The 71,503-nt window shown below is 40.8% G+C and overlaps 2 protein-coding genes across 2 annotated transcripts; both read right to left on the bottom strand.

The window, feature by feature from the left end:
• Window positions 1–42,434: 42,434 nt before the first annotated feature.
• On the bottom strand, window positions 42,435–44,481 carry LOC109214509 (B3 domain-containing protein REM16-like). The gene is made up of 4 exons (XM_019378433.1): window positions 44,108–44,481; window positions 43,508–44,015; window positions 43,261–43,400; window positions 42,435–42,870 (listed from the first exon to the last, which is right to left on the bottom strand). The coding sequence occupies exons 1-4, from the start codon at window positions 44,216–44,218 to the stop codon at window positions 42,574–42,576; spliced, it is 1,056 nt and encodes a 351-aa protein (XP_019233978.1). The 5' UTR covers window positions 44,219–44,481; the 3' UTR covers window positions 42,435–42,573.
• Window positions 44,482–45,031: 550 nt separating this feature from the next.
• LOC109214511 (extra-large guanine nucleotide-binding protein 1) lies at window positions 45,032–52,895 on the bottom strand. The gene is made up of 8 exons (XM_019378434.1): window positions 50,772–52,895; window positions 50,540–50,677; window positions 50,350–50,454; window positions 49,936–50,121; window positions 48,532–48,712; window positions 48,007–48,248; window positions 46,380–46,543; window positions 45,032–45,976 (listed from the first exon to the last, which is right to left on the bottom strand). The coding sequence occupies exons 1-8, from the start codon at window positions 52,062–52,064 to the stop codon at window positions 45,385–45,387; spliced, it is 2,901 nt and encodes a 966-aa protein (XP_019233979.1). The 5' UTR covers window positions 52,065–52,895; the 3' UTR covers window positions 45,032–45,384.
• Between the last annotated feature and the right edge of the window lie 18,608 nt (window positions 52,896–71,503).

Consider the following 71,503-nt stretch of genomic DNA (forward strand, 5'->3'; position numbering starts at 1 on the left):
GGGTGTGCATGGACTACCGCAAGCTGAATAAAGTGACCCGGAAGGATCATTTTCCATTGCCCTTTCTTGACCAAATGCTAGATAGACTTGCTGGGCGTGCCTTCTACTGTTTTCTAGATAGGTACTCAGGTTACAACCAGATATTGATTGCTCCGGAAGATCAGGAGAAAACCACATTCATATGCCCGTACGGGACCTTTGCATTTTCCAGGATGCCTTTCGGTTTGTGTAATGCATCGGCCACTTTCCAGTGGTGCATGATGGCTATATTTACCGACATGGTAGAGGATTTTTTGTAAGTGTTCATGGATGATTTCAGTGTTGTGGGTGACTCTTTTGATGAGTGTTTGAAGAATCTTGACAAAGTGTTGGCTCGGTGTGAAGAGACAAATCTTGTGCTCAACTGGGAAAATGCCACTTTATGATCGAGGAGGGCATTTTCCTCGGCCATAAGATCTCAAAGAAAGGAATAGAGGTGGACAAGGCTAAGATCGAAGAGATTCCAAGGCTTCCTCCTCCTACTTCAGTCAAGGGGGTTAGGAGTTTTCTTGGGCATGCGGGTTTCTACCGAAGATTCATCAAAGACTTTTCTAAGGTAGTGAATCCGTTGTGCAAACTATTGGAAAAGGATGCAAAGTTCGTGTTCAATGAGGAATGCATGAATGCTTTTGAACTTCTCAAGTACAAATTGACAACTACTCCTATCATAACTGCACCCAATTGGAGCTTGCCTTTCGAGCTTATGTGTGACGCAAGTGATGTTGCGGTGGGAGCGGTCTTAGGTCAAAGGATAAACAAGATGTTTCACCCGGTGTATTATGCAAGTAAAACAATGAATGATGCTCAAGTGAATTACACGGTGACAGAAAAAGAGTTGTTAGCAATTGTGTTTGCAATGGAGAAATTTAGGCCCTATCTCATGGGGGCCAAGGTGATATTTCATAAAGACCATGCAGGACTCCGCTACTTGATGACAAAGAAGGATTCCAAAGCAAGGTTGATGAGATGGGTTTTATTGCTTCAAGAGTTTGACCTTGAGATTGTGGATCGAAAAGGGTGTGAAAACCAAGTGACGGGCCACTTGTCCTGCTTGAAGGAAGGGAGGCCCCTTGACGACCTAGAAATTAATGATTCTTTCCCTGGTGAGCAACTCCTCTCGGTATCTGTGAATGGCATGCCTTGGTTTGCGGATGTTGCCAACTTTTTTGTGACCAGTATTGTCCCTTGTGAGCTCTCTTCTAACCAAAGGAAGAAGCTTAAACGGGACAGTTTGGACTACTATTGGGATGAGCCTTACTTGTTCAAAATCTGTAATGATGGGGTGATCCGGAGATGTGTTCCGGAAGAGGAGCAAATGAGTATTCTGGAGGTTTGTCATTCCTCTCCCTACGGTGGTCATCATGGGGGGTGAGGACAGCTTCAAAGGTGCTTAGTTGTGGTTTTTATTGGACTATTCTGTACAAGGATGCGAGTGAGCTGGTGAAGAGATGTGATGAGTGTCAGAGAGCAGGTGGAATTTCAAAGAAGGATGAGATGCCTCTCAACACTATTCTTGAGGTTGACATATTTGATGTTTGGGGCATTGATTTCATGGGACCCTTTGTGAGTTCTTGTGGCAACACATACATTTTGGTGGCCGTTGATTATGTTTCAAAGTGGGTCGAGGCCGTGGCTTTACCCAACAACGAGGCCCAAAGTGTGGTGGCTTTTCTCAAGAAGAGTATCTTTACTTGGTTCGGCCACTCCTAGAGCTATCATCAGTGATGGGGGTTCTCATTTTTACAATAAGGCATTTGACACTTTGCTTGCAAGGTATGGTGTCAATCACAAGGTTTCTACCCCTTACCATCCTCAAGCTAGTGGGCAAGTTGAAGTCTCCAACAGGGAGATCAAAAGCATATTGTCAAAGACGGTGAATGCAAATAGGACTGACTGGTCAAAGAAACTGGATGATGGGTTGTGGGCTTACAGGACTGCTTACAAGACTTCGATTGGTATGCCTCTGTACCGGTTGGTGTTTGGGAAAGCATGCCATCTCCCGGTTGAGTTAGAGAACAAGGCAATGTGGGCTTTGAGGAAGCTAAATCTTGAATGGGATGTTGCAGCAAATCTCTGTGTAGAGCAACTTAATGAGCTTGATGAGTTCCGGTTTCATGCTTACTTCAGTGCGTCCTTGTATAAGGACAAGATGAAGTACCTTCATGACAAGTATGCTCGTGGCAAGGAGTTCAAAGTGGGTGATTTAGTTCTCTTGTTCAATTCCCGGTTACGTTTGTTTCCGGGAAAGCTTAAGTCAAAATGGAGTGGACCTTTTGAGGTGGTGCTTGTGTCTCCGTTTGGTGCTCTTGATTTGAAAAACAAAAATGGTGAGATCTTTAGAGTTAATGGGCACAGAGTCAAGCACTATCTTGGCAAGATTGATGACATCCACGTGGTGGCAATGATCCATCTCAAGTGATTGATGGTAACCTGCGTCGTGCCGCGACGTTAAATCAGGCGCTTCTTGGGAGGCAACCCATGTGTTTTACTTCTTTCTTTTTGATTTTCTTCTTAGTGTAGGATTTGTTTTTGGACTAACTGGTTGGGAGATGTGTGTAGGGATGTTTTGATGCAGTGCAGGACTAAGTTGGAAGAATTTAGCACTCTCTGAAGTTTGGACCGCTATTGCGGTGCCTTTTTCGTGGGCGCGATGGGCTTACCATAGAGGCGGAAATTGACCGCGGTCAGCGGCGCTAAAAGGTCCAAAATAGAGGTTCTCTGAAGTTTCAACCGCGGCGGCGGTGCATTTTTTTGCGGTCAGTGGTGGCTTACCGCTGCCGCGGTGCATTTTTCACGGTCCGCGATGGTCTCCAAACAGTATCCCTTCTGAGCTTCACAACTGCGGTCCGCGGTTGATTTTCCACGACCGCGATAGGTAAGTTGTGTGGATCCCAGGGTTTTTCTATAAATAGACCCTCATACCTCCTTTTACACTTTTCGCTCCTTGCACTCTCCAACACTATAGAACACTGTTCATCACGCCCTAATTTGCACAAACTCAAGAACTGATCTTCACTTGTCTCTTACTTCACATCTGGTAATTCTAATCAAACCTTAGTCTTTAATTTGTTCTTATTTTCTTTTAAATTGCTAGTTTTTACTTCTTTTTCTTCTTTTTTCTTTTAATTTAGACTGAGGAGACCATATAGTTAATTAGATTAGGTTAAAATTAGTTAGAAATGGTAATTGACTGCCTAGGGGATTGATAATTTTGAGGTGAATGCTAAAATGCATGAAAACTAGAAACCCTAGGTCAGTTGTGCTTTAATTTGACTGCCGCGACCGCAATTGTTTTTCCGCGGTCCGCGGTGCCTCTCCGCGGCCGCGATGGATTTTCCGCAGTCCGTGATGATGAACTTGAGAGGTCATTTTGAGTGTCCGCGACCGCGGTTGATTTTTCGCGGTCCGCGGTGCCTTATCACGGCCACGTTCCTTTTTCTGTGGTCCGTGGTGCTCCTAAATTAGAGAAGTGGGTAGTCTGGATCCCACGTCAGCGCGGCCGCGGTGCATTTTTTGCGATCCGCGGTTAGCTGTTTCAAATGATTTTCTGCACTGATTCTTCTGGTATTGATACTAACAATGTTCAAACTGATGTTACTTGCAGACAATGGTTAAATCCAGAGGAGGTGGTGACAAACAAAAAGGAATAGGGGAGTCCTCCTAGGGTAGGGGACGAGGACAGATCAAACTGACCCCAGTAGTTCGGAAGTCCATTGGGGAACTGAGGAAGAATATAAAGGCTGCAGATAGAGTTGCTTCCCAATCCACGGGAAGTGAGTATATGCCCTCCCGGGAGGCATCACAGTATGATTCCGTGCCTACTCATGATGCTGACTTCCCAGGAAGATTCCGCATGAGAGATGAACCTACACCTCCAGACTCTCCTACTGCTCGTGCTTCAGTTCATGTGTCTTCTGAGTCGTCTGAGGGCTCAGTAGAGAGCAGTGATAGTGCAGCCTCTACCTCACCTACAACTTCGTCACCTGGAGAGGATCCCGGCAACGATGATGTACTGGATGAAGAGGGAGGGGGTGTGCCTCAAACCGGAGGTGTGGAAAGAACTAGAAACCCTGAAGTGTGGCGAAGGAGGTTTGTCAGTGAGCTGGCATACCACAAGTTCCGGGAGTAGTGGCCTCTAAGGTCACCTATTCTTGAGTGCTAATTCATGGAGGGATCTTCTGCCTCACAACCCCAACGTGAAAAGGCAATTCAGGGAGCGATTGGGATGGGACTATTTCACCAGCCAGGTGGTGGATGCAAATGAGCACTTAGTCAAGGAGTTCTATTCCAATGTCTCCCACATTAAGAAGGATACAAAAGTGACTAAGGTGAGGAACCTAAAAGTGAAGTTTGATGGGAAAACAATCAATGACTACCTGGGCTTTAGTGAGGAAGATGAAGCATTGTACTTGGAGAAAGTGGCACTGGATGAGGCATCCCGCCCGTGGTTAGCATCATACCCGGCTATCCCGGGCACCACCCCAGCATGGTTGACTGTAGGGGTTCTTATCTTGAGGAAAACCCTAAACTTTGAGGCAAAGGGGTGGGAAACTTTTGTATGCAGCAGGCTGGACCCCACTACCCATGAAAATACCATGCCGGTCTCCCGGGCGATATTAGTGGCGGCTATTATGGCGGGGTTCCCAATCAATGTCGGGAATGTTATATCTAGGGTGATCACCAGGGTGGTAAATGAGGGTGATAGATCATATCCCTTTCCGAACTTCCTTACAATGTATTTGGAGGATCAAGATGTGGAGAAAAGAAATTTTGACGTGAAGGTGAAACCCAAGATGCCTTTTTCATGGTACAACCTCAAGGCTGAGGACAACCCCAAAGCCAAAGAATCCAAGGGCAAAGCCACTACTTCTACTGGCCAGTCTGACGAGCCAGTAGTAGTAGTCACTACTTCCCAGCCTTCCCCTGCCATACCAGTTCCCACACCCGGACCATCTACTTCCACTCCTCCAGATATTCCATCCTCCTCAGCCTACCCATTAACTGCCCACAGGTTAAGCCAAACACTCTCCAGTATCAACAACTGGGTGCAGGCAGCAACTTCTAAGCTTTCTGTGCTATCTAGTTCAGTGGCAACCCAGTGAGTGCCCCCACAGCCACAGGTGCCAGCTTCGGTAGAGGAGCCTCTCAAGGAGCTTCTAGACAACTAGAAGAAGATCCTGGACAACCAGAAGATTATAATGGAGGCTCTAGAAGTGCAAGGAAAATAACTTCAGAAGCTGAGTGAACAGACAAAGAAGGTGAGAAAGACTCGGGCCGCGAAGGAGTCGGTGAAGCAGTTGAAGGGAGAAGTGGAGAAGATGAAGGCAGCTGATCACTTGCCATTGGAGCTACTACTGCATGACCAGCCTTCAGTAGCTCAGACTGAGCAGATTCAGGAGCAGGAGTTGGAGAGAGCGCCCAAGAGGAGGAGAGTGATTCCACAGGTAGATGATGCAGAGATTGAGCTGGAAAACCCACATGATACATGTGCTTCTAGCCAGCCACAGGTCCCAGAGCAATCACAGGATACAGGGATGCAGTCACAGGTACCCGAGCAGTCACAGGACCCAGGGACCCATGCACATGACCCCATGCAGACGGAGGACCCATAGGGAGTTTTCTTTACTCTATATCCTTCTTTTTGAGATTATTTTTGGTTAGTTAGCATTGAGGACAATGCTAGCTTTCATTTGAGGGGGTAGCCCTACTTTGATGACATTGGTAGTTGGAATGTAATTATGATACTATTTTCCTTTTTTATGCTTTATTTCTCACTTTTGGTATGTATATAATTTTACCAGTTATTTTCACTTTTTGTATTTTGCGATCTTGGTTTGTATATAAAGTTACTCTCTCTTGTATATATTCATTCCCTCTCTTGTATATTCGTCTAAACCCCCTATTGTACATATTTAGTTTACTTTACGTATTTTCTTTCATAACTTCTTTCGTAATTTTCTTTAATAGCATAGCTTCTTATTTCATTTTAGTATCTTCTTTTTCTGTTCATAGCTTCTTATTTTATGAGTTTTTGTTCAATAAGCCTTTGGTTTCTTAATGCCACGGTTCTTTCCAAAGGTGGAATTTGTGTGAACCGGGTGGCTTTTCCCGATGATGGATGGCATGACAACCTACTTAAGGGTTTGAGTCTGTTTTCTTTTCGTTTTTGTGTAAATAGTAGCTAGTGAGTACTAGTGCCTCAAGCAAAGCTTCACTTGGGCCTAACACATTTGCCTTTTGACCTTATGGTTAGAAACGAATTGGTGTGCAGGATGGTGATAGCTGTGACCTTAAGAATCTTGTGTTGGCTAACAATCATCAAGTGGTTTTTCGGGACCATTTGCGTTGCTCAAATCTTAGCTAAGGTTGTTGTGGCCCCCGACTCTGTCTCTTTAGCAACCCTGTAGCTTGTGTGGTGAGATTTTGATTCGCAAGTCCAAGTCCCGTGCCAATAAGTCTAGAACTTTCCCTGAATGTTTGTTGAAGCGAAATCCTAAGTGAAGCTCGACTTGAGAAGTGATTATAGGCTCTCCTTGATCCTAATTGTTACTTGAAAACATCCATAGTCTACCAATGTTGATATCCCTGGTCAACCCCATTGAGCCATAGCCCTTTTTCTTTCAATAACCATGATAAAATCCTTTATCCATTCTGCAATGACCCTCTCTTGGCACCCTATCTTTCCATAGCACAAGGCAAAAGCATAAGTTTAGGGGGAGAGACGAGGAATGCAAAAGTGATAAAAGGTACAAAATGAAGAAAAGTAAAAGCAAAAAAAAGAGAAAAAGAAAGAAAAGTCAAAAAGTCAAAAAGAAGGTGAACAATGTAGAGGAGATGAAGGGATTCAATAAAACAAAAGGATGAAAGGCATGAAAAGGTTGGAAAGGAGAAAAAGAATTGAAATGATCAAGAAAGAGTGACAGTGAGTCTCTCTAACCCCTAAAGATGTAAATGACTCAAGAGTCAAGAAAATGTGTGCCAAAATGAAGCAAATGAAGTGCTTAAGGGAAGATGAAACCTTCTTAGACCAATCTATCCTACCCTGAACCAAAAGCCTTCATTACATTACCACAAAAGCCCTATATGATCTTGAGTTGGGTGAGCTTACATTAGTGGTGACTCACATAAGGGCAAGTTTATGGTACTTAGAGCCGGACTTGTGACCTTTCTTTGAGAGAGATGAGCATATCCTCCACAATCCTCGTTCCGAGTGCTACAACCTAAAATAGAGGTTTTGCTTATGGAGAGTTGGGGAGTATGAGTTTGGGTTCCACAATGACCAAAGTAGTAGAAAGAGTTTACTTGATGAGTATAGTCAACCTTTGATGCTTTTGTGCCGCACTAAAACCATGGTGTTTAAAAAGATTGAATGTTGTTAATGACTCATTGAGTTGAGGGCAATTGTCAATCCCAACTGATGCTAGATGAGGTCACTTTAGGACAGCTAAATTTTCTTTTCTTTGACCTTAAGGAGGCGGGACTTACATTGTTTTCTTGAGGACAAGCAAAAGCTTAAGTTTGGGGGAGTTGATAACTAGGATTCTAGTCTATTTTATGCTCCTTTTTGCTTGAGTTTTGGATTAAAAGTGTATACAAGTAATTCCGAAAGCTTACATGTTGTGCTTGTTTGCAGTGTTTGGTCAAAAAGTGACAAGGAAGTCAAAACCAGCTCAAAAAGGAGTGAAACCTGCACAAGTTCAAAGCCAAGTGAAAGCACCGCTGCAGCGGAAAATCCACCGCGACCACGATCCTTTTATCGCGGTCCGCGGTGGCAAGGTTCAGAGAGATACAATTTTAAACATTGCAAGTTACCGCGGTCCACAGTGAGTTTATGCGACCGCGGTACCCTTACCGCGACATCGGTCCTTTTACCGCGGTGCGCGGAGAAGAGATTTAGAGAGCTTGGAGTCTAAGCCAAAGCTGAAGACCGCGGTCCGCGGTTGATTTACCGCGACCGCGGTAGCCTCACTGCTGCAGCGATCCATTTACCGCTGTCAGCGGTACCTCTGTCAGGGGCATTTTTGTCCCAAAAATTTGGCTGTGTATAAATACTACTTTTTCAGATTTTTAGGTCATCTTACTGTAGCTGAGCATGTGAACACCGTATTTTTACCTTTTTGAGTAATTTCATAGCTAATTTAGCAATTGATCTCAGTACTTTATCTTGTAATTACATTTTATGGATCAATCTACATCTAAATCTATGATTTCTTCTTCAATTATGAGTAGCTAGACCCATCAACTAGGGTTGTGGCTCAACCCTAGTGTGGGTATTTGATGGGTCTCTTATTTTAGGGCTTAATTGTTTATGGGTGATTGATATTTGGCTTGATTTGTGTTTTCCATGTTGAATTAGTGGTTGCAAACACTAATTTGTGCCTTTTTGACTTGGGCCCTTCTTGAGAAAGAGAGCTTGAGTCTAGGAAAATCAGGCCAACAAGGAATTGGGCGTATTCAAGAGATTGATAGCCCCAATTAAAGGGTTAAACCTAGAGATAGTAATACCCGACTTGAGCCTACATTGCTTGTGCAAATTTGACACCCAATTGGTCTTGAAAAAGTCAATTAGGGCAAAGTCACTCAAACTACCGAGAGGTATAGAGTGAGTAGTTTCGTGCATTGGCTATATCACGAACCCAAACATAACAATTTTGCCTTAGGTATTAGAACCCATTAAATATTCACCTAGGGGAAGTCGCTTCCCTAGTGCCTTTCCGTCAATTAAGATAACCCTACAAAAAGATATCATACTTAGTCTAATTTCCTGCATCATTAGTGTTAATTTAGAATAGTAAACTATCAAAGCATGTTTAGAAGTGTAAACAATTACTTTGCACATTGCTAGTGTAGATAGGAACCCAATTCCAAACTATTACTAGCTCCCTGTGGATTCGATCCCGACCTTTTCGGGTAAAAGCTGCATCGATCGATCATGCCACTCTGTAGTGGTGTAGGGTTGGACCCGATCACTTAGCCTCATGCAAAATTCGAGACAGGGCTTAGTCTCATGCAAAGAGAAGGCAGTGCTTGGCCTTATGCAAATATGGAGGCAGGGCTTAGCCTCATGCAAGATTTGAGACAGGGCTTAGTCTCATATAGAGAGAAAGCAGTGCTTAGCTTTATGCAAATGTGGAGGCAGGGCTTAGCCTCATGCAAGATTTGAGACAAGGCTTAGTCTCATGCAAAGAGAAGGCAATGCTTAGCCTTATGCAAATATGGAGGCATGGCTTAGCCTCATGCCAGATTTGAGACAGGGCTTAGTCTCATACAAAGAGAAGGCAGTGCTTGACCTTATGCAAATATGGAGGCAGGGCTTAGCCTCATGCAAGATTTGAAACAGGGCTTAGTCTCATGCAGAGAGAAGGCGGTGCTTAGCCTTATGCAAATGTGGAGGCAGGGCTTAGCCTCATGCAAGATTTGTGACAAGGCTTAGTCTCATGCAAAGAGAAGGAAATGCTTAGCCTTATGCAAATATGGAGGCAGGGCTTAGCCTCATGCCAGATTTGAGACAAGGCTCAGTCTCATGCAAACAGAAGGCAATGCTTAGCCTTATGCAACGAACAAGTAGCAAATAGGAGTAGAATATTTCTTAGCTGTAGTTATATTTGCGTCTGGTTTGTGTATGTTTGCGAATACTCCTGTTATGGCCACTGTACCTGCACCCAAAGAAAAGTCGTGGGTTTTGTAAGGGGAGGTTGGTTCGTGCCTTTTTCTGCTGGCAGGCAGTGCTTTGCTCCGTTCTGGGGGCCCTGTTTGAGTTCCCCTGGGTAGCACCTGGCTGTCACGAAAATAGAGTTTTCGAAAATATTCATTTATTGATGACAATGGAGTTATTTTAGAAAACATAGTGAAATATCAAGTAATTTTAGATGAACTAGCGACTATAACACATTTTAGAGACATTGCAGCTTTCTTGTATTAGAATTTTGAGGGTCCTCCCCAAAATTCTACCCCAGCTTGGTAAATGATCCTTCGGTCGTTTTGCGTGTGATGAAACTTGCTGAACCTTCTCCGGAATTTTGAGAATCCTTCTCAAAATTCTGCCCTAGTTTCTTAACCAATTTCTGACTTTCTGGCATATGAAGACGTTGGCTGGACTTGCTCCGGAATTTTGAGGGTCCACCTCAAAATTCTACCCCAATTTTTGGTTCTAGGGGAAATGAAAATTTTATTAAGATATGACCGAACCCACAGGGCTGCCTACGTATCCTTTCTTACACGGGAATCGGGTCAAGCGTAGTTCAGTTACATCATATGAAGGAGTGTAAACAATCTAAACATAGTATCTCTTGCCTACGTCTGAATTGATTGGTTTCGGCCAAACTTCTCCGTCCATTTCTGCAAGTATGAGTGCTACTCCTGTTAGCACCCTGTGAACCATGTAAGGACCTTGCCAGTTGGGAGAGAATTTCCCTTTGGCTTCATCTTGGTGAGGGAAGATCTTCTTCAGCACCAACTGTCCTGGTGCGAATTGCCTTAGTTTGACCCTTTTGTTGAAAGCTCTGGACATTTTGTTCTGATAAAGCTGACCGTGATATACTGCGTTCATTCTTTTTTCGTCTATAAGAGCCAGTTGCTCATAGCGGCTCCTTATCCATTCTGCATCGCTGAGTTCGGCTTCCTGTATGATTCTTAACGAAGGAATCTCTACCTCGGCTGGAATGATAGCTTCGGTACCATAAACCAGTAAACAGGAGTTGCTCCAGTTGATGTGCGGACCGTAGTGCGGTACCCCAATAGAGAAAAGGGTACTTCTCGTGCCATTGTTCGTAGTTTTCTACCATCTTCCTTAGTATCTTCTTGATGTTCTTGTTAGCAGCTTCCAGAGCTCCATTCATTTGAGGTTTGCATGCTGTGGAATTTTAGCGCTTGATTTTGAAGGTTTCACACATGGCTTTCATCAGATCACTGTTGAGATTGGCGGCGTTATAGTTGATAATGGACCCGGGCACTCCGAATCGGCAAAGAATACGATCCTTGACAAAGTTTGCGATAACTTTCTTGGTTACAGCCTTGTAAGATACAGCTTCTACCTATTTTGTGAAGTAGTCAATAGCCACTAAAATGAATCGGTGCCCATTAGAAGCGGTGGGCTCAATTGGACCGATGACATCCATTACCCAGGCAACAAAAGGCCAAGGTGCACTTGTTGCATTGAGCTCGTTTGGTGGTACCTTTATCTGCATGTACCTGGCACTGGTGGCATTTCTGTACGTACCGGATGCAATCCGTTTCCATGGTCATCCAAAAGTATCCAGCTCTGAGTATTTTCTTGGGCAGGACAAAACCATTAATATGTGGTCCACAAGTTCCGGCATGTATCTCCTCGAGCAATCTGGAAGCCTCCTTTGTGTCAACACACCTTAACAACCCCAGATCAGGAGTTCTTCTATACAGGGTCCCTCCGCTTTGGAAGAAGTGATTGGATAGCCTCCGCAGAGTGTGTTTCTGAATATGGTTTGCCTGCTCTGGATATTCTCCCTTTGCCAAATATTCTTTAATATCGTGGAACCAAGGTTTTCCATCTGTTTCTTCTTCAACATGAGCACAGTAAGCCGGCTGGTTATAGATTTTCACCGTGATGGGATCGATGAAATTCTTGTCTGGATGTTGTATCATTGATGATAAGGTGGCCAAGATACTGCCATACTCATTTTGAATTTTGGGCACGTGTTTGAATTCTATCTTTGTGAATCTCTTCATTAACTCCTGCACATGATACAAGTATGGCAGTACTTGGTGTTCTTCGTAGCCTATTCTCCTTGAACCTGGTGTACCAGAAGATCTGAATCACCAATTACCAGCAGCTCTTGTATATTCATATCGATGGCCAGATTGAGCCCCATGATGCAAGCTTCGTATTCTGCCATGTTGTTGGTGCATGGAAACCTAAGCTTCGCAGATACAAGGTAATGTTAACATGTTTCTGATACCAACACTGCTCCAATGCCCACTCCTTTGAAGTTTGCAGCTCCATCGAAGAACATTCTCCAACCGTCGTAAGCTTCAGCAATGTCCTCTCCTACGAAGGATACTTCTTCATTAGGGAAATACGTTTTCAAGGGTTCGTATTCTCCTCCCACAGGATTTTCAGCAAGATGGTCTGCCGATGCTTGCCCTTTGTTTGCCTTCTGAGTTACATAGATGATGTCGAACTCACTTAACAATATTTGCCATTTAGCTAACTTCCCGGTCGGCATTGGCTTCCGAAAGATGAACTTCAGAGGGTCCATCCTGGATATGAGGTACGCGGTATAGGCACAGAAGTAATGCCTCAATTTCTGAGTTGTACAAGTCAAAGCACAGAAAGTGCATTCCAATAGAGAGTATCATGCTTCTTAAGGTGTGAACTTCTTACTCAGTATATGGCTTGCTCCTTTCTTCCTGTCTTGTCATGTTGTCCCAAAACACATCCGAAAGCACCATCCAATACAGACAGATAGAGTAGCAATGGTCTCCCAGGTTCTGGCGGGACTAGAACTGGTGGTGTGGACGATATTCCTTGATTTTGTCAAAAACCTTCTAAAAATCTTCGGTCCAACTCGTCTCAGCGTCTTTCCTCAACATTTTGAAGATGGGTTCACATATAACTGTGGACTGTGCTATGAAGCGACTGATGTAGTTGAGGCATCCTAGGAATCTCATCACGTCCTTCTTGATCTTTGGTGGTGGTAACTCTTGAATAGCCTTAACTTTGGACGGGTCCAACTCGATTCCTTGGTGGCTGACAATGAATCCTAGCAGCTTTTCTGCGGGAACCCCGAATGCACATTTTGCGGGGTTCAATTTCAGATTATACCTCCTTAGCCTGTCAAAGAATTTTCTCAAATCCTCTATGTGATCCGCGGCCCTCTTGGATTTGATGATGATGTCGTCAATATACACCTCTATTTCCTTGTGTATCATATCATGGAAGATGGTTGTCATGGCTCTCATGTAAGTAGCCCCAACATTCTTTAGACTGAATGGCATCATCTTGTAGCAGTATACTCGCCACGGTATGATGAAAGTTATTTTCTCTACGTCTTCTTCATCCATCCAGATTTGGTGATAACCCGTGAAGCAATCTACAAAGGATTGGAGTTCATGCTTGGCGCAATTGTCGATCAGGATCTGTATATTTGGCAGTGGAAAGTCGTCCTTGGGACTTGATTTGTTTGAATCTCGATAGTCAACACACACTCTGACTTTCCCATCTTTCTTCGGAACTGGTACAATGTTGGCTAGCTAGGTTGGGTACTCAACTACCTTGAGAACCTTAGCTTTGATTGGCTTAGTGACTTCCTCCTTGATTTTCAGGCTCATGTCTGATTTGAACTTTCTGAGTTTCTGCTTTACTGGAGGACACATTGGATTGGTAGGCAACTTGTGAGCCATTATGGATGTGCTCAAACCGGTCATGGCATCATATGATCATGCAAATATATCCTCATATTCCTTCAAGAAATGAATGTACTCTTCCTTCTCTGACTCCTTGATGGTTTCGTCGTCTCCCAAATTTATTGCTTCAGTCTCGTCCAGGTTGGATTTAGGTTTATTCTCAAAGTTCTCAACCTCCCTGACAACTTCCTTAGGTATTTCATCTTTTTCTTCTGAGTCACTATCCTTATGTTGCGTTGTCTCATTACATGTCACAGTCATCGGTTCGCCAGGAAAAGAAATAATAACGTTGTAGAAAGAAAATATGAAAGATAATAATGAATACTAATAAATAGCAATGCATTGATTCAATTTTGAAAATACCCCACAACAAGTGCGGCTCGATGAATCGAGCAATTATTTTGAAACAAAATGCGTCTCTAAAACAAAATTACTGAAAACATATGAAATGCCTAGCATGTATATAGAAATGCCTAGCATGGATATAGAAATGCCTAGCATGGATATAGAAATAAATTAGGCTAAGCGCCAAGCTACCTAGGGACTCGGCGGTCCTGGAATGGTGTGGCAGTCCAATTCCTAAGAACAGCTCCCTTCTCCATAGTCTGAATGGTGAGGCCTTCTTCCTCCTCCTCCTCAATTATCGCACTGCCATCCATATCCTCGTCTTCCAAGAACAAGTTTCTCAGCCCAGCTAAAGCTTCTTCTTCTGCAGTCCCCATATTGTATCAGCTTGATGAAAAGTCTGACCCAGATGTGGCACTAGTTGCTCGAGAGGGTAATAAGTACCACGCCATGGTGGCAATCAGTCATTATACTCCTACCATGTATACGGGTACCCCAACCCGAAAGTTGTGCCGTGACGTTTCAGCTGTATCAGTTTAGTAATACCCTGGAGATCCTTCTCCAGTCCTTTGTCAGGTTCGTACCCAGACCATGCCAGTATGCTTTCTATTTTGTTACTTTACCACTTGTCCTTCTCAATTGTGTTGACATGTTCAATATGGTGATAAGTTTCTCCACCCAGCCTTCTTTTATTCTCGATGACCGGGATAGTTTGACTGGTGTAAATGGGGTTACTCCCATCTCCGTGAATGACTACCTCCTGGTGGTTCCACTCAAACTTCACGGCCTGGTGTAGTATGGAAGCCACAGTCCCAGCGGCATGTATCCAAGGTCGACCCAACAGAAGATTGTATGTAGCTGATATGTCAAGCACTTGAAATTCAACATCGAACCAAGTTGGCCCCATCTGCAGGCAAAGGTTAATCTCCCCAATCGTGGCCCTTTGAGACCCATCAAAGGCTTTCACGTTCATACTTCATGCCTGTATCTCGTGGAAATCTTTGCCCAATCTATTCAGAAGAGTTAGAGGACAAATGTTGAGACTCGAACCCCCATCTATTAGGACCCTGGCAATGAATTTGTCTTTGAATTGTACCGTGATATGCAGTGCCCTGTTGTGACTTAATCCTTCAGGCGGTAGTTCATCCTCATGGAAGGTGATCTTATGACTCTCCAGCACTTGCCCTACCATGTTGGCCATTTCTCCACTGGTGATGTTGTTGGGTACGTAAGCTTCATTTAACACCCTCATCAGAGCACTCCTATGTGTTTCCGAATTTTGTAATGGCGACAGGATGGATATCTGGGCGGGAGTTTTGCTTAAATGATCGACGACTGAGTATTCCCTCGCCTGTAGTTTCCTCCAGAGATCGCCTGGCCCAATTTCAATAACAGGTTGCTTAGTAGCAGCCTCCTTGCTCGATCCTCCCAAATGTTCGGGTGTATAGATCCTTCCCGTTCTGGTCATTCCTTGTGTGACATTAGATTCTTCCATCTTTTTTCCCCTTTCGCCTGGCTTCCGCAACATAGTCCCATGGTATGGCGTTAGAATTAAAAGGAGGTGTGGTTGCTACTGTCACTGTGAAGGGTGCAGCCACTTCTACCTTAAATGGAACGGGTGTGGTTGCAGGTGGTGCTACCTCTACCTCAAATGGGCCCGATGTAGTTACCTCAACTTCGACAGACGGTTGTATCTGTACCACAATAGGAGTGAGTATGACTGCGGGCTTAAAGTCATCACCTTCCCGAATAAGCCCGATTGATCCCTCAGGATCCCATTCTTCATCCGTCTCTATCACATGTAGTCCATCATCTCTATGATCTGGTAGAGGATTGTTGCGGACGTTGGGTGCAACTTCCTTTGCTTGTATGACCTTGTTATCAGTCAATGATTGGATCTTATCTTTCAATGTTCGGCACTCGTCAATGGTGTGCCCCTTCATACCGGAATGATATGCACAACTTTTATTTGGGTTGACCCATTGAGATGAATTCACCATTGCCACAGCAGGAATAGGGGTGACATAACCAACAACCTTCAATCTTTTGTACAGCTGGTCGATGGCTTCGGCAATGGTGGTGTATTGTTTAGGCAGTTTGCGATCAAAGTTAGGTCGGGGTTTCTGGTAGTTTGGCGAGTTAGAGGTGAATGATAGTAGGATGGATGGGTGTTATAAGTGTGATAGGCAGTGGCGGGTTGAGAATATCTGGGAGATAATGGTTGGTATGTGGGTGGAGGTGTTTGGTATGTACGTGGAGGTGTATGGATGTGAGCGGAGATTTTGGACCTTGGGCTACCATTACTGCACCCACTTCTTTCTTCTTTGATATGCCACCTGATTGCACTGCTTTGTTCGTGGCCTGTAGTGCCTCAAAATTTGTCACCATCCCGATTTTGATACCCTCTTCAATCCTTTCTTCGAGTTTGATGATATCAGAGAACTTGTGATTCTCAATGACCATTAACCTTTCATAATACTGTGGGTTCTGTGCCCTGACAAAGAATTTTTGTTCTTCTTCTAATGTTGGTCTGACCTTGGCTGCTTCCGACCTCCACCGAGTAGCATACTCGAGGAAAGTCTCGATTGGCTTCTTCTTTAAGTTCTGGATATAGAAGACATCCGGTGCATTTTGTGTATTAAACCTAAACCGATCCATAAATTCTGATGTCATGCTCACCTAATTGGCCCACTTCTTAGGGTTCTGGCTTATGTACCGGGACAGGGCATCTCCGATAAGGCTTCTTATGAAGAGCTTCATTCGATCCTTTTATCTTTTCCGACCCCCACGAGCTTGTCACAATAATTTCTCAAATGAACCTTGGGATCACCTGTTCCATCAAACATCTTGAACTTGGGAGGTTTGTAACCCTCCGGCAGTTCCACATCTGGTTGTATGCATAAATCCTCGTAGTTCAGACCTTCTATCCCTTTGCCTCCTTCAATACCCTGAACGCGACTCATTAATTTCTTGAGTTCCTCGGCCATGTTCTTGATGAGCAGGTCCTTCTCAGCGGATTTTGGTGTATAGGATATTAGTTGAGTGGAGTGAGGTATGGTTTCCACGTATATGGGGTTGTTTTGGTGAGTGCCAGGGATTTGGGTGTAGTGGTGATTATTGGTTGAGTTTTGAGGATCAGGAGTAGGTTGTGGTGTATTCTGAGGAGTGTGATAGGTAGTGGCTTGCAGGTATTGGATTGGTTGATGATGGTGTTGTGGAGGAGTTGGTATTGGTAAAGGATTGGGATTTTGAGGTGGAGTTGCATATTGATGGGGTGCGGGAGGATTTTATGGATGTTGGTTTGGCGTATTTTGGGGAGGTGCTAGGTTTTTGGTATTTTGTTGGTTGATGTCGGGGACGTTCCGGGTCAGGGAGAGGTTTGCTAAGTTGCGGACCCGCTCAAGTTCTCCTTGTAACTCCAGTATTTTCTGCTCTAATCGCAGAACCAACTCATTCTGGGCCGGAGTGCTTCGACCGTCTGAAGTTTCGATGTTCTCGACATTTTCCTTTTGAATGCCGCTCAAGTCATCCATCTTAGCTTTCCCTTTGCTTTTCGTATTACTTGGAGGAGGAGGAGGTGGAGGGCCTCTAGATCTAGTGTGGTATGCTGACGATGCCAGTATGTGCGAACCAACCTTAGGGGATGGGAATAATAATAAATAAAGAGGTAAACAAGTTAGTACGGATTCTGAAATGTGTGCGGTATTTAAGCACATATTGCGGGAATGTAAATTTGCGTCCTAATTTGGGAGCCTCGTTGTACCCGAGGTAGGCCTAACGACAAATAGATTTGGAGAAATTTAGTGCCAATAATTACCTCATTTCATTAATGTAAAAATAGACGAACCCAAAACGACACTAAAAAAGATAAGTCACTAATGGCACTTGGCCTTATTACATTTTTAAAAAAGCAAATAAACCTAATCTACTTGGTCCCAGAAGGACCTTCTCCAGGCTGGATGCTCTTGTCGATCAGATCCCCTAGTTCACGCAGGTTCAGCAGTAAGAATGCCCTTGCCAGATGTCCTCCTTCGCTTCCTTCAGCGTTCTGGCAATCGGTGACTCTCTTCCTTATTTTCCCTTCCAATTCCATCAGACTGTACTCCAAATATTTCAGCCTTTCACTGGATTTAACAGCCTTCTCTTTCCACTCATTGATCATTTCTAGATCAGCCTTGTGTTGCTCCATATGCTCGGCTTCAGACTCGTGAATTCTTTTGCGCAGTTTGTTATATTTCACCTGTGCTTCGACAACTTCGTCTATGACCCGGTTTCTCGGACCAACTCTTGGCTCGAATATTCTCCCTATGTTATCATCTAACCATGAGGGGTAGAAGTACGCATGACCAGCATGATATCGATCTGGCTCGATAGTATCCTTTTCTACGATAATCCTCAAGTGCCACATGTGATGTGCTTCATTTTTGTATGGAATGGCATCACCCTGAAAATCGGCTATGAAGTGACTCATTTTAGCAACCCGTGGTATGACTTGCTTCCTGCCTGCTTGTCTCATAACCCTAAGGGGAGCATAAGGGTATATGCCCCTCAATCCCATTAGCACCAACTGTGGAACGTCCCTGGATCTGATAACGAGCTCGTCGGTAGGGAACTATTCAAACATCCATTGAACCTGATCCTTGGTCAGATTGTTGAAAAACTGCACCCACCCTATAACATCCTCTGGTTGGGCGAACCTGTCTGGGAGATAGGTCATTTTCTTGGGATGATGGAAGGCTATGTGATCGTTCCACGGCCTTCGCGGAAACTCTTGATGGTGATGACCCTTTTGGAGATGTTCTAACAGCCAAACTTGTTGCAGCAGATTGCAACCTTTGAAGTATTATACCCTTTCCGGCAGTGCTCTAAGGCTCGATAGATGTCTGCAATGATCATAGGGACAATGGTATATGTCTGCCCTTCGATCCCTTCCATCAAAGTTTTGGCCACCATGGCCAGTCTGGGGTGAATTATGTCCCCTTGGATCGGGAACACCAGCATACCCAAGAAACACACGATGAACACAAAGACCCTGCGGTGAATCCAACCTAAGGAGGTGATGGAAAATTCATTGTCGAAGATACGGTAAGATCTGTTGTGACCGTATCGTTCATAGAGGAAGTCGAAGGGTATGTAGGAGTTTTTCAAGCACTCCAAGTCATCATTCTTCTTTAACCCCATCATCTTAAGAAATCCCCTAGTAGTGTGATTTTCAGGTGCCAGTAAACCATGGTTGTCCCAAGGTAGCCCAGCAAATCCCCTTATTTCTTCCAAGAGAGGGCTCATTTCTATGCTTCCAAAGCGGAACACGGCTCTTTCTTTGTCCCAAAACATTGTGGAAGCCTCGATCAACATTTTGTTCGGCTGGAGGTCCAACAAAGAAGGCAAATTTCCTAAGACCCTTTTCACACGATTCTAGTCACTTGATGGAAGATCCCTCCACCAATCTAGCAATGGTGATGGTATGTTACTGACCATTCCGAACCGGGGGACTTCGTGCCTCATTTTATGCAAAACAAATATGGTTAGGCCCTTTCCCCCTCCAGATCCGACTATTTATACAACAATGATTAGCATATTCGCACTTATTTCTCCCAAATTAATGCACACAATCGTGGTTGCGTCCGTTGGGATTATGGAAAACCCAATGGACTTTGGGACAAGGCTTGTCTTAAAGGGTTATTATGTGGACAACATATTAACCCGGCTAGGTATGACCATGATGCATGCACAATTAACCGGAGTAAGGTTTCTATAAAGTTCTAGACTGGTACCCTCAAGCGGACAACTTGAGGGAAAAAGGCACGGAACCGTCGACTGCACCGCTGATCGACTAATTTTACCGCAAATACGCCTTTCCATATTTAATGGGTGATATATATAGGAAGAGCGCAAACACTCATCAAGCGTTGCTATAGGATTGATTACGCAAGAGTGGAATATGATGTTGAGCATAATTTATGAAACAATAAATAGCATGTTATCATGTATTTACACGTTTGAAAATGATAAATGCGACATTTAATAATTGAAAGACAGATAAGAAAGAAAACAAAGAGACAAGTTAGTTTCTGTAGTAAAGGAAATCATAAATGCTAAAAAATGGCAATTAATTCAAATAAGGGGGAAGGGAAAGGGTGCACATGTATTAACAGGATAAAGCATGCTCAAGACTAATTCACAAAAATAAGTTTGTTATGGTAAGAGCCTCAAAATAATCCCCAGTAGAGTCGTCATGCTATCGCGCCCCCTTTTTCCTCGCGGAGTCCGGGTTTCGACATTTTGGGACAACTCATTTCCTTTTGGGAAGGGGTATGGAATTTGAAGAGTCGCTGCCTAACGGATTTAAGGTGCGTTAGGGCACCTAAAGAAAATAACTCATAAACCGGTTTGCATTACCAGAGATTGGGTAAGGGCTCAAAATAACCTTGAGGGGAAGGTGTTACGCACCCCTCGAGGTCCACAACGGTGGGTCCCGTCCAAACTCGAATTAGGTGAATTAGTCTAAACAAACAAAGCAATTTAGACAAACAAATATTACATTTAAAACAAGGGGTAAAAGGGGTCCAAGGTTTTTTAGCCTATAAGATCACTTCTGTGCAATACTTGGTAATTGTCCCCAAGTTGGGGTGCTACACATAGCATTAGCGCACAGGTCATCATATCCTTTACTACCCGATTGCCCTCCCCTTAATGGTTATATAAACAATTCTAATTAAATATACTCTATGCGTGCATTACCCGTCCCTTACTTAAGGTCCTGAAGGTGTTTAGGACTTCCAATTAAGGTGGATCTAGACTCTCCTATAGTATTTAAAGGAGAAAAATCTAAGCGACAAGCAAAACAAATAGGACCGTTAGATAAAGAAACAGTTAAAGGCTCACATTTACCTCCACAAATAAGCAGGCAATTGCACGTCTCAAACAACAGTATTTCAGACACTTTAAAAGTCCTATAGCAGGATATCTAGGTGAGCACAAAGCAGAACATATGCAGCATTTTTATTAAAGCGGGGCAGAAGGTACTTAATCAGTTTGCCTACTAATTTTAGGACTAGCTGAGTCTGGGCAGTTTACAAACAGTTAAAAAAGCACAGTCTTATAATTTCAAGATTTTAGTCGCCCTACAGGCTTGCCTATGCGTAGATTAGAGATGTCCTATGAACATGATATCTAATCATTAATCAGAACTGCAATAAACTAGTAAACGATTTTAAGCAGGCAATTTGGTTCATTAGGTCCTATAGGCATGCTGTCTAGGTGCTGAAAATAAGCACAAACGTTGCATAACTAATTTTATATAAGTCCGATATCTAGGTGTTGGGATTGCTTTTATACTTATTTCCTATAGGCATAATTGCTACTAAAGAAACTGATTTTTTATACGATTTGATTGCAGGTATGATATCAAGGTGAGTGCAATAAAAATCCTAGAACATGGTTTCTAATGCACATAAGAGAATTTATGAACATGATTGTTAAGGCTGAATTAACAACAACCTAGAGACAGGATTTCTAGCGTGGATGTGAACATGCATAAATAGAAATTTGGAGCAAATAACATGATGAACCTATAAGCATGTTTTTATAGGCATGGTTTCTAATGTATGTAGATAATCATAACAATCCTAAGAACAGGATTTCTATCCGATTTCCCCACAAACATATATAAAAGTCCCTCCCATTTTACTAATATCCCTAATATCTATTTTACAAGAATTGTTATTACAGACCAAAAACGAATGAATTACAGAAATAATACTGCTAAACTATAGGGAGCCTGGATAGGCCCAAAAAGTAAACCTGGAAAAACCAGACCTTCAACCAAGTATGAACATGCCAATATTCTCATAGTGCTCCCAATGGTATCCTGGTGTGTCAAAGTTCCCAAGGGCCTCAGGGACCCCGGGCAATGCTCACACCAGAAAACTTTTTAAAGAAACTTTTTGTGAGCAAGTTATGGAGAGCCAGCCCCAGTGTGTCAAAGTTCAGAGGAGTCTCATGGACTCCTAGGCAATGCTCACACTGGAGGGGCAGGACCCTAGGTGTTCTAAGAATAGGAGTTAAAAACAGGAGATAGTTTTAAGAAAAATAGTTTTGGACTTTCAGGAGTTGAGGAGCAAACAAAATCATTCAACACTTAAAAAAAATCCGGCAATCCAACAGTAGACAGAAACAAGATCACTTCAAGCCAGTTTCAACTTAGTTTACTAGTTGTTACTAGGTGGGCATATAGACATGTATTAAACAAAGAAATGGCATGCTGGGATCAGATTACCAATCAGTCATATACAAAGGGGTAGCAGGGATTGGGAGCATGGAAATTATTAGTCTGTTAGGGGGTGAACACTTAAAACAAGGCAGGAAACATGCCAGTTGAGAAACAAGTAGACATGGATCTAATTTACATATAAGCAAACATGTAAACATGCTAAAAGCAGGAAACAGATAGATTTGATTAAACATAAGTAGACAGGCTGATTACAAGGAAACACATAGGTTAAACAGAAGTAGACATGCTAATTACAAGGAAACACATAGGTCAAACAGAATTAGACATGTTGATTACAAGGAGACACATAGGCTTAATTGAATAGCACTAAAAATGCTAATTAGGAACATAAAGCACATAGTTTTAATGAGATAAAAGTAGACATGTTGATAACAGGACACATAGGTTTAATTGAATAGCAATAGTGGAGGCATACCAGTTAAGAGATAGCAATAGAAGAGTGAAGCAAACAGGGTCCAAAGGTCTAGCCTTGGCTTCCAGCCGGCTAGACAGTGCAACAAACAAAGAGTAGAAGATTGTGATAGAGGAAGAGAGCAAGAACTTTGTGTGTCTTTCTATGTCTGTGTGTGTGTTAAAGAAAAAGAGTGAGGATTATATAGCATTGAGTAGAGTAGAGTAAATAAGGTAAAACAGTTTAAAGGTTTGCAAATAAGGCAAAGAAAACAATCAGTCAATCAATTAGGCATGACAGGGCTAATCAAAAGGCAAAAATCATGGGATTGTATCCAAAATAACTCGGAATTGAGGTCTAAATAAGGTAAGTGGTAAGTCTGATAGCCAATTAGGGTCAGAACACTAAAAATTCGGCAAGTAACAAGCAATTAGTCACACAAATAAGGTAACACAAGTAAATTAGTGACCAATCTGGAGTTGGTAAGTCAATCAGCCCAAGAATTAAGCTTAGCAGGAACAATTAAGACAAGTAGTACCAATTAGGAGTCCCAAAAATAAGAAAAGTAAATAAAATTACAGGAAGTAATCGCCTCAGTAAACAAAGCAAATTTCAGACCCTAAGCAGTTTAGGTACTCAGTCAATTACTCAAAAATAACGGGCAAATATTGGAGCAAACTATGAAATAATCAAACAAACTAAAAACTGGAACATAGTCATGCAAGAACCAGTAGAAAAAGAGAATCAAACCCATAGGAATTTTTTAGAAAAGTTTCGCAGAAATAGACGAAGTGAAACCCTAGTTCTCAGAGAACATTAGGATCGATTGATAATAGGGTAAACAGAAAATCTTAAGGAAAAATGCTGTAGGAACTCGAAATCTTTTCTGATCCAAAGAGATTTGAGTAGCAAATAACAAAGAAGCAAAACCTTAATCTAGAGGGATACTAAAATTAATTAACAATAAAGAGAACAAGAGATTTTAAATAAAACTACTGGATAAACTCAATATCACTCCAGATCTACAAATATCTGAAAAGATTCACATTGAAAAGATGAAGGTTTTGAGAAAAGGGCGGGGTAAAGGAAAAATCTAACCATAGCCACAAAACCAACGAGACTCACAAACGTTGATGAACACAAGGTAGTGTTCATAAGGAAATGAAAAGCCTAGGTCGACTCTGAGTCAAACCTTTTCGAAGTTCCCTCAGAAGACAACGAGAATCGAACATCCAATAGAAGTAATAGGTTAGATAGGGTAGCAAAACCCCAAATAACCCCATATTAGGTCAGGGATCGAAGGGATTTGGGAGGTTTAGGGGTGACGGCGCATCTAGGGTTTAGGTAGTCTCAGAGAGAAGAGAGAAGATGAGGGATTCAAAGGCGGCGGGGTGTAACAATGACTAAGGTTAGGGGGTCGTTTGGGTTAAAAAAGGAAAGGGTGATCGTGGACCGTTGATCTCAGAGATCAACGGTCACGATTAGAAGGGATTTGGGTCGGGTAGAGGTCGTTTGGTTTTGGGCTGGGGTGATTTGGGCTTAGGTTAATTTAAACTGGGCTGGGAGGGTCCGATTTTGGATACAATTAAGGGGCTATTTGTTAAATACCCAATTTATTAATAAAATAATTTTAAAAATAGCTAATTAAATGATAAAAGATGATTTTTATGCATGAAGGTGATTTAAAATAAATACTTAATATAATAAAATATAAAAAGTTATTATTTGTATAGATAATGTAGTTATGCATATGTATGGGCTATTATTGCAAAATATGCACTTATAGTCTTAAAAAATGCAAACGTAATTGTAAAAAATGTAATTAAAATATTTGAACACTCATATGAGTATAAATGATGAATTTAGATGACTAAATCATTGTAAAGTAATATGAGGGATAATTATTAAATATTTAGATAATTAAAATGCAGAAATAAATTGATTTAAGGCCCTTAAAATTATAGAAAAAATTGTAAAACCACTTGTGCATGTTTGTAAATGCATGTAGAATATTTTGAAAGTATGTATGCGTGTTTAAAAATATATGAGGGAAATATTAGGTATCAACAAGGCACTACCTAATAGGTTTTGTGCCTACTGGTTTTGGTAACCCGAGTTGCCCGAACTTATTTCGGATGATAGTCCCCGAACGATGGTAGCCCTTGGGCTCGAATAGGAGTAGCCCTTAGGCTCGATGCTTTAAGAGGCAAAAAAATGTAATAGCAAGGTAGATGCTTTCTTTCATTTTTGTGTGCAAAGTACAAGATTGAAAGCGTGTAAAAGCTTGTATTATAGATAAGTTGTCCTATGCGGGCACGGTTCACTTGGCCGTTTGGCCCTTACAATAAATCCTAACCACCGAGCCTAGGTTGTTCAAGCACAAAGTTTCCTTCTTTCCTTGCTAAAGAAGCTTGACCCGAGGGTGATGGCCCCCAGTATTCGAGGTCGATCTTGAGAGAGCTGGAATACTGTTGATGAGAACACTAACTCCGATTTAAAATCGGTCTTCGATTCTAAGTTAGCACGATTTACTTGTTGCCTCGTTAAAAACCTTGCTGGAAAATCCATTTGGGACAAAACCAGTTCAAGGGAAAAAGAGTGCAACGCGTGCTTTTAGACCTAATGGTCACATACTCCTTTGGTTGTTGTCTGCAAGTGTTAGTCCGATTCACAATATTATATGATGTTCTAAACGTCAATACCACACAAGGGGAGGGGGGGGGTGATTTGTGTGGTACCTAATTTTTGCACTAGAAGAACCTGGTTCTTCTAGATGTACTTACTATGACTATTTGCGGAATTAAGAGTGCATAAAGTAAAGAACACAGAGATTTTTACGTGGAAAACACCTGGCTCAAAAGGTGAAAAAACCATGACCTACTACTCAGTAGGATTTTCCCAAACTTCCACTAAAATCACTGAGCCAAAAATGGCATTTACAAACTCTTGCAAACCTAAGGATTAAACTCTAATCCCAGTGTGGCACACAACCTCAACTGCTGCGACACTTTCAAGTTAACTCAAACTTGAATACTCAATATACCTATTACAATTGCTTCTAGATAAAGCTGAAAGGTACAATATGAAACACCTACTACAATTGAACTAGAAATAAAGAAAAACACAATGGAATTGGTTCTTCACTCTTGGTTCATGTAGCTTCAGATTTGCACACTTGAATCACACATAAATTTCTTGCAAAATTCGCCTAGCACTTTTGCTCTCAATTTAGTTTAACTTCTGCGTATGTGCAATCACCTGTAAAAGAGAACAATCATTATTATTTATAGAGTTAGTAATCAGAGTTTGATTAAAACTCGAATTGCTGATCCTTCATCAAATTCGAGTCCTAGAACAACTCAAACTCCAATCTTTATCCTTGATCCGGATGTAGTTCTCTTTACATAAGGAGACTTCAACTCCTTATCCTATGCAATCTTTTCGATCAACTCTGAAGATATTGTTATTGATTGTTGCTGACCCTTGAGACTTATCTTGACACGTCTGTCACATGAATAAATATATCAACACTGTGTATGTCTCACATGATGGACCTGGTTCATGACTGAGTTCATTTTGTCAATCTTCAAAACTTCATCTGAACTTGGGCCAACAAATTCCCCCTTTTTGATGATGACAAACTCTGTGCTTTTATTGATCAGAGACCCTGTGGAACTCAGCTTAATTTTCACACTTTAATTTAACTTATCATTAAGGACCAGGTTTAATCAGGTTATAAACATCACATTTTTCAGAATACAAAGTAAAGCACAATATCTTTTCCCCCTTTTGGCATCATCAAAAAGTTGCATATTATATGAATCCCAGATGTTAATTAATACTCATGGCCACTGGGGCAACTGCAAGTGAAAACATGATATAGTTAATCAATAATCAACTTCACAAAAAAATTTAACTATTTAGATCAGAAGTATCATATAACAAGAGAAAACAAAGCATATTTTCATTGATTAGGAGGTGTTTCCACATAACAGACCACAAAAAGAAAAACAAACATCCAACCATGAGCAAAAAAACAGAGAAAAGTCCCGAATCTGGGTCACTGAAGGGGTTTCTAAACTGGTTCTAGGGCTTGGAGGAACTAGAGGGTTGGGATTGAAGGAGATTGAGCATTGTTTGGAGCATCCCTTCACTCTTTTCTTTTTCCTTTGCTAGCTCATCTTTGAGACCATTTCTTTCACTTTCTAGTTCAACAATGTGAGCCTGGAGCCTAGCAATTTCTGCATCTTTTTCTTGCCTGCCTCTAGGGCTTTCTGCAGTTCAGCCTCACTTTGCCTTACCCTGCTTCTAGTAGCTTTCACCTTTGGTACTGAAGAGACAGTAGACTTAGGAGATGACACCTTGCTCTTCTTTGTTGGCTTAGAGGCAGTTGGAGCCTTTTGAGAAGAAGCTTTGCGCTTCTTGGGATCATAGCTTGCTCCAACTTTCTTCAGAATGTCAGCCAAGGTTTCTTCCACAGATGAACTAGGTGCATCTTGTTGTTCACTCAGGTGCACAAGACCTTCAGCAGCCTCCCCAGATTCACTTCCCCCTGGCTTGTTGCCACTCTCCTCAACTCCTCCACAAATTGCAAGAATTTCACCTTTCTTTTTCTTTCCCTTCCTCTTTGATTCTCCCTCACTTACATCTCTCAGAGATCCCATTAATAGAAACCTATCATCTACTTTCTCCACAACATCAGAAAAAATATAGCATGTATTTACCTTTTAAGGGGTTTCTTGATTTTTGTCTGATTCAGAAGACCCACGTTCTTCTCCATCGCTTGCAGAGACAAAATCTTCAGACTCAGAACTTGAGTCAGATGATTCTTTTTCAGAGCTTCCCCCTCTTTGACTCGCTTTCAATTTTTCGTTGAGAGCTGTTCTCAAAACACCAGTAGCAACAGTCTTTCTAGCCAATATTTTCTGCCTGCGGAATCTTGGTTTAGGGTTGTCGCTAGGAGGTACAGATGAAGATGTGTTAGGAGATGCTGGTGGGGGAGTTAATGGATTTTCTTGAGGGTTAGTCATGGCGGAGAATTTCTGGAGGATTTTGGGAATTTTGGAGAATTTTGGAGAGATGGAGGATGATCAGGGGTTTAACACCTAATGACGGTTATGGAGTGAAGTAGGAATATGTGGAGTGTATTTAAAGTAGAGTATGATTAAGTGCAGTAATGGCAGTCTTTTGCAGTGGTCAATCAGGGGTCTAATCTCATTAGGACTCAGGTCTTTAAGAGGTAATTGATCGACGCTAGTTTTAAGGAGATAATCCCGTTTTATTTAGAATTCGAAGAGAATGAAACTGATTCAATGCAGAACGGTTAGATTTTCAGGAGTTTGGTTAGGATAGGACTTCTGCTCATAATTGGAATATTTATTTTTCTAATTGTGCAAAGTATAGAAACATACCTGACCCTTTCTTATGAGCATATACTGATGAACCAGGTTCTGCACCTAGAACTTCAATTATGCCTCATATATCAGAATAGAAAAAAGACTTTGTAAGAGATCAATGAATTAATATAAACACATGTCACAGGAGTATACTGATTAGAGTATGATACTGAGTAAGAATTAGTCTAGATATTTACATAAAATCAGAACTTCTAACCAAAAATGTTTTTTTTTCATTTTTCCATTTTTTTTCATTGCATTCTGAACTGGTTCCTTTTAGGTGATCTTAATCATCCCTAATTCCAACCTGTTCCTTTCAAAGTTTTCCCTATTCAGTGCTTTGGTGAAGATGTCAGCTATTTATTTATCAGTAGCACAGAATTCTATTGAGATTAATCCTTTCTCATAATTATCTCTCAAGAAGTGGTGTCTAACATCTATGTGCTTGGTCCTTTTATGATGAACAGGGTTCTTTGTCATACTTATAGCACTAGTGTTATCACAAAATATTGGTATGCATCCCACTTCTATACCAAAATCTACTAATTATTGTTTAATCCACAGTAGTTGAGCACAACAAGAAGCTGCAGCCACATACTCAGCTTCAGCAGTAGATAGGGCTACTGAATTTTGCTTCTTGGTAGCCCATGATACAAGACATGAGCCAAGGAAGTGTGCCATACCTGAGGTGCTTTTTCTATCCACTAGGAAACCTGCATAGTCAGCATCAGCATATCCTACTAGATTGAAATTACTACCTTTAGGGTACCAAAGACACAATTCAGTAGTGCCCTTCAAATATCTCAATATCCTCTTGACAGCAGTCAAGTGAGACTCTTTTGGATTTGCCTGAAAACGAGCACATAGCCCTACACTGAAAACAATGTCAGGTCTACTGGCAGTAAGATACAAAAGTGAACCAATCATACCCCTATACAACTTCTGATCAACTGATGAACCAGGTTCATCAATATCTAATTTAGTGGCAGTTGCAATAGGTGTATCTATTTCTTTTGAATCCTCCATTTTAAACTTCCTGATTAGTTCTTTTGTATACTTCTGCTGGTGAATCATGGTTCCATTTTGACTTTGTTTGATCTGCAATCCTAAGAAGAAGTTAAGCTCACCCATCATGCTCATTTCAAATTCACTTCCCATTAGTTTTGCAAACTCTTTGCTTAACTTGTCAGTAGTGGCCCCAAAGATTTATCATCAACATAAATTTGTACAACAAGAAGGTCCTTACCTTTTTCCCTTAGGAATAAGGTGCTGTCTATTTTACCTCTTTTGTACCCATGTTCCAGTAGGAATTTTGATAGTCTTTCATATCATTCTCTTGGTGCTTGTTTGAGTCCATAGAGAGCCTTGTCCAGCTTGTACACATGTTCAGGACATTCTTTGCTTTCAAACCCTGGAGGTTGTTTCACAAACACTTCTTCCTTCAAGTAGCCATTCAGGAAGGCACTTTTGACATCCATTTGATGAAGAGTGAATTCCATATGTGCTGCAAAGGCTATGAGAAGTCTGATTGCCTCTAGTCTTACAACTGGAGCAAATGTCTCATCATAGTCTATTCCTTCCTCTTGGCTGTAACCTTGGACTACCAACCTTGCCTTGTTCCTTGTGACAGTTCTATCTTCATCAAGTTTGTTCCTAAAGACCCATTTGGTGCCAATGACTGATCTATCCTTGGGTCTTGGAACTAGGTGCCAAACTTGACTTCTCTCAAACTGGTTTAGCTCATCCTGCATTGCATTCACCCAATCTGCATCCTGCAAAGCCTCAACAATATTTTTAGGTTCAATTATAGATAAGAAAGCATCAAAAACACACAGATTCTTTAATTGTGATCTGGTTTTGACTCCAGATGTTGGATCAGTGATAATGTTCTCAATGGGATGAGAACTTTGATACTTGTGAGGTTTTACAACCAACTGGCTTCTGCTGGATGTTTCAGCAATTTGATGAGGAACAGGTTCATGAACAGGTTCCTTCAAGGAGTTTATTTCAATTCCCTTTTGATTTCTTCCCCCTGTCAGGTTGCCCTGTAAGGAAGAACCTGTTCCATTACCTGTTCCTTCTGTAGGTGTCACTTTGACTTGAGCTGATGCTTCAGCCAAGTCTTTGACCAGTCCAATGGCTTCATCTTCATGTTCCTGCCTCTCAGAAAGAATATTAGTTTCATCAAATACTACATGCACACTTTTTTCTACACACAAAGTTCTTTTATTAAAAACTTTATAAGCTTTTCTATGTGAAGAATATCCCAAGATACTCCCTCATCACTTCTGGGATCAAACTTTCCTAGGGAGTCTTTTCCATTATTGTGCACATAGCACTTGCAACCAAATGCCCTAAGATGGGATATGTTTGGTTTTCTCCCTTTAAGTAACTCATAGGGAGTCTTCTCTACTAGAGGTCTGGTCATGCATCTATTTATGATGTAACATGCAGTGTTTACAGCCTCTGCCTAGAAGCTGTGAGGCAATTTGCTAGATAGTAACATTGTTCTAGCCATATCCTCAAGAGTTCTATTTTTCCTTTCAACTACTCCATTTTGTTGTGGAGTCCTGGGGGCAGAGAAATTGTGATCTATGCCATTTTCATCACAAAATTCAGCAAACTTAGAGTCTTCAAACTCAGTTCCATGATCAGACCTAATGGATGCAAGATGATTTCCTAATTGTTTCTCAGTCTTCCTAACAAATGCAGAAAACATGTCGAATGCTTCATCTTTGGAAGTTAGAAATAAAACCCAGGTGAATCTAGAATAGTCATCAACTAGCACCATTACATACTTCTTTCCACCTCTGCTCATGGTTCTCATTGGACCACATAGATCCATATGGACAAGTTCCAACGTCTTGGACGTACTTACCATTTTCTTGGATTTGAAGGATGACCTTACCTGCTTCCCCCTTGCACATGCCTCACAAATTTTGTCTTCCTTGAACTTGATATTAGGTAAACCTACCACCAAGTCCTTGGAGACTAATTTGTTTAGCTGATTTAGACTGGCATGACCAAGTCTTTTGTGCCATAGGAGGGGATCATTAACCAACACACTTAAGCAAATGAGTTCATTTTCTGAAAGAGTTGACAAATCTACAATGTAAATATTGTTAACTCTTTTTCCCTGCAAAACAATCTTGTCAGTGGTAAGGTTAATCACAAAGCATTTGGTGGAGGTAAAAGCACAAGGTTACCTCTGTCACACAATTGTGACACGCTTATTAAGCTATATTTCAAGCCATCTATCAGGTAGACATTCTCTATGGAATGAGAATCAGCCTTGCCTACCTTTCCAACCCCAATGATCTCACCTTTCTTTCCATTACCAAAGGAGACATTACCTCCTTTTAAGTCCTCAAGTGAAAGGAACTGGTCCTTGTCCCCAGTCATATGTTTTGAGCAGCCACTATCCATATACCATATTTGGCTCCTCCCTTTCACTTGGACCTGCAAAAGGAAATCATGGGTTAGTCTTAGGAACCCAAGCTAGTTTAGGTCCCTTTCTATGGGCAAAAGGATGAATCAGATTCTTTCTTGCCCAACTAGGCAGCTTATGCTTTCCTTGAACAAAAGCTTTGTTTCTTTGACTGGCCTTTTCTTTTGCATTACATTCATATTTGTAATGGCCAGTCTTACCACAGTGTGTGCAGATTTTATTTTCAGGAAGAGTGAGGTACTTGCTTTTTGGATCCCATTTAGGAGTTTGAGTCCTATAGCCAAGTCTTCTTTTGTTACTGCTGTGATGCTCTTGCAACCAGGAGAGAGCATTAGAGGCTTTGTACCACTTGCAAGTTCTATCTAGTTCATGTTTTACCTTCCCTAGATCTTCTTTTAAAACTTTGATGAATTCATCTTTCCTGTATAATTCATCTTTCATTTTTCCCAAGTTTTCTTCTAGAGTGAGATATGTGTGATCAGCTATCTTCTTTCCTGTTCCTAATTTCAGTTTCAGATTTTCAGACCTAAGTTCTAGGACACTGTTGTCAAGTTCAAGAACCTGGTTCTTCAACTCAGCATTTTTGTTATCACTCTCATTTGCCCTAGATTCTAGACTTTTGCATTTTGCTTTCAGAATCACACATTCCCTAGACAGAACTGCCTTCTCATTATTAATTATCTCAGACTCATCAATGAAGTCTGTTAATAGCTCAGCCAGCCTTCCTTTAGACAAGAACTTAATCTTGTCTTTGAGATGAAGAATACTTACCTCTTGTTCATCATCTGATTCTCCGATGGCCATCAGTGCTTGCTCCTCCTCAGCTTCATCTTCTGAGTCTTCATCTGAAGTTTCTCCCCAAGCATCAACCATAGCCTTGGTCGAACCTTTGTTTCTCTTTGGTTGAACCTGTTCCTTCTTCCTGTTCCTTCGTTCAGCTCTTTCTTTCTTCCACTCAATTTCCCATTGAGGGCAGTTTTTTATCATGCGGTCAGTCTTACCACACTTGTAGCATCCCTCATTGGTCTGTTTCTCTGGAGCTCTTGATTTGTTGAAGTTTGTACCTCTTGAAGAACCCTTTCCTTTCATCAGGTACTTCTTGAAATCCCTAGTGATCATAGCCACTTCATCATCTTCCAAATCTGCACCTTCAGCAATTCTGAGAGCTAAGCTTCTCTCCTTTTTGGGGGTATCCATCTTCATGGTTTGTCTCCTCATTTCATAGGCAGTTAATTTTCCAATTAGTTCATCCAGTCTGAGAGTAGCAATGTTCTTGTATTCCTGAATAGCAGTGATTTTGCTTTCCCATGTGACTGGCAGAATCTTGTCAGAATCTTCTCAACCTTGTCTTCTTCAAGGATAGTCCTTCCAAGAGATTCAAGTTCATTTGTCAAAGTGGTGAATCTAGTATACATCTCCTGGATAGTTTCTCCTTCCTCATAGTAAAATTCTTATATTGAGAATGCAGAAGTGTTCCTCTCGATCTTTTCACTTGAGGTGTTCCTTCATGAGCCACTTGCAGAGTGTCCCATATTTCCTTAGCAGTTGTACAGCTTTGGATCCTACTGTATTTGTCTGGTCCTAGACCACATACAAGCCACTTCTTGGCCTTAGCTTTTTCTCCCACTTCCTCAGGTCCTCAGCAGTACAATCAGCCCTTGTTTTTGGCACATCAATTCCTTCAGCATTCTTCTTAGTGGTTGCTAGGTGACCATCAATGACTATGTCCTAAAGTTCATAATCTTTCCCTATAATGTGATCTCTCATTCTGTTCGTCCACCAAGAATAGTACTGACCATTGAAAAGTGGAGGCCTGGCAGTGGATTGCCCTTCCCAGTTCCCAGGTGGTGCACTCATGTTGATCTTTTCCTAAGGGATTAGCCTCTTCAAGGATAACCTGCTCCGATACCAATTGATGTTCAAAACGTCAATACCACACAAGAGGGGGGAGGTGATTTGTGTGGTACCTAATTTTCGCACTAGAAGAACCTGGTTCTTCTAGATGTACTTACTATGACTGTTTGCGGAATTAAGAGTGCATAAAGTAAAGAACACAGAGATATTTACGTGGAAAACACCTGGCTCAAACGGTGAAAAAACCACGACCTACTACTCAGTAGGATTTTCCAAAACTTCTACTAAAATCACTGAGCCAAAAACAGCATTTACAAACTCTTGTAAACCTAAGGATTAAACTCTAATCCCAGTGTGGCACACAGCCTCAACTGCTGCGACACTTTCAAGTTAACTCAAACTTGAATACTCAATATACCTATTATAATTGCTTCAAGATAAAGCTGAAAGATACAATATGAAACACCTACTACAATTGAACTAGAAATAAAGAAAAACACAATGGAATTGGTTCTTCACTCTTGGTTCATGTAGCTTCAGATTTGCACACTTGAATCATACATAAATTGCTTGCAAAATTCACCTAGCTCTTTTGCTCTCAATTTAGTTTAACTTCTGCGTATGTGCAATCACCTGTAAAAGAGAACAACCATTATTATTTATAGAGTTAGTAATCAGAGTTTGATTAAAACTCGAATTGCTGATCCTTCATCAACTTCGAGTCCTAGAACAACTCAAACTCCAATCCTTATCCTTGATCCGGATGTAGTTCTCCTTACATAAGGAGACTTCAACTCCTTATCCAATGCAACCTTTCGATCAACTCTGAAGATGTTGTTACTGATTGTTGCTGACCCCTGAGACTTATCTTGACACGTTTGTCACATGAATAAATATATCAACACTGTGTATGTCTCACATGATGGACCTGGTTCATGACTGAGTTCATTTTGTCAATCTTCAAAACTTCATCTGAACTTGGGCCAACATTATAAAAAGGTGAATGAGATCGTACCTTAGCAGTAGTATGCTTTAAATGCTTCACGTTCTAGTTGTTCGGTAGTTGTGCACTGTTTCCTACTTCGAGTTTGTACGAGACTTTACCGGTAACCCCGATGACACGATATGGTCCTTCCTAATTTGGCCCAGCTTCCCCTCGTTCGAGTTTCGAGTGTGTAGTGTTACTTTTCTTAACACCAAGTCCCCGATCTTGAAGTGTCAGAGGTTGGCTCTTAGGTTGTAATACCTCTCTATCTGTTGTTTCTGGGTGGCCAACCAGACTAGGGCGGCCTCGCGCCTTTCATCCAATAATTCTAGGCTCGTGCTCATGGCCTCACCATTTGATTCTTCGGTCGCATATCGGAACTTGAGGCTCGATTCTCCCACTTCGACTGGTATTAGTGCTTCAGCACCGTAGACCAATGAAAATAGAGTGGCCCTAGTACTATATTTCGAGGTTGTATACTATGCCCACAAGACTTCGGGCAAAATTTCCTTCCATTTCCCTTTGGCACCGGTCAACCTTTTCTTTAGGCTTTGAAGTATGGTCTTGTTCATTGATTCCGCCTGTCTATTCCTGCTAGGTTGATATGGTGTTGACAAGATTTTTTCGATCTTATGATCTTTGAAAATTTTTCTTACCCTGCTTCCGATGAGCTGCTTCCCGTTATCACGCACTATCTCGGCTGGTATCCCGAACTGGCATATTATGTGGTTCCAAATGAAGTCAACGACTTCTTTTTCCCGAACCTTCTCGAACTCTTGAGCTTTGACCCACTTAGAAAAATAATCGATCATAAATAGTATAAAGTTACCAGGTGCCCACGGCAAGGGACCGACAATTTCTATTCCTTACTTCATGAACGACCAAGGTGACAAGACCGAATGTAGTAGCTCTCCGAGTTGATGGATCATTGGTGCATGCCTCTGGCAGCCGTTGCATCTTTAAATAAAGTCCTTTGCATCTTTCTCCATGTCGATCCAATAATAGCGAGCCCTGATTATATTACAAACCAAAGATTCAACCCCCGAATGGTTTTCGCATGTGCCTTCGTGAACTTCCCTCAAAACATATTTGGTATCTCCCAGCCCCAAGCATATGGCGAGCGGGCCATCGAATGTTCTTCTGAACAGAGTATCTTCGGACAGGCTGAATCTGGATGCCTTCGTGCGTAGAGCTCTCAATTCTTTAGGATCTGAGGGCAACTTCCCAGTCTTCAAGTAGTCTATATACTTGTTTCTCCAATCCCAGATTAAGCTTGTTGATTTCGGCATGACCTTTTTCCACTACCGATTTCATAAGTTGTACGACCTTTCCTGAGCTGAATTCATTGTCATCAAACGATGACCCCAAGTTAGCCAGAGAATCGGCCTCGCTATTTTGGTCTTGGGGTACGTGTTGTAGGTTCCATTCCTTAAATCGATGCAGCGTTACCTGTAAGTTGTCTAAATACCTTCACATGTGTTCCTCTTTTACTTCGAACGTCCCATTGACTAGATTTACCACAAGGAAGGAATCACACTTAGCTTCGACCACCTCGGCCCGCAAGCTTTTAGCCAATTCAAGACCTACAATTATGGCCTCGTACTCGACCTCATTGTTAGTTAATTTTATAGTTCTAATAGATTGCCTAACTGCGTTACCTGTAGGCGGCTTCAATACGATGCCGAGTTCGGATCATTTTGCGTTTGAGACACCGTCCGTAAAAAGGGTCCAAATTCCTAAGGAAGTCCCCGAGGTTAATAACAATTCCTTTTCGACTTCGGGTATTAAGGTTGGCGTAACATCAGCCACAAAGTCTGCCAAAATTTGTGATTTGATGGCAGTTCGGGGTCGATATTCGATATCGTACCCACTAATTTCTATGGCCCATTTAGCCAGTTGGCCTGAGAGCTCGGGTTTATGGATTATTTTCCTTAGTGGATAAGAGGTTACGATGCATATGGGGTGGCATTGATAGTATGGTTTTAACTTTCTGGAGGCGCTTAGCAAAGCGAGCTCCAATTTCTCCAGGTGAGGATACCTTGTCTCAGCCTCACCTAGAGTTCTACTAATATAATAGATAGGAAATTGCGTACCTTTCTCTTCCCGAACTAGGACTCCACTTACCGCTACCTCGAATATCGCCAAGTACAGGTAAAGTTGTTCATCCGCCTTCAGAGTATGGAGTAAGGGTGGACTCGAAAGGTACCGTTTGAGTTCTTCCAAATATTGTTGGCACTCCAGGGTCCAAGAAAAGTTATTCTTCTTTTTCAATAATGAGAAGAACCGATGCCTCTTATCGAAATACCTCGATATGAACCGGCACACGGCGGCTATGCGCCCGGTTAGCCTCTGAACGGTCTTAACGTTGTCCACCATGGTGATGTCTTCTATAGCTTTGATTTTATCGAGATTGATCTTGATCCCTCGGTTGGACACCACGAATCCAAGGAACTTCCCGGATCTGACCCCGAATGTGTATTTCTCTAGGTTTAATGTATTTCTTCAGTATGTCAAAGATTTCTTGCAAATGTTTCAAATGGTCCTCTGCTCATAGGGACTTAACTAACATGTCATCAATAGAAACTTCCATTGATTTTCCTATTTGTTCCTCGAATATCCGATTTACTAGACGTTGATAAGTGGCACCGATGTTTTTTAGTTTGAATGGCATTACGTTATAACAAAAGGTGCCGAATTCAGTGATAAATGAAGTTTTTTCTTGATCGTCCGGGTCCATCTGTATTTGGTTGTACTCGGAATAGGCATCGAAAAAGATGAGTATCTCATGTACAGCTATCGCATCGATCATACGATCGATGTTAGGCAAAGGAAAAGAGTCCTTAGGGCATGCCTTGTTCAAGTTGTAATCTACGCACATCCTTAATTTCTTTCCCTTTTTAGGCATTACTACTATGTTAGCCAACCAATCTGGGTACTTAACTTCCAAAATGGAACCTATTTTAAGGAGTTTGGATACCTCGTCTTTGATGAATGCGTGCTTGACTTCAAACTGAGGCCTCCTCTTCTGTTTAACTGGGTAGAACTTCGGATCCAAGCTCAGCTTATGAATGGTTATTTTTGGCGGGATCCCTGTCATATCAAGATGGGACCAAGCGAAGCAATCTATGTTAGCTATAAGGAATTTAATGAGTTCTTTCCTGAGCTCGGGAGTTAACCCCGTGCCAGGTATACCTTCCGATCGGGCAAGTGTTCGATCAATATTACTTGCACCAGCTCCTCGACCGTTTATTCGGTGGCATCGAAATCGTCAAGGGTGATGAACAACCAAGGAACTCCATAATCAACATCCTCGCCTGCTTCCTGCTTCTTAGGTTCGGTCGGGGCCGGTGTCGATGATTCATATTTAACTTCTTCCTTCCTAGCCGGCTTCGTGTTCTTTGATGTCGAGAGTGCAGACACCGAGACCACCTCATCGACCGCGAACATTTCTTTTATGGCTGGCTGCTCTCCATAAACCTTCTTGATCCCTCCTGATGTGGGGAACTTCAGTGCCTGGTGCAGCGTCAAGGGTATCTCCCTCATGTTGTGAATCCATGGCCTTCCGAATAAAGCATTATATCTCATATCCCCTTGAATCACATAGAACTTCATTTCTTGAATGGTCCAGGCGATGTTTACCGGCAGGGTTATCTCTCCTTTAGTAGTTTCGCATGCCATGTTGAATTCGTTTAAAACCCGGACTGCATGCACTATCTGGTCTTGTAGACCCAACTGCTCTATGACCCTCGATCAGATGATATTGGCCGAGGTACCTGGATCAATTAACACACGCTTAACTCGAGATTTATTTATGAGTACAGATATTACCAGTGCACCATTATGCGGTTGTACGATACCTTTAGCATCCTCATCATTGAAAGAGATAGTTCCCTCCGGTATATAATCTCGGGTTTATTTTTCCCTTGTGATGGACACCTCGGTGCGCTTTAGAATCGGTCTCTGGGGGGACGCCAACTCCATTAACGATCATGTTAATGATGTGCTGAAGTTCCTCTTGTTCGGTCTGTTTGTTAAAGTCCCTATTCCTAAAGTGGTTTTTGGCTCGATCACTCAAAAATTCCCGAAGATACCCGTTATTGAATAACCGGGCCACTTCTTCTCTTAGTTGGTTGCAGTCCTCGGTCCTGTGGCCATGAGTGCCATGATACTTGCACATCAGGTTAGGCTCTTTGGGTAGGGTCGAACTGCAATGGTAAAGGACACTTGTTATCTTTGATGCGCCCGATAGTGGACACGATGCTGGCGAAATCGATATTGAAGTTATATTTCGATAATCTCGGTGCCTCCCTGGCCCCGAGTGGCCTGTCGAAACCATTTTTCTCATGAGTCCCCGGCTATTGTGGCCTCTATCATTCCTTTTTTTCATTTATCGCAGGGTTATGCCCAGACCCGCTACCCCTTTGATCTTCGTTATATTGCTGATACCGGTCTCTGTTCGGTCTTGGTTCATGATCGACGGCTCTCTTAGGCCTATCGTTAGTTCTGATGAGATAAACGGACCCGGAGGGACCCCCAAGCTGATCATCCTCGACTCTGATTTTTGATTGATACCTGTTATGTACATCGGCCCAGGTTACCACCGGGTTTAAATTCTATTTCAGCTATTGTGAAGCCAATGAGCTTTGGGGTTGAGCCGTTGAGTGAATGCCTGAACTGCCCAATCATCCGAACCGGAGGCAGGTCCATTCGTTCCATTTGAAACCTCGACACGTATTCCCTGAGCATTTCGTGATTCTTTGTTTTACTTTGAAAATGTCCAATTTTCTGGTCTCGACCTTGATGGCCCCAACATGCCCTTTTACAAAGGCATGTACAAGCATAGCAAACGAATCAATAGAATTAGGGGTAAATTGTGATACCATATCATTACTCCTTTTACAAGGTTTCTCAGAACTTTTTCAGTAAAGCTGACTCGATTTCGTCATCTTCTAAGTCGTTTTCCTTAATGGTACACATGTAAGAGGTCACGTGCTCGTTTGGATCCGTGGTTCCGTTATACTTCGGAATTTCGGGCATACGTAACTTCTTTGTGATTGGCTTCGGTGTCGCGCTCAGGGGGAAAAACTTTTGGACAAATTTCTTAGAATCCAGGCCTTCTAATATCGGGGGTGCTCCTGGAATTTGATCAACTCTGGAATTATAGGTCTCCACTTTTTTATCGTTGGCTTCAATATTCTTCTCCCCCGATTCCACCCGCTTTGTCAGTCCTCAAGCATCTTCTTTATTTCGAGGTTCGTCCCGGCTTAACTTCACCCAGCCTTCCCGTGACTTGTTCATTTCTTCGGGTATTTTCCCGGGATGGTTCAGGCTCAATTCTGCTGGGGGCGCAACTTTGGTTCTGCAGGTGGGCTATCGCCGCTTGTTGAGCTTGTAACATTTTAAAGATCACCTGCAGGTTGATCCCGTCACCTTCACCGTCATGCGTACCCCGAGCAGTTGGTCGGGCTCCTCCACGAACGCTGTTCTCAGGGTCGGTCAACAGATTTGCATCGATGGCCACATGTGAGTTGGCATCTATCGGGTCCGCAACTGGGACTCCGTTGAGGTCAATAGGGGGCACCTCGTTGCTAGGTACTATATTGTTGTTCTCGCCATGGTGGCCAGACTCAGTATCAACGTTCAACTGAGAAGATTGAGATTTTGACATTCTTAAGTTGACTTGAAATTAAAATCTCAAAGAACAAGCATAAAACAAAGTGCGTTGTGGAAATTTGTATCAAATTACTACTATTATCCTTAGCCCCACGATGGGCGCCAAACTATTTACCCTTAAAAATGGATAACAACTGAATTCTTACGCGGTTTTAAGAATATGTGAATTAATTCAATACAAGTGAGTAATAACATTAGATGAGCAGATTAAAGATAGAATAAATGGCCAAACTAGTTGTAAGACAACCAAACCCTTATGAAGGTCTATGAATAAAACTAAGAACTTAGAATAATCTTTAGAAGCAGAGAAAACAAATGTATATTACCTTGATATATGTGCTATAATGTGTCTAATGAATAATCAACTTCCCCTTTATATAGTAGGGGAGTTTTACCCTAAGTACAACTCTAAAAAGGATAAAAATCTTCCTCTACGGGTCGAGATTCATGCCGTGACATCCGGTCGGACAGGGATATCACGACCCATCCGTTCGGTAATGCTCTCCGAGGTCCCAGAACTCGAACCGGACCAGGAGGCGTGGTCTCGACGACTCCGAGGGCAGGTGTTTTGCTCGGGCCTTGATGCGAGAGGGTCCTGGCTTCGAATCCGATTCACTGCAGTCATGCCCTTGCTTCGCTTGCCTCACCAGAAAATTGGGGTGCTCAGCACCCCTGGTTTTACCCGTACACAGAAACCTCTATTACAAAATTTTATGTAATTTTAAATACTGAAGATCAATATTTACAAAAACTCACAGTCAAAACAGTATATGATTCATGGCCAAACAATTCTAGCGGTACTATTTCCTTTCCCACTAAATTTAACCAAACACTACGAAATTTGGTTCCTCAAAAAGAGATAACCCCCCTATCAAACAAGCCACTTAAGGGCGGATAGACCGTCCACCCAGTGCCTCTTGCGCTTGAATTGAAGTAGCGCCTTTGGAATATGAGTAGGGCTCCTAAGTGGCGCGTTCTGTGAGGTTACAAAGGTCGTGACTGAGTCTTGGTTGATTAGCAACTTGGACAAAAAAAGAAGTGACTTGGACAAAAAGAGTCATTTCCACGCCACTGATGCTGGAGTTGTCGAAGCTTGGGCTGTCTACTATGGAATGAGGCTAGCAATGGAAGCTTTCTTTTACCGAATAGATGTGGAGACAGGCAGTAAGAGAGGGATTCGAACCCTCGGTAAACAAAAGGCCTTTGGGTTCCGAACTCTATATAGGGAAGGAGCAAAGAGATGTAGAAATAGAAACAGCTTCCAAAATGAAAAGGAAAGAGAAGATCTTCGGATATTTTTTCCAGGGGAGGACTTTCTTGATCGCCTCCTTCCCAAGGTCTGGTCTCTTCGGTACAGGTACGGACTTTGAGTAGACGGCCTTTTTTCGACTCTTCCTCAGAGAAAGACGATCAAACTGGCACCTTCTTAAAGCACCTGCCCGACTTTCTTCAGTGAGATAGCTATTCTCCTAATCAACTACCCTTCAATTCGAATTAGCAAAAGCAATGTCCTCGCCGCCACCTTCCTTCAGAGGTAGCCCGATTGGAATCTTGTACACTACTTGCGCCTGTCTGGTCCGATCGTTTAGCCGCTCGTTTAAGAAGGAGTTCGAACGCAGGTGTGGGTTGGCTTATAGTTATTCAATTACAGATACCTCCCTCTCCTAACCGACCCTTTCTAAAATACTCAAAAAAAAGACTCGAAAACGGAACACTTTCTCTAGCGGCCTCTTGGCTTCTTTCTTTTCCGAACAAGGGTGTTCTATTATGTTGGTAATAATGGAACCCATGGATAGTTTCATTCGAGATCGTGATGGAGGACGTCATTAGTCCGATCCTTTGTAGGAACTACCGGTGATAAGGGGAGCTACGCTTTGTCATTTCTGATCCCCCGTTCCACCAATGCTACTTTCCTTGCTTTGATTCCTAATATTTTTATCTAGGACTACGGTCTTTCCTCCTTTTATGTTTGTCTCGTTTGTTCGAAAATAACTTCTTGCTTTTTTTTCCTCTTGCTTTCCCCTTTGACCTGTGCCAAACTCCACTTTTGTTGTTGCCAGGTGGAATGATTCATTCAACTCCGCCTTCTCTATAGAAGCAGTCAACTGAGATCTGAAAAAATTAGACTTCTTATTGGGGGAAAGTCCAAGCAGCTCGAAGAACCCTCTTAGGCCTTTTTGTTTAAGGGTTGCTCGCCTTTTGAATAGAAGGAAGTGGGAGAGCAGAGGTTATTTCGGTAAACCGATGCATGAGCGACTCATGAATGCTGCCGGGTTGGACGAGTTCAATAATTTCGAAAGAAGAGCTGAGGGCTGATCTACGACCACCCTCTCACTCATGGCACACATAAGGTTGGTCTAGACTTTAACAATTAGTCATGCCTTCTAGGCAAGCACCCTTTTTCCCTATTACACTGGGAAATTAGGGAAGGGAAAGGGGAAATACCTTTTTTTTAAATACTTGCGTTTAACATTTTTTTGATTTGCAAGACTCGTTTTATTTCTGGATGATGTTCAATATTTTTACCAGAATTATTTCATTAAAATAGTCATCGCAACTCCTAAAGTACTAATGACTTGAAAGGCACAAAAAATAAATACAACAGAAAAATACTGAATAAAATTCTTGAAATCTCAGAGTAATACATTAACAAAACAAGCCAACCAATATCACAAGTAGGTACTTCTAACTGTCCATGATAGAAGAACATAACATACATAAATCTCAAATGCAAATCAAAGTATTCAAAGTAAGTAGCAAACTAGCAATCTAGTCAATAGATGTGCTGTTGGAACAAGATGGTCTCATATTAACACGATGTATGTAAACATCTAAAACAACTGGTATTAAGTTGTGCTTTCCTCCTTGAGCTAGTTCAAAGACACAGATATCAAACTCCTCCACATCATTATCCATAACAAAATCTTCCCAACCACTTTGCATCACAAGTCCTTCCTGTCTGTAACTAACTGCAACTGCCCACCTCCTTCCACTTGAAGGGACTCTCAGGTTAATTGTCTCATATTTCTTCCTCATGTATCTGTTTGCCCATTTCTTTGGGAGTTTCTGCTTGCACATATATTCAACAAACTAGATTAACACAAAAACAGCTGGAACAAAAACTAGACTCATGGTGGGTTGCTAGTACATATTATGTGAATATATAGAGAGAAATCAACAGTAGCGACATACAGAAGCAGACCTAGGATTTGAAAGTCAGGGGTGTACTTTTACATTCAACCAGAATCTGCTTTGTATATTGGATGCCACTACTAATATATCAATATTTTCTAAAGACATATAAAATGCTGAATCTCTTTACAACATAGGTACTACTATCATTTTGGCTAATGTTTAAACAGAAAGGATTTAACTTATGGTATAAAGAATTTTTACTTTCTCTCGTGTATTTTAACCTATTGTTGTAAGTTTATAGAAGGACAATAGAACATATACCAGCTGACCCAAGTAGACATGGGTAGGCTGCATTGTCATTAGAAAAAAAGGCACAGAAGATTTGTGTCTTGAAGCCTGTTGAAAGACTTCCTCTCTCTTTGTAACCTGGTGTCGGTTTGAGAATATGGGCATTTTTTCCTCTGAACAAACAATTTCTCCAAATCAGAAACCATAAATATGTAGGAAGAAAGAAAAGAGACAGATTCAAAAGAATACAAGTGCAATTGAAAGAAGATTTAAACTTAACCAGGTTCAATGTTTTTCTTTCGCAGTGAGGAAGGTGTACATTCCTTTTTCCTATTGATCTGCTGCTTGGCTATCAAGATTTTCTTCATCTTCTTCCCTTTGCTAATAAGCTGAGATGAATGAAACGCATACTTTTTTCCATAACTTTCTTCCTCACTTGAATGTTCAGTTTCACTACTCTCTTCTTGATCAGTTGTATGTTCATCTGGATGTTTACATGGGTTCCTATTTTTGTTGACAAAGAAAGTCTCCTCTTTCTCGCACGCGCTAAGGTCAAAAATACCAACATCAAAAGATGAAAAACTTTTCATCTTGAATACTAACAGATCTGCTTCTTCCAAACAATGGTCTTTGACAAATAGTTCCCAACCATTGCAAAACATATAATCATCATCTTCTCTTCTCTTAACCTCAACTGTCCATGTATTTCCACTGGGACCCCTTAGAATCTTTCGGCCCAACAGTTTGTAACTGTCCTTTAAATTCAACACAAACTTGTGCGGAATGCGCTGCAAAAATAAAATGTTTCAGCTACAAATTCATAAATATGAGGAGAGAACTCTGCATTTTTTGGAGGAAAAAGAAAAAGAGGGTGACTCACCAATTTACATCTGAAATCATTCACCATTATTTTGAAGAACTGATGTTTATGGAACTCTTCCCAATACTTTTGTTTCTCAATCACTTTGCACCTTTCACAGATTGTAGCCATTTTCTGATAACTAAGTTTTGTTTATGGAAGAAAAAAAGAGCAAAGGAAAAACAAGTAGAACTAGGAGGCTTAATAAATTTGAAGAAGAAAGATGGAAGAAACTTGGTTTTCTATGAGCCGAGCGTAATGGTATGTTTGACGTGTTGAACACATTTTCATCATCTTGCAAATTAGCTACCATTTCTAGTTACAGTTCAAGTCTCTTTACAGCTTTTCTGCAGAGCTCAGTAGAGGAAATATGAAAACTTTACCCCTCACAGCCGTTTAATATTTCCCATATTTGTATCATTTGCCATAATCTGAAACAGTCTTATCGTATAACCTTTTATTGCTTCATGTGAATTCAATGCATGCTGACACGAGTTCCCATTAGAAACAAAATAAGCCCATTTCATATGAATTGCCAGTTTCCAATTCGAGCTATCTTTGACTCTTTCTACTTACTGTAATTCTACACATTAGACCTTATATTATATTTAATTCCAATATTGATCTCCATACTTTGGGCTGTAGGAATTTATAAAACCATGATTTTATTCTGTTCTATTAATATCATTGGATCAAATCAAATTAAAACGATAAATTGAAAGAAGAAGGCGAGACAAGTACCTTAAAAATGAAAAAAAATGTGATAGTATTCGCGTTTCCTGAGCGGGTCAATTTCATCTCTCATTTTGGTTACTTGTCATTTTCATGGTCATTTTGGATTCTTCAACTATTTTCCTCCTTTTCTCATTTGCCAGGCAATTTAGAGGATTACTTGCGTGTACAGACATACACACACACACACACACACACATAGCGAGCATCTACTATATCCTACAATTTGATTACATTACCGGAGAGATACATACAATATTACAAAAATTGTCAAATCTATATCTTTTCTGTTCGTCACCAAATTAGCCATTTACAAGCCTATTCTGTAAAAATAAGTGTTTGTGCTCATTCATTGGCAAACGTATCTCGGTCCTATAAGGATCCACTTTTCCGTTCAGTTGCGTTAGATTTGAAGTAACTCAAGTCTGTAATCCAAGAGGCCAAAGCAAAGCACTTAGATCATCTGCCCATTGATTCTGCTTTGCTTTCTTCTTTTACCATCTCAGTATATACACTACAACCTCTTATGGACATAACTTTTCTTTTGGGAAAAAGAATTCATGAGTTCAATGTGAGAAGGAACTTGCATCAGTGCTATAAAATGAGTACTCACTCAAGCTGAAGTTTAGCCGCTCTTCGTCCCACTTAATTATCTCCCTTGCATACTTGAGCGATTCATCTACTGTTTTTGGTTCTAAACCTCTTACTAGTGAAACATACAGCTTCCTGTTAGTGAGAGCAGTAAACAGCCTCTTGAATTTTACTGCAACATAATGATATGCCAACTGGCCCAACGAAGGGCTATGGTTGATGCTGGTGGAGTTGCTGTTGGAGCGATTCCGGCTAACGATTGGATGAAAATCGTCAAACCACTCGCATTCCGTCAAAGGAACATGTTCTAACTTCTCCTCGAAAGAATCATACTTGTTTAGTAAGAGAAGGAAGTCCATCTGATCAAAGGTTGGATGAGTTACGATGCTCTCGAAAAGTTTCTTGCTCAATAACATCTTGTTAACTGTCTCCCCAGTTTCCTCAACAACATATTGGTCATAGTCGCTTAATGAAACACAGAAAATGACCACCCGAACGTCTTCAAACATCTCAAGCCACTTACAATTTTCAATGAACCCCCTTGCCTGTACTCTAATCAGCTGAAATCTGAGTAACAGAAAATGTAAAACAGTTAACAACGCATCTATCAAATCCGTAAATGACGGGCTATTAGTTACTTCACTTCTAACCCTATATTCATTTAAGCAGATCCTAAAATCAATTATAACTCAATTTCCCATTGGATTAGCTACATTGAGAATCCCAGTCCAATCATTCGCTTTCAGTTCTCATATCAATTACTTATCTTGGACCCAAGATTTTCGCACCAGACATGACATGGGTCTCTTACCAACATAATAAATGAAAGTTTTTACTATGTCGCCACTACATTCTAGGTTAATCCACATTAGTGAGAGAGTAGCAAGTCAACGAGGCAAAAGTGCTTCCCCATCAAAGGCATAACAGTGCAAGGGTGAGTAAACCAAATGTTAATTTTTACTCTTCAAACCTGAGCACAGAATTAGGATGATCACTGCTGTCAAGATTATCATAATCTTCTGAATCTGGGAATGAGAAATCCACACATGAAAGTCCATTGGAAGAAGTAACACCCTCAGCATATAAGATATCCACATCTGAAGGTTCATAGTCTGTTTGTAAAATATCAACTGCCTGAAACAGGAAAACAATAGATGCAGAGAAATTTAGCAACACATGAAAGATTGTAGGAATCAATTAAGGAACTCACAGTAAAATAATCCATGCCAAATGCTACTCTGTCATGGTATACTAAAAACTTGGAATAAACAAACTAATTTTTCAATGTCAACCAAGTTTAGTCCACTAAAGTACCATAAAAGATGTCAATTTTTGTTCCGATCAAGAGTGTGCGGGTGTAATCAAATCAACCATCAAAAATATCATAAAAGGTAGTAACAAGCTATATTGCCAGAGAAGTTAAGACACACCAATTTCAGTTGTTATCAGGTGTCTTAGGGTCTAGACTACTTGGGCATACCTTTTTGATTAATCCAAAACAGAGACGCTTCACTATTTTACGGTACTCAACACTCTTATCAACAACAACAACAAAAAGCTCACTCTAATCCCACAAGTGGGGTCTGGGGAGGGTAGTGAGTACGCAGCCTTACCCTTAACTTGTGCAACAACAAAAAGCTCACTGTAATCCCACAAGTGGGGTCTGGGGAGGGTAGTGAGTATGCAGCCTTACCCCTAACTTGTGCAGGTAGGGAGCTGTTTCGGATAGACCCTTGGCTCCAAGCAAGCATGCAAAATCAACAGTATAGAGAAGAAATACAGTAGTGTAAAGTCAGGGAAATTAGACATATATCTTCCCCTGATATAGTGATTCTTTCAAAGAATTCTATACTAGACAAATAATGTCATAAAATTTACAACAACAATTTTATTTCAAGAATACAACTTTGAGTCCCTTTAATAACTGTGACAATTTAAAATGATAAAACTGACAGTATTATCAAAAAGAAAAAACAAAGCTACCACTAGCAGTAACATTTACCATCAGGTGATAAGCTTTGATATTAGAAAGGATCTCGTGCATCAGGTTGGCTTACAACTAGTACTCAAACGTAAGAACATAGGCGAAGTCACAAGGCAGTGAGGCACATGTCGCAATAACAATAACCCCCTGTAAGATGGAACCTATTTTTGATAAAGAAGTCCTCCAATCACAATATTGCCCCACTTGGGTCACAAGCCCACGCTACTGAGCTCGGCAAGATGGAACCTATTTTAAATAGCCTTTTTCTTTCTTTTAAAGGTATGAAGTGTCATAAAGTTAACAAGGGAGTAATCCTGCATCTTCTTGATGCCTTCCATGAATCTATTTACTTCATAAAAAATAAAAAATAAAAATAAAAATTGAAAATGGGGGATAAGAGTTCCTTGGGACCAAACAATATTTGTCTATTTAGTTGGGACAGCATAGGTGGAGGACAAATGTGAAATGAAGGAGATGAAATAGCTGTAGGCTTTGACCATAAAACGAAGAATCTAAGGTACAAGTCTTCAACCTTCAAATATCAATTGCAAGCAATTATGCATAAATGTGGTATCATCTAACTGAGTAAATTGTCAACATAGAATTTTCTTACCCGCTCTAAGAAATAACAAGGCATGTCATGAAGCATTTCCAGTTCACTTCTCCGCTTATAAGTAGCCTGGATGGCTGAATCATTCCACAACTCCTCAATTAATGGAGCATATTCCCGTGTTGCGGCTGGGAAAACGGCTTCAAGATTACCCGTGGCCATTATTTTGAGAAGCCAATCTGAGAATGCTTTCAATCTCGGAGGTATGGAATATAATGTTTTCTTTTCAATCCCAGTGCTATTCCCTGATGTCATAAGCAATAACTGTTACTTAAGGGGTATATTGCAAGAAATCCAGGTTCACCAAGTAGCTGAGGAAATACAAGCCTCTAAGCACACATAACTAGACAAAACAATTTATGCACAAATTAAAACAGTCGTCCAACCTTGACCACAGACGGGATTATTTATTTCATCACAATAATTAACATTCAAGTCTTCTGGGCTCCCAGACAAACATGACGAGATGCACACGAAGTGTAATGTTTATGGAACCAATTAAAAGGAGGAGCCCGAAAATTGTAATACCTGTCAGCCTAGTGTCACAAGACAAAGAACCCTCGCGCAATTCATTCAAACTCTCTTCCTCAAAGCGCTCGCGGCCCTCAAGCAGCACACCAAGGTATCCATATACATTGCTTTGGATCAACAATTTGATATGTTCTCTCTCATCCTCCGAGAAAGGAACATCCTTGTAAAGAATTTTTGCCTAATTTACCAACCATAAAAGCCAAATTAAATAAAGACAATATAGGGAAAAATCAAGGTGCATAATAACATGGCTAAATGGGAACTGGCCACTTAAATCACTTAAAAAAAAACAAGCAAAAATAGAAAGGGAATCAAGAAGTTAGTTGAGGTGCCCAAATAGAAATATTTCCTGAACTGAACCTACCTTCTAAGGAACAAAATCAAGTAATAATATCGTCATTAAGACAAAAATCAGCAACATGTGTTTAATATACAGAGCCTCCATCAAGTATTTTTTTTTTTTTTTTATTTTTTTTTTTGCAGAAGGTAACAGATTGTTTAAATGTTCAAGTTTCTAATTATACTGGTATTTAGAAAGCATAAAAATCTGAGGAGAAATATAACAAGATGGAGCAAACCCAAAAGGCAAATGAGCATCACTTTAGCAAATCGAGGTACCATAACAAGAACTCACTTGCCCATACAACCAAAATTTAACTAGTTCTTCACCTCTATGGCTCTATCTCTCTGTATCATTTATATTTTAGCATCTTTAAACATCCTACTACCTAATTCCTTCGATTTCCAATAAAAACATCTTTAAGATCATAATAAAGGCAAGTCAGGTCGCAGCAGCTGAAGTGATTCTTCTTGTCAGTCAGGTCAACAACATAAAAGAAGCATCAGCATAAGTCTTGCAAAGAGAAAACTCTATGTAAGACAATATCACAGTATGCCACAAAATATCTAGACTGATAAAAAGATGAAGAAAAAAAAAAAGAAGACGAATAGCCTCTAATTGCTCACAGACAGAATACAAACAAAAGCGACAATTTGTAAACAACAATAAGCTAAAAAAAGGTTCTTCTCAAAGAAGTTGCATAGATGGGAAATTTCCTTTCCCTTTGCTTTTTTGCTTCATTTTTTCCTCATCTAGCAAGTAACTATAGGATGGGAAGATGACTGCATTGGAACAAGAGCAAGAAATGAGAAGGTAAGTGAAATTTCTGCTTTACTACCAAACTTTTTTTGAGATAGTAACTAATGCTTCTTTAAGAGAGAATAAAGTCCGGAATCTAACATAAATCAGGTGAATATAAGATGTTGTGAAACAAGATAATTGAAAGCAATGGAGCTGGTCATCAGACCATTATATGCGTGGAGAGATAACAGATAAATTATATTAGCTAAAACAGCAAAGCGCAAGGGCTCAAGGAGTCAACTCTAACAGTAGAAAATCACCTGCTTAAATATAGTGCTAGTACCAGATCCACTATATCCAATCAAAAGTAGCTTGTTTAGTGCCCTCTGTTCAAGATATTCAGGTACGGCTTGACTAACCACACTATTAACTTGCTCTCCACAAGTATTAGATGATTTTGAAGGAACTGGAAGAGAGAGTACGGCACAAACCAGCTTCATTCCAGCCTGAAAAGTTAAATACTTTCACTGAGCACCAGAAATGGCTGTATGTTTGAGTATGCAAAGTGGATAAGTCGAGGACCCAATCATGGAACATAAATAAAACAATTATCATTTCCATATGGTAATTGAAGTCAAACAGGAGCAAACCAGGTGCAATTCAATCCTTATTCCTAGCAATGATCCTCAAAAATGAAAGAAGGATAACAAACTCAAATCGAGCATAAATCCAACCTTGCCCCATATATATCCTTTGGTATTTTTCTGTCCCTCTTCCTGATATGAACCATCCTCATTCACCCAAAAATGTGGGTTGCCAGCACATTGTACTCCTGCTAACTGTACAAGTAATCAACAGATGTCAGTCTAAAACAGAAAAAATGAATTATTACCGGACCTTGTTTTTCAGGTATCAAAAGTTAACCTGTAACATGCGTAGCTCAGGTTTGGTGATCTCACGACCATTTATATAGACCTGAGTGTTTCCATTGCTAGAATTTGGCTTAATGGGACCTCCAACATTTAAATGGGGAGTGACAATTTGTGAAGGTTTTTGTCCTTCCTGTCATAATCAACAATTGGGCTTAATGCAAAATATACAAAATATATCATGAGGAAAAAGAATAAATGCTGTCCATAATGAAATTTCTGTTCACCTTTCCCCAGAGACCAGATACTTTGTCATACCAATAATTCCCAGGTTTCAGCTTCTTTGGCGGATTTATGCAGTTCTGCAATATAACAAGCTCTTCAGGAGAAAGACGCCTTGCATTCACACATACATATTCAGATGGCAACTGATTCACTTCACACAGTTTCTCCGCCTTCATAATCTGCCTAATCTCCAAATCATTTAGCAATCGCTTGAGCATCCTAGAGCACTTGCCCAAGTTGCCTCGCTTTGATTCATCAATCGGATAGCCGATGCAGCTGACACACTTTCTTCCCTCTGGCATAGACCCCATTGCTCTAAGCACACAATTGCTGCAATATTTTGCATCACAAACGATACATACCTCCTTCTCAGTAAACCTATTCCCTTTAAAACAACGATAGCATACCCCTTTCTTCACCTTAACTGCGGGTTCTTTCTTTGGTCGGACCAAGTCAGGCTCGGCACCACTAACATCTTCATTAATATCTTCATCCTCCGATTCAATATCACAGAAAGTCACAACTGGAGCTCGTTTAACATCACAGCTAGTTTCATTAAAGCTATCCCCATATTTACGTGAAGAAGAAACACGGGAAGACGGATAATCAAGACTCAAAACTGACTCATTCGAGGCCCAATCTGGTTGGCTCAAATCATTGAACTCCAAGCTTCTGTCTTTTCGACCAGTCGAAGCCCTCAAATTGTGACTACTTCTCGACAAGTCCCTAGATTTCTCAAAACTACTCGAAAATCTAAAAGTACCAGAACTCCCCACCCTTCCCAATAATTCATCACGACTAATGGAAGAAGATGCCAAGTCAGTGGATTCATTAATCAAACCAGAAAATTCACCTACACTCTCATCGCCATTACGCCTTTCAAATGGACTAGAACTACTGGACTGGCCTGAAAGACCAGCCGCCCCATTACTACAGACTCTCTCCTCAAGTGCAGTAACAGAGCTAGGGGACAATGTAGTCTCTGAGCCTAAAGCTAGTTCTTTACTAGCTGAATCATCTTCATCTACCCCTTGAAAAGCTATCACAGATGTAGGAGACACAGTTGATTCTAAACTATGCTTAGAAAATCTTTTGGTTATATCTGTGGCTGAAATAGGTTGAACAACTGGTAAAGTTAACTTGTGGGATAATGGCACCTGTGAAACAACAGTGGCCACTGGTATCCTATCAACATTTATAGGAACTGCCCGTGGAAGATCATGGGTTATAGGTGGACCATCATACTCCATAGCAAAGCAGTATTCTACTCCATCATCAACCACAGCTGGCGACATATTGAGAGAAAAAATCAGAGTACCCCTCAAAATTATCAATTATTTTTACTTAAAAACGCAATAACAGTATAAAACAGAGAAAAATGTCCAATCTTGAGAGTGAAGTCCCTCAACAACTATCACTGACTATTATTTACAGAACAAATACAACAGTGGAACAGAGAGAGGCTGAGATGGGTAAGCACATAAAGAAGTAAATATGCAATCTTGCTGAATCAGCCAAATGCCCCCTTTTAAGATTTCGAAAGTAAACCTAACCCAGAATACTAAAGAGAAACTGAAGCTTGACAAAGAAAAGTGAAATCTCTCAACAACTATAACTAATTGTTACTTATTTACAGACCCAAATATAAAGTGGAAAGAGAGAAACTCAGATGGGTAAGTTGATAAAGACCAAAAATACAATCTTGTTGTATCTTCTACATGCCCCTTTCTAAGATTTCAGAGATTAACCAAACCCAGACTGGAGATACTGAGTAGAAACTGAAGCTGACAAAGAAAAGTGGAAATGAGAAAAGGAATTTGAAGCAAAGGAAAAAAAGAATCAGAAGGAAGACAATAGGAATGGTATTAGGGAAAATACAAAGCTTGGGATGGAGGAAAAATGTGTTGGGAAAGTAGAGAAAGTGGGGGAGGGATTAAGTGGGGGAAAAAGACAACAAAAGGAGAGGTATCCAATAGTGGTGGACACTGTTCTGTAGTGGCATCTTTTCTTTTTCTTTTTTTCTTTTTTTCTTTTACTTTACGCCTTTTTTTTTCCTCTCTTTGTTTGATGTTGTTGCCTTTGTTGAAACTTGGAAGAAAGGTTGCGTCTTTGGCTAATGTGTCTGCGTTTGTCGATCTAGTGCGTGTGAGAGAGAAGAGTAGAGTACGCTTGTTTTGGAGTTTTGGATGGAATTGGGCCACTTGTCTTCTACCTCGTGATTGGCATATCAACATGTTTTGCTTTTAACGATAAGGGACTCATCCTTCCAGATTTTTTTATTCACACATTCTCCATTTTTCACTTGTTTACACTTCAAAGTTCAACCATCTTTTTTAACATTCAAATTTTTGTTTTCCAGCCAAAACTTTGCATCTGCTTTGAAATGAATTTACTTTCTTCCTATTTAAATAGCATGTTTGGCCAAGTTTCTATTGAAATATTTTTTTTCAAAAGTATTTTAATAAGAAAGAGTTTGTGTTTGGTTAATTAATTTGAAAAGTACTTCTAAGGAGCAATTAATGATTGGCCAAGCTTTAAAAAGTGCTTCTAAGGTGTCGTTTCGTACATGGCATAACGATACTAATCCCGGGATAAAGTTTAGGGTTAACTTTATCCTATGTTTGGTTTGAGATATTAACTAATCCGGGATCACTTTTATACTAAAATGGTGAGATTAGTTATTCCATATAGAAGGTGGGATAACTAATCCTTGGGATATCCCACCATTGTACCAAACAAGCCCTAAGTGTATTTTTCTCAAAGTCCTTTTCAAAAAAAATATTTTTGGGGGAAAATCTACTTTTTTTCTGCTTCTCCAAAAATGCTTCCGCTTCTACTTAAAAGCACTTTTTTCTTCTAAAAGTTTGGCCAAACACTTCAACTTTTTATAAATAAATAAAAACACTCTTTTGAAGAAAAAAAATGCTTTTGGCATTGGAGAAGCTTGGACAATTAGACTATAAGTTTACCAAACACTAACCTTATTTTTACTAATGTTGTTGCGTAGCTAACAATGGAGGTCCAAAATTGAAAGTGAATCTAAGAGACTAGGGAAAAGAATAATCTCTGAACACTTCAAGAGTAATTGAGACTAAGAAGAGAGGATAAGTTTATTGATATTTTTCATATCCATTCCTTACAATATATCGAGTATTTATAACCACTCTAACAACCAATTAGCTAAGATCACTAACTAACTTCTAACAACTAACTATATAACTAACTCTTTGAGTTAATTGACTGAAGTTTGAAGGTAGGAGCATCTATCCAACTGTTATCTTCAGTGGGACAATTGAACCATTTCACCGAGTACTGAGTGAGCTGCCTGTTGTGCTTAGAGATCACCATGGTTTCGATAATTCTCTTAGGATCCAGTACAATATGACCATGGGAAGAGAGGGAGACTGGAAATTCAGAGACCATTGGGGTAAAGCCAATATATTTCTTCAGCTCGGAAACATGGAATGTATAGTGTATTTTTACTTAGGGAGGTAACTGTAGTTGATATGCTACAGACCCAATTCTCTTAATGACTTGGAAGGGACCAAAATACTTTGGACTGAGCTTGTGATATGAGTGGACTTTGAGTGACATTTGTTTGTAAGGTTACGGCCTTACAAAGACCATATCTCCTACTGCAAATTCTTTGAAAGATCGCTTCTTATCTATTAAAGTCTTTATCCTGGATTGAGCCAATGTTAGATGGTGCTTCAGAAGCCTAATGGTTCCTTCTCTAGCTTGAAGACTCCTATCAACCTCATCTACCATGGAGCTGTAAGGAATAAAAGGCATATGCGGGGGTGGTTTCTGACCATAGAGCACTTAAAAAGGGGTCAGCTTGGTAGCAGACTGGTAGGTGGTATTATACTACCACTTAGCAAAAGCCAACCAGTGAGCCCAATATTTTGGTCTATATATACACATACATTTGAGATAGCGCTCCAGGCACTTGTTGACTGCCTCAGTTTGGCCATCGGATTATGGGTGATATGCTGTAGAGTGATGTAAATGGACCCCTTGAACATCAAATAGAGACTGCCAGAATTTGCTCAAGAAAACAACATCCATGTCACTTACTATGGTATGAGGAAGACCATGAAGTTTGTATATATTATCCAAGAAAGCTTGAGCCATTGAGGTTGCGGTATATGGATGTTTCAAGCTTATAAAATGAGTATATTTTCTCGGACTATCCACCACTACCATGATCACAGATTTATCGTGTCATTGGGTTAGTCCTTCAATGAAATCTATGCTAATATCTTACCATATTTTTTCAGGAATAGGCAAGGGTTGTGATAGGCCTAGACTCTTCGCACTCTCCCCTTTGCATTTCTGACTACTTCACAACTCTTAATATGTTCAAAAACATCTTTTTTCATCTTTTTCCAGTAATAGAGTTGACTCACCCTTTGTAAAGTAGCACTCATCCCTCAGTGACCCCCTATGGCTCCATCATGTAAAAACTGTAGGATTTGTTTTCTTAATTCCTTGCAAAGTCCCATAACTATCATTACCTTATTGTATAATACAATATCCTTTAGCGTATATAGAGGACTAACTAAATGATCTTGTTGTAGGTGTTGAATGAGCTTCAGTAAGTGATGATCAAATGTATAGGAAGACTTAGTCTGCTCTAGGAAGTCTGAGGATACATAAGATAGGGTCCACAGCTGAGCATCAACCTGGTCATTAACCTTAGGTGCTCTAGATAAAGCATCGGCTACCAAATTATCATGGCCCTTCTTGTAGGTGATGTGATGGGGTTACAGTACATTAGCTTTATGTTTTGATGATCTAACAAACTTACTATCAAAGAACCAGATAAGGAACCTGACACACTTGGTTCACAACTCAAATCAACGGACTTCAGCTTATGTGAGTTGCTATGACTTCAGAAGATAGAGAATCAACACAGGGACCTGATACCCTTGTGTTTCCCTGACAGCAGTACAAAGTCAACTATCTACAGCTAGAAAGTGACTGCCTGCACAGTTAACAGAAATAGTGCAGCACAGTTCTGCAGTCACTTCTCATTTGACATACCGAGTGATTACATCATTCAAGTGATGTCATCCACGTTGTATTAACATTAAACATTAGAACAAAACATCACTTGAACACTTGAGAATTCATTCAAGCACTCCAACCTTTTTGCGTGCCAAGCATTCAATTCTCAAGTGCATCAAGAACAAAGAACAACACTACTACGAACCAGTTCCTACAACAAGTATTTTGTATGTCCTTAGTTGAGTTGTAACTTTGTAATTGTTCATCATTGTAATTCCTACTTTGCTTATCTAGAAGCGTTACTTAGGAACCCCTTGTAAACAATAAACCTTTAGTGTTTGTGTCGTGACTAGAGTTAGTCATGAGTTGAAGTCTTTGTAATAGGTGTATTGCAAAGTGGCTTGTAATAGGTGTATTATAAGTTAGTGAGAGATTAAGAGTTTAATTCCTAGATTGCATAGGTTGTAATCTAAAGTCGCTCATAGTGAAGTTGAAATCCTACCAGTGTAGGTCGTGGTTTTTTATCCCCTTGAGCAGGGATTTTTCCACGTAAAAACTCTTTGTTCCATTTACTTACTGGTTCATTAGCACTATCTGTGGGAACTTATAGTGGACCTGGTCGCTATATAGTTTGCCGGACTCATATAATCTATCAATTGTTATCAGAGCGGGTTCTTTCTATCAGGTTAACACCCAGAAAGAATTCTCATGGCTGCTCCACCAAATTTTGAAGAAGGTCAGTCTACATATAGACCACCCAGGTTCAATGGGCAATACTATGGGTGGTGGAAGACAAGAATGTATGACTTCATCATGGCAGAAGATTCTGAGTTGTGGGATGTTATTTGTGATGGTCCTTCTTTCCTACGAGAGGTTGAGACCTCTCTGATGATGCCAAAAATCAGAAGATACAACGACGCAGATGGAAAAGCTNTCTGAGTTGCTTGAAAGTAGTTGATGATGATGTTGAGCTATGGCACCGAAGACTAGGGCACGCAAGTTTTTCTCTACTGAACAAACTAGTTCAGAAGGACCTGGTGCGTGGTCTGTCCAAGTTAAAGTTCGTGGAGCACAAAGTTTGTGATGCCTGCGCCAGAGGGAAGCATGTGAAATCCTCATTTAAGCCAAAGAAGTATGTAAGCACCTCAAAACCACTTGATCTCTTTCATATGGATCTCTGTGGTCCTATAAGAGTGCAAAGCAGAGGAGGAAAAAGATACATTTTTGTGATAGTGGACGATTATTCCAGATTCCTTGGACCCTTTTTCTTAGATCAAAAGATGAGACCTTTGAAATGTTTGTAGCCTTTGTGAAGAAAATTCAAGTGAAGTTGGATTTAAAAGTAGCCTGCATAAGATTAGATCATGGAATAGAATTTGACAATGCCAAGTTTGATGATTTTTGCAATGAGAATAGGATTACCCATAATTCTCAGCCCCCAGAACTTCACAGTAAAATGGAGTTGTGGAAAGGAAAAAATAGAACTCTTGAAGAAATGGCAAGGACAATGTTGATCGATAGTGGGATTGCGAAGAACTTCTGGGCCGAAGCTGTCAACACTGCCTGCTACTTGGTGAACAGGTGCATGATCAGGTCTCTCTTGAAAAAAACTCCCTATGAGTTGTTGAATGGAAGAAAGCCCAAGCTGACTTACTTAAGAACATTTGGGTGCAAATGTTATGTTCTCAACAATGGAAAGGATCAGCTTGGAAAATTTGATGCCAAGAGTGATGAAGGAATCTTTTTGGGGTATTCTTCTCAAAGTAAAGCCTACAAGATATACAACAAGCAGACTCATTGTGTTGAGGAAAGTGTACATGTAATCTTTGACGAGTCATATCTCTCCTATAAGAAAAGCAACAAGGGTGATCAAGATGGAGAGCCTTTGGTAGTTCCAGGTGAAGTCATTGATATGGCAAACGGAAAGGTAGACATGATGAGTCAAGTGAAGGAGTCAGGTGAAGACAATGCAGTTCCTTCCTCATCAACAGGAGGAACAGGTACCACAATTACAACTACTGAAGCTGAAGAAAGAGTGGTTGATGCAGTTCAAGGTACTCCGCAGGTTGCTGAGAGAAGAATGCTAGGGAACCAGTCAGACTTACCCAGCTCATCTACAAATGAGGCTCAAGTTCCCAACTGGAAACACAAAAGCTCTCATCCTCTTGACAATATACTTGCCTTCTCAGACTTTCTTTTCCAAATAGAACCCAAAAACATCAAGGAGGCCTTAAAAGATGCAGATTGGATCACAGCCATGCAAGATGAGTTACATTAGTTTGAAAGGAACAAAGTATGGCACCTGGTACCTCGACCTTTAGATCGTTCTATCATAGGAACCAGGTGGGTATTCACGAACAAATTTGATGAACATGGAAAAACTACAAGAAACAAGGCAGGGCTAGTAGTTCAAGACTATAATCAGGAGGAAGGAATTGATTATGATGAGACTTTTGCTCCAGCTGCTCGCATGGAAGCCATCAGATTCCTCATCGCCTTTGTATCACATATGGAATTCACTCTGTTTCAAATGGATGTCAAAAGTGTATTTCTGAATGGATTCCTCAAGGAAGAAGTTTATGTAAAGCAACCTTCAGGCTTTGAATGTCATGAACATCCTAAATACGTGTTCAAATTGGACAAGGCATTGTATGGGTTGAAGCAAGCTCCTCAAGCTTGGTATGAAAGACTATCAAAGTTTTTCTTAGAAAATGGTTTTGCAAGAGGAAAAATTGACAACACCTTGTTCCTGAAGAAACGTTAGAGGAACCAGCTCATCGTTCAGGTTTATGTTGATGATATCATTTTTGGGGCAACATCTGATTCACTGTGTGAAGAATTTGCCAAACTCATGGGAAGTGAGTTTGAGATGAGCATGATGGGTGAATTGAATTTCTTCTTGGGTCTTCAAGTGTAGCAGTCCACAAAGGGTACCTTCATCAGTCAGCAGAAATACATCAAGGAGCTTCTGAAGAGGTTTGATATGGAAGCATCAAAAGTGATAGACACTCCCATTGCCACTGCTACTCGACTGGATATGGATGAATCTGGCTCTCTTGTGAATCAAACCATGTATAGAGGCATTATTAGGTCTCTTCTCTACCTCAATGCCAGCAGACCTGATATTGTCTTTAGTGTGGGGCTATGTATAAGGTTTCAGTCAAATCCCAAGGAATTTCATCTGAAGGATGCCAAGAGAATTTTGAGATATCTTAAGGGAACACAGGACCTGGTCTTGTACTACCCTTCAGGTGATAATTAATCTTATTGGGTATGCTAATGCTGACTATGCAGGTTATCTTGTGGACAAGAAAAGTACTTCTGGAATGGCTCATTTTCTAGGATCATGTCTCATCTCATGGGGCACAAGGAAGCAGAACTCAGTTGCTCTTTCAATAGCTGTAGCAGAATATGTTGTTGCAGCTTCCTGCTGTGCTCAGCTCCTATGGATCAAACAGCAATTGGAAGATTTTGGTGTGTTCACTGATTGTGTGCCTCTTCTATGTGACAACACCAATGCAGTGAACATGGCCAAGAACCCGGTTTAACATAAAAGAACCAAGCACATTGATATGAGACATCCTTTTCTCAGAGACAGTGTGGAAAGGGGCTTATCTGTATGAAGTTCTGTAGTACAGAGGACCAAATTGCGGATATCTTCACCAAAGAACTAAGCAGAGAATATTTTGAGAGAAATAGGCTGAAGCTGAGGCTATTAAGGCCAAATTGAGAACCTGATTCCCACCATTTGGCTATGAAAGTCGCATTGAGGTAACATTAGCTAAAGTGTTTTCCAGCCAAGTCTAACTCACTTCAATACAGTTGCAGGTAGACATGCATGATGATTATAGAAACTGCAGAAGCATTGCATGAAAGGTAAAAGAGGATTGAGAACTTTTGAAGGACAGGTCAAGAACCAGGTTCTTGTACCACATGTTAGTAGTCCTGTGCCTTTTCATACATATCTTAAAAGGATGCAAAAATCAAGTGCCATGTCATCAACCTTTTCAGACTCTTTATGTCATGTCTTTTCATTTCAAATCCCTTAATCTCCCTCTGAAACGTTGCCACTCCCGCAAAACTACCGCCGTCTCAGAACTGGTTTTTCTCTCCCTCATAATTATCTTTTCTCCCATTAAAACCCTCTCCTCTCTTTGAAAAATCATATCTTTTCTTCAGTTCTTCTCCAGAACTTTCAAACTTCATCTCTGCCATGGCTGAAGATCAACCAATAATCCCCTCCTTAGTTGAGAAAACCCTTGATTCTTCCACTTCTAGTGAAACACCTCTCACCATCCCCTTTTCAACCACCACTGCCGAAGACTCTCCCAAACCTAACTCTCCTACACCCTCTATTTCTCCTATCACTCTCTCAGACCTCTCTCTCCCTCCAAATGTTGAGAACTCAGAAACCCCAAAACCGAATAGCCTTTCTTCTCTATCTTCTGAAATCCTCACTGAATAAAGCAAGGATGGAGAATAGAGTAAAGTTCCGCAGGTAGTAGAGGTCTCAGAGGTTAGTATTGATCAGTCTACAGTTGTTCCCGCTTCTGAGTTTGCGGCACCCATGGAGTCTCAAGAGAAAGAGGCCGTAGAAAACATATTGGCCATATCTGCTTATGGAATAGTGTATGGGGTGATCTCTTCTGTGCCTGAGTCTCAGAGGAAAGAGTCACAGTTGTCAGTGGAAGAAGGAGTTGTGGTGCTCTTTGAAAATTCTGCACCAGCAGATACTACTGGGATCCCCCTTGAAGAACCTGACCCCTCTCTTGAGGAAACAGATCAAGGATCCTTTTCCCATGTCAGTTTCGACCCTGCTCCTTCTCCACACTTTGATGTTGAGCCCTTTGAAATTTTGGCTCCTGGTATGAGGTCCAATGATGAAGAAAATCAAAATAATGTTGCTCTAGATACGTTCATTGCCAAGAGGAGGGAAGTAACCACTCTTGAGCCTTCTCCTAAGCGACCTACTACTAGGTTGTAAGCAAAGGAGGCTTTTGAGTCAGCCCTGCAGAAGAGTGAAAGGAGTAAGAAGAAGAAGAAAAAGAGTCTAGTGAAAAATGGAGAGGTTGTGTGTGACAAAACATTCCTGTAGTGGAAGTAGATGAGGAAGCAACAGAGGAACCAAGTTCCTTGGTGAAAAGGTCTTAGAAAAAGAAGCGAGAGGAAGTTGTTGCTAAGCTAAGTTCAAAATCAATGAAAAGTGGTGGAAAGTTGAAACAAGTTGTGAGTGAACAGTCATTTTCTGATGAGGATGTGTTAGTAAAGTCAAGTGGAAAGGGAAAATCGAGTGTGACGTCTGGATAAAAGGAAGGTGGAAACTGTGAAGGAACCTGATTCTACAAAGAGAGTGAAGCGTGAGAGTATGTCCGCTAAGGAATGACTGAGGTACCAAAAGGTTCTGTGGGGTCATACTTTTGACCCAGAAATATCTGAAATGGCTGGTATGAGGCAGTTAATAGACATGGTCGAGTTTCAACAGTGGGCCCATCTGTTCAAGGTGGATGTGCCCAAAGTCTATGAAGATGAGGTCCAAAGCTTCTATGCAAACCTCTTTCCTGTTAAAACAGATTATATCTGTGCTTTGGTCAATGGAGTTGATATTGTGTTGGATGTTGCGCTGCTTGGGGACATTCTTAAGGTCCCTGCTGATGGTATGTCTTCTGTGAAGAATGTGTGTGGGTCAAATTTCAGAAATGCTATTGTGAAGGAAGGTGCAGTCCAGCGGGTGGAACATGTACACAAGAAAGCTCTGCTTCCTATTTATCAGTTGTTGTTTGAGTTGGTCAACAAGGTTCTTCTACCCCGTGCTGAGAGAAGGCCCATCACTTCCAAGTCTGATTTGTACCTGATGGAAGCACCGGATGGGTTCCGTGCTGTAAACTTGCCAGCCATTATGATTGAACACATGCAAAAGGTGGCTACTTTCAAAGATGGGAACCATGATCTTGCTTATGGGTTTCTTCTCACGCATGTTTCAAGTTCTTTGATGTGCCTTTGGGACAGCCCAAGATAGGGACCAAGAAGCAGACCTTCTCTCAAACTACTTTGGAGGAATGCGAATGTGTTGAAAAGGGTGGAGAGGTAGGTATCACTTTGACAATCTCTCATCTTATCAATGCTTAAAATATTGCTACTGAGGAGATTCGAAAGTTGAAGTCAAGGAATGCCATACTGGAGAGTCAGCAGGCCTAAGGGGCACCAGGGTCAAATGAGGAGATCGCTCGTCTGACCAAAGAAAATGCTGATCTCCGGCAACAAGTAGAGAAGCTGAAGGATAAACTGCTCACAGAGCAAATGTCAGCGAATGCCCGAATAGATCTCGTTCTCAACACCCTTGCTGCAACCTCTAAGACCTCTCCTCCTAGTGTCCCCTAGGCAAACCTTTCAGTGACCAGTTTCTGGATTATTATTTTTTTCTTGTTTTGATGACTTTGGCAGGTGTTTTTATTTTCTTTTGTGGTGTGGATGGGATGTACTTGTACTGCTCCCCCTGATAACATTCCAATTTCTGCCTTTGCTGTAATGGCAAAGGCTTATGTTTTATAAAAACTATCCTCTTTTGTTTTTTATTACTTATGTTTCTCTGTTTCTCTTTTCTATCATGTTGTGTGCAAATATGTGGCATGAGTTAGCTAGGCTAGACTTCTTTATGTTGATTGCTTGCTTGTTTATTTTTAATGATGCCAAAAGGGGAAAGTATAATTGAAACACAAGGATCTGATTAAGGGGGAAGCATAAAGTCAGGGGGAACTTGTAAAGTTCCTGTTACCTCATCTGGTCCATATTTCTCTAACACATGTGTTATCGATTTCTAAGTTTGTCATCATCAAAAAGGGGAAAATTGATGGGGTAACAATACCTTAGCTTTATGTTTTGATGATCTAACAAACTTACTGTCAAAGAACCAGATAAGGAACCTAACACACTTGGTTCACAACTCAAATCAACAGACTTTAGCTTATGTGAGTTGCTATAACTTCAGAAGATAGAGAATCAACACAAGGACCTGATACCCTTGTGTTTCCTTGACAGCGGTACGAAGTCAACTGTCTACGGCTGGAAAGTGACAGCATGTACAGTACACAGAAATAGTGCAGCACAGTTCTGCAGTCATTTCTCATTTGACCTACCGATTGATTACATCATTCAAGTGATGTCATTCATGTTGTATTTACATTAAACATTACAAAAAAACATCACTTGAACACTTGGGAATTCATTCAAGCACTCCAACCGTTTTGCCTGCCAAGCATTTAATTCTCAAGTGCATCAAGAACAAAGAACAACACTACTATGGACCAGTTCCTACAGCAAGTATTTTGTATGTCCTTAGTTGAGTTGTAACTTTGTAATTGTTCGTCATTGTAATTCCTACTTTACTTATCTAGAAGCTTTACTTAGGAACCTCTTGTAAACCATAAACCTTTAGTGTTTGTGTCGTGACTAAAGTTAATCATGAGTTGAAGTCTTTGTAATAGGTATATTGCAAAGTGGCTTGTAATAGGTGTATTACAAGTTGGTAAGGGATTAAGAGTTTAATTCCTAGATTGCATAGGTTACAATCTAAAGTTGCTCATAGTGAAGTTGAAATCCTACCTATGTAAGTCGTGGTTTTTTTATCCCCTTAACAGGGATTTTTCCACATAAAAACTCTCTGTTCCATTTACTTACTGGTTCATTAGCACTATCTGTGGGAACCTATAGAGGACCTCGTCTCTATATAGTTTGGTGGACTCATATATTCTATCATGATGATATAATCATATCCCATTAATTTGGCTATCCATTTCTACTTACTAGGATAAGAAATTCTCTGCGCCATTTAGTACTTCAAGCTCTGGTGATCTATTTTTATAGTGAAGTGTCTGCTAATAAGGTAGAGTCTCCATTTTTGCACAGCTGCAATAATAGCCATCATTTCTCTCACATAAATTAGCTACTGATGTCTATCACTTAAAGCTTCGCTCATGTATGTCAGTGGGTGACCTTCTTGCATTAAAATAGCTCCAGTGCCTACTCCACAAGCATCAGTTTCAATAACAAATTATTAGGAAAAATCAGGAAGTGCTAGAACAGGAGTTGTGGCTTATGCTTCTCCAATGCTGCACTTACCGTGTCATTCCATTCAAACTTATCATTCCTTAGAAGTTCAGTTAAGGGCTTTGCCAATACTTCATAACCTTTAATGAATCTCATGTAGTACCCTATCAACCCTAAGAACCCCTCAGTTCCTTAACTGTTTTTGGTACTGGCCATTCTACCATTACTTTAATTTTTCCCGATTTAGCTGTGACACCCTCCTTAGTGATGATATGGGCCAGGTATTCCACCTCAGATTGACCAAACTGACATTTGCTCATTTTGAAAAACAGAGAATTTTCATTCAACACATCAATGGCTTTTATAGGTGTGCCAAATGATCAGACAATGATGAATTATACACCAAAATATCATCAAAGAAGACCAGAATAAATTTCCTCAAATAGGGATGAAAGACCTTGTTCATCAGACTTTGAAATGTGGATAGAGCATTGGTCAACCCAAATGTCATTACCACGAATTCATAATTACCATTGTGGGATCAAAAAGTAGTCTTCTCTATGTCATTTTCATGCATTCTAATTTGGTGATATCCTGATCATAGATCCAATTTTGTGTCACGGCCCAAACTGGAGGGTCATGACTAGCACCCGGGCCATAGTTGCCGAGCACCAACGTACATTTGATCTAACCTTCCTTATTATCTTTAAGGGCCGACGAGATCAATATAAATGGTAGACACAGATCATGAACAACCAACAATGAAATATAATGGCATGAACATACATAACATGGGAGGACAAGACTGTCAAGAAGCTATATATAAGGTACGAGCTGCCATGCTGCCATGAAAGACTATACAACAAAAATCAGCCGACAAGGCATTCCAAACTATACATGAGCCGACACCTGTCTATGAGCCTCTAAAGGAACATAAGTGCTACAAAATTGGCAGAACAGGGCCCCGAGATACCCATAATGTCAATAACAAAAATGCATACCAAGACCACGGCAAGTCCGGAGAAGGGATCTCTCCTATAACCACTGAAACTGGACAACCTAACTATCGTGGAGGAGCTTCACCTACCTGTCTATCAGGACCTACAGCATGACATGCAGCATTCACAAATAAAAGGGACGTCAGTACGAATAAAGTACACTGAGTATGTAAGTGATGGGTTCTCAATGTCTTAACTTTATGTTTTGATGATCTAACAAACTTACTGTCAAGAACCAGATAGGGAACCTTACACACTTGGTATACATTGCTAATCAACGGACTCCAGCTAATGAGAATTGCTGCAACCTTAGAAGATAGAGAACCAACATAGGGACCTGATCCCTTGTGTTTCCCTGACAGTAGTACGAAAGTCAACCGTGTACAGCCGGAAAGTGACTGCCACAAAAATAGTGCAGCACAGTTCTGCAGTCACTTATTTTTTGACCAACCAAGTGCTTACATCATTTAAGTGATGTCATCAAAGATGTATTAACAAGAGTATTACAACAAAACCTCACTTGAACACTTGAGAATTCACTTCAAGCATTCAAGCCTTCTGAGATCGTGCATTCAATTTTCAAGTGCCTCAAGAACAAAGTTAAACGCTACTACGGACCAGTTCCTAAATCTAGTATTTTGTTGTCCTTAGTTGAGTTGTAACTTTCTAATTGTTCTTCATTGTAATTCCTAATTTGCTTAGATAGAAGCCCTGCTTAGGAAACTCTTTGTAAAATCATAAACCCGTTGTGTTTGTATCGTGTCTAGAGTTAGTCATCAGTTGAAGTCTTTGCAATCGGTGTATTACAAAGTGGCTTGTAATAGGTGTATTATGAGTTAGCGAGGGATTAAAAGTTTAATTCCTAGATTGCATAGGTTGTAATCTAAAAGTTGCTCACAGTGAAGTTGAAATCCCAGTAGTGTAGGTCATGGTTTTTTATCCCCTTGAGCTGGGATTTTTCCACATAAAACTCCATATTTTATTTACTTACTGTTTTATTACTATTCTCAGTGGAAACTCATAGAGGACCTAGTACTCTATAGTTTGGTGGACTCATATAAATTATAAATTGGTATCAGAGCGGGTTCTTCCTATCAGGCTAACACCTAGGACAGATCCTTATGGCTGCTCCACCAAATTTTGAAGAAAGTCAGTCTACGTATAGACCACCTAGGTTCAATGGGCAATACTATGGATGGTGGAAGACAAGAATGCATGATTTTATCATGGCTAAGACTTTGAATTGTGAACGTCATATGTGATGGTCCTTACATCCCTACAAAGAATGTCGGAGACCTTCCATTGTCAATACCTAAGACTAGAAAAGAATACACTGACACAGACAGGAAAGCTTTTGAGAAAAACTTTCGTGCCAAGAAAATTTTGGTGTGTGGAATAGGACCTGATGAATACAATAGGATCTCTGCTTGTGAAACTGCCAAGGAGATATGGGAAGCTTTGCAAACAACGCATGAGGGAACCACTCAAGTAAAGCAATCTAAGATTGATATGCTCACCACCGAGTATGAACTCTTTAGGATGAAAGACGATTAATCTATTTAAGATATGCATACAAAATTCACTTCCATCATAAATGAGCTACACTCACTTGGTGAAATCATTCCCAGGAACAAGCTCGTGAGGAAGATCCTTAGTATTCTGCCTAGTTCATGGGAAAGTAAGGTGAACGCCATTACTAAAGCAAAGGACCTGCAGGAGCTGACCATAGACGAATTGGTTGGAAATCTAAAAACCTACGAGGAGGACAATGACATGGCCTACTTAACCAAAAGGTTTCAAAAGATGGTCAGAGAAAATGGAGGAATACTAAAAAGGGGCACCACTAGCAAACCAAAGAATTATGATTTCTGTCATAAGTGTGGAAAGCCAGGGCATTTTATCAAAGATTGCCCTCTCCTAAAGCAAGAACACTTTAAGTACAACTCTGATAAAGCAGCCAAAAGGAACTAGGTTCCTGACAAATGCTTCAAAAGAAAGAATACCGCTGACAACGTTGTGAAGCAAGCTCTTGCAGCATGGGCAGATTCCTCAAGCGAGTCTGAAGGAGAAACTGATGCAGGTAATAGTTCCATGATGGCAGTTGAAAGTGAAAGAAATGAAAATGAATCGATGTTCGCCTTGATGGCACAATCAGAAGATGATGAAGATGGTGACAACGATGAGGTAAATTTCAGGGATGTTCAGAGAAATCTGAAATCCTACTCCCATAAGAAACTTATGTCATTAGCAAATGTTCTATTTGATACATATCATAGTATGGTAGAAGATAAAGATGCCCTGACCTTAGAACTAGGAGAAGCTGAACAGACCAGAGATGATTTGTTGGTATGTGTAGTTGATCTGAAGGAAACCATAAGTAATTTGGAGAATGAAAAAATGGCTTTAACCGGAAAGATTGCTAGTGTAGAGAATGAAAGAGATGATTTGGTAGTTGTAGATGTTGACTTAAAAGAAACAATTGAGAATTTAAGTAAAGATAAGGATGCTTTAGTGAAGAGAGTGACTGCAATAGAGGATGAAAGAGATGATCTCTTGATAGTGATTGCAAACCTGAGAGAAACTATAGAGGGACTAGAAATTGAGTCTAAGCCTGGAAATTCTGAGAAAGGAAAGGAGTTAGCCAGTGAGACACACATTAAGCTTGAGAACGAGTTGAAATCTGTGAAAACCACACTGTGTTGAACTTGAGAAAAACAAGCATCTCTAAACTGAACTGGAAAGAGTGAAAAATGATCTTGAAAAGTCCCTTAGGTGGACCTGGTCCTCGGAAGCTATTACTGTCATGTACATCAACAATGGTGGAAACAGGCAGGGAATATGGTTTCAAAGGGAGAGAACTCCTTACAATACCCATAGCAAGTATGTTACTGTACCGGACAACTAGCTTTGTACCCACTGTGGGAACAATGGGCATTTCAAGGAAAATTGCCAAGCTAGGGTTCAGTCTATTCAGAAAAACAAAGTGTTTGCTGAAAAGGTAACTACTAAAAAGGGACCAGGTGCCACCCATAAAAAATGCAGGTTACCTGCATGGACCAAGAGAGCTCTTAGTCATCCTCTTGCTTATTATAAGGGACTAAAACTTTTTTGGGTTCCTGAAACTAACTCTTGATTTCCTTGTGCAGGGAATAGTGAAAGGAAGCAGTCAACAATGGTTCATGGATAGTGGATGTTCAAAGCACATGACTGGGAACACCATGGACTTTCTTTCACTAAAAGTCCTGTAAGGAGGGAGTGTATCCTTTGGTAATGGAAAAAAGGGGTACATTTTTGGAGTTGGAAAAGTCGGGAAGTTACTCACTCACTCAATTGAATGTGTACTATGTCAGTGATCTCAAGTACAGTCTCCTGAGTGTTTCTCAGATCTGTGATAAAGGAAACAAGGTGGAGTCCTTGTCCAATATATGCACAGTTATAAATCTGGTAACTGGTGAAGTGGTACTTCTGGCCAAAAGATACAAGAACATCTATGTTGCTAATTTTGAGTCTCTACAAAGTGGTGATCTGAGTTGCTTGAAAGCTGTTGATAATGATGCTGAATTGTGGCACAGAAGATTGGGGCACACAAGCTTCTCTCTTTTGAATAAATTGATTCAAAAGGACCTAGTCCGTGTCCATGTCAAAGTTCAAAGAATAGAAAGTCTGTGATGCTTGTGCCAGGGGGAAGCATGTAAAGTCCTCATTCAAGCCTAAGAAAGATGTCAGCACCTCAAAGCCACTTGATCTTCTTCATATGGATCTGTATGGCCCTATGAGAGTGCAAAGTAGGGGAGGAAAAAGGTACCATCTTTATGATAGTGGATGACTTCTCCAAGTTCACTTGGACTCTATTTCTGAGAACAGAAGATGAAACCTTTGAGGTATTTGTGGCCTTTGTGAAGAAAATCCAAGTGAAGATGGAGTCTTGAGTATCATGTACAAGATCAGATCATGGTACAGAATTTGAAAATGCCAAATTTGACGAGTTCTGTAACGAAAATGGCACCACAACTTCTCAACCTAAGAACTCCCCAGTAGAATGGAGTTATGGAAAGGAAGAATAGAACTCTTGAGGAAATGGCAAGAACAATGCTGATCGACAGTGGGATTGCAAAGAACTTCTGGGCTGAAGCTGTCAACACTGCCTGCTACTTGGTGAACAGGTGCATGATCAGATCACTCCTGGAAAAAAACCCCTATGAATTGCTGAATTGAAGAAAACCCAAGCTGACTCACCTAGGAATATTTGGATGCAAGTGTTATGTTCTCAATAATGGAAAGGATCAGCTTGGAAAATTTGATACCAAAAGTGATGAAGGAATCATCTTGGGGTATTCTTCTCAAAGCAAAGGTTACAAGATATACAATAAGCGGACCCAGTGTGTTGAGGAAAGTGTTCACGTAATCTTTGACGAGTCCTATCCCTCATGTGAGAAATCAACAAGGATGATCAAGATGGGGAACCTTTACTGGTTCCAGGTGAAGTCATCAACATGACAAATGGAAAGGCAGACATGATGAGTCAAGTGAAGGATCCAAGTGAAGACAATGCAACTTCTTCCTCAAAGGAACCAGGTACCACAATTACAACCACTGAAGCTAAAGAAAGAGCGGTTGATGCAGTGCAAGGTACTCCACAAGTAGCTGAGAGAAGAACACAAGGGAACCGGTCAGATCCACCTAACTCCTCTACAAATGAGCCTCAAATACCCAACTGGAAACACAAAAGCTCTTATCCTCTTGACAACATAATTACCCCTCTAGATTCTGGAATACAAACTAGATCAAAAGCTAAGAACTCACTTGCCTTCTTAGCTTTTATTTCCCAAAGAGAACCCAAAAACATCAAGGAAGCCTTAAAGGATGCAGACTGGATTACAACCATGCAAGATGAAACGCATCAGTTCGGAAGAAATAATGTATGGAACCTGGTACCTAGACCCTCAGATCGAACCATCATAGGAACCAGGTGGGTATTCAGAAATAAGCTTGATGAGCATGGAAACACTACAAGGAACAGGGCCAGACTAGTGGTTCAAGGTTACAATCAAGAAGAAGGAATTTATTATGATGAAACATTTGCTCCAGTTGCTTGCATGGAAGCTATTCAAAATTGCCTTTGCATCACATATAGAATTCACTTTGTTCCAAATGGATGTCAAAAGTGCATTTCTGAATGGATTTCTTAAGGAAGAAGTCTATGTAAAGCAACCTCCGGGGTTTGAATGCCATGAACACCCTGAATATGTGTTTAAACTGAACAGGGCATTGTACGGGTTGAAGCAAGCTCCTCGAGCTTGGTATGAAAGGTTATCCAAATTTCTCTTAGAAAATGGCTTTACAAGAGGAAAAATGGACAACACCTTGTTCCTGAAGAAACGGGGGAGGAACCTGCTCATTGTTAAGGTGTATGTTGATGATATCATTTTTAGGGCAACAACTGATTCACTGTGTGAAGAATTTGCAAAACTTATGGGAAGTGAGTTTGAAATGAGCATGATGGGTGAGTTGAATTTCTCCTTCGGTCTTCAAGTGAAGCAGTCCACAAAAGGTACATTCATTTGCCAGCAAAAATACATCAAGGAGCTCTTGAACAGGTTTGATATGTTGGCATCAAAAGTGATAGATACACCTATTGCAATGGCTACTCGAGTGGACATGGATAAGTCAAGATCACCTGTGAATCAAACTATGTATAGAGGCATTATTGGATCTCTTCTCTATCTTACTGCTAGCACACCTGATATTGTCTTTAATGTGGGGCTACGTGCAAGGTTCCAATCGAATACCTAGGAATCTCATCTGAAGGCTGCCAAAAGAATTTTGAGATATCTTAAGGGAACACAAGACCTAGTCCTGTACTATCCCTCAGGTGACAATTTTAATCTCATTGGTTATGCTGATGCTGACTATGTCGGTTATCTTGCGGACAGGAAAAGCACTTCTGGAATGGCCCACTTTCTAGGATCTTGTCTCATCTCATGGGGCACAAGGAAGCAAAACTCTGTGGCTCTTTCAACAGCTAATGTAGAATATGTAGCTGCAGCTTCTTGCTGTGCTCAGCTCCTGTGGATCAAACAACAACTGAAAGATTTTGGTGTATACACTGACTGTGTGCCTCTTCTGTGTGATAACACCAGTGCTCTCAACATGGCCAAGAATACAGTTCAACACAAAAGAACCAATCACATTGATGTGAGACATCATTTCCTGAGAGACAATGTGGAGAAGGGGCTTATCTGTATGAAGTTCTGCAGCACAGAAGACCGATTGCAGATATCTTCACCAAAGCATTGAGTAGGGAGCATTTTGAAAGAAATAGGGTGAAGCTGGGGTTATTGAAGCCTAATTGAGGACCTGATTCCCATCAATTGGCTATAAAAATCATCTTCAGGTAATATTAGCTAAAGTGTTTTTCGGCTAAGTCTAACTCACTTCAATACCGTTGCAGGTAGACACGCATGATTATTATAGAAGCTGTAGATGCATTGCATGAGTGGTGAAAGAGGATTGAAATTTTCAAAGACAGGTCAAGAACCTGGTTCTTGTACCAAAGGTTAGTAGTCCTGTGTATTCTTTAATACACATCTTGAAAAGGTACAAATATCAACTGCCATGTCATCCACCTTTTCAGACTCTGCTGTCACGTCTTTTTGTTTCAAGTCCTTTCCATCTCCTTCTGA

The sequence above is a fragment of the Nicotiana attenuata genome, unplaced genomic scaffold, assembly GCF_001879085.1.
Source record: "Nicotiana attenuata strain UT unplaced genomic scaffold, NIATTr2, whole genome shotgun sequence".
NCBI lineage: Eukaryota > Viridiplantae > Streptophyta > Magnoliopsida > Solanales > Solanaceae > Nicotiana > Nicotiana attenuata.

Excerpts from the sequence above, each read along its gene's own strand:
- LOC109214509 (XM_019378433.1), bottom strand. The coding sequence starts at position 44,218 with ATGGCTACAATCTGTGAAAGGTGCAAAGTGATTGAGAAACAAAAGTAT. Across the intron at positions 43,401-43,507 it reads AAAGAAAAACATTGAACCTG|AGGAAAAAATGCCCATATTC; the intron begins GTTAAGTTTAAA and ends TTGTTTGTTCAG. Across the intron at positions 42,871-43,260 it reads ATGTCTACTTGGGTCAGCTG|AAACTCCCAAAGAAATGGGC; the intron begins GTATATGTTCTA and ends ATGTGCAAGCAG.
- LOC109214511 (XM_019378434.1), bottom strand. The coding sequence starts at position 52,064 with ATGTCGCCAGCTGTGGTTGATGATGGAGTAGAATACTGCTTTGCTATG. Across the intron at positions 50,678-50,771 it reads TATCTGGTCTCTGGGGAAAG|GAAGGACAAAAACCTTCACA; the intron begins GTGAACAGAAAT and ends TGATTATGACAG. Across the intron at positions 48,249-48,531 it reads TTGTGACACTAGGCTGACAG|GGAATAGCACTGGGATTGAA; the intron begins GTATTACAATTT and ends TTATGACATCAG.